At 49.7% G+C, this 71,335-nt stretch overlaps 2 protein-coding genes across 2 annotated transcripts in view; one reads left to right on the top strand and one right to left on the bottom strand.

Annotated features, from left to right (window-relative positions):
- The first annotated feature begins 21,009 nt into the window (after positions 1-21,009).
- C3H8orf74 (chromosome 3 C8orf74 homolog) lies at positions 21,010-47,684 on the top strand. Its single transcript, XM_046656579.1, has 4 exons — positions 21,010-21,057; positions 22,683-22,875; positions 43,778-44,181; positions 46,522-47,684. The coding sequence occupies exons 1-4, from the start codon at positions 21,010-21,012 to the stop codon at positions 46,774-46,776; spliced, it is 900 nt and encodes a 299-aa protein (XP_046512535.1). The 3' UTR covers positions 46,777-47,684.
- A 21,480-nt stretch (positions 47,685-69,164) lies between these two features.
- SOX7 (SRY-box transcription factor 7) overlaps positions 69,165-71,335 on the bottom strand; it is a 6,730-nt gene continuing 4,559 nt past the window's right edge. The window contains exon 2 of the mRNA XM_046656578.1: positions 69,165-71,335. This exon is cut by the window's right edge and continues 638 nt beyond it. Within this exon, the coding sequence (XP_046512534.1) occupies positions 71,048-71,335 (288 nt within the window). The 3' untranslated portion in view covers positions 69,165-71,047.

Here is a 71,335-nt window from a genome sequence, read left to right as displayed (position 1 = left end):
TAGTGAGTTACAGATTGTTCCTGGCCCTCTGCCCAAGGGTACACTCTTCAAGACTGTTAAACACAGCCCCATGGGCTTGCAGGGGAGCCCTCTGAGCACCAGGGCCTCCCACCCAATTCCAGCCGCCTGGGTGGGCCACAAGCAGCTTGTGCTGGCAGGGTGCACCCCACCCCCGCCGCCCCCAGGGGTGCCCCACGGAGACAAGTCCTGAGTAGGGGACACCGTGGGGGAAAGGTGGCTGCCTGTTGCCACCTCTCCGAATAAAGCTGTCCATCGGCTGTTGTCGCTACCGGTGCTGAATAACCAGCTTCCCGCTTGGAGGACCCTCCTTACTCATTTTAGATCAAATTGATCATTTTGGCTTTATGCTGGCAATGCTTTGGGGGAACTATTGAAGACTGGAATTATCAAATCCATTCTCTGAAGGCAGAAAACTCCTTTCTTAGAATATTCCGTGCTTAGGTGCAGGGTTGCATGGAGGCAAGGATGAACTATGTAACGTGAAGCCTGGTGGTTTCCTCACTGGAAATTAATTAGGTTAAACAGCCTTTTGTGGAAACTACTAGGTCTGAGAGTGTGTTGCCATCAAGAGGCAAAGACTTAACCAATGTATGTTTAACATGGATATGACTGATTAATTCCACAATCGGAATCACTCAAGGCTTCCTTCTGGCTGGCAGATACAGCAATTTCGTCCAAACGATCAGATGTGCATGGATGTGGGCTACAGAGCAGAGATCACTTTGTATGTGAAAGCTGCATGTAGTAGTCAAGATTTTCCAGAGAAATGACATCAATAGAACATATGGAGATATACAGGAAGAGATTATGAGGGATTGTTCATGCAGTTACGGAGGCTGAGAAGTCCCACAATCTGCTATCTGTAAGCTGGAGAACAAGGAGAACCGGTGGTCTATTTCCGTTCCTGCCCTGAAGGTCTGAGAACCAGGGCAGCTGATGGTGTAAGTCCAGTCTGAGTCCAAAAGCCCAAGAACCAGGTGGGCTGATGTCCAAGGGCAAGAGAAGCAGGGTGTCCTAGCTCAGGCAGAGAGAGCGAATTCTTTCTTCTCCTAACTTTTGTTTTATTCAGGTCCTCAAGGATGGGATCATTCTCACCCACAGCAGTGAGGACCATCTGCTTTACTCAGTCTACCAATTCAAATGCTAATCTCTTCCAGAAACATCCTCACAAACACACTCAGAAATAATGTTTTACCAGCTATCTAGGCACCCCTTAGCCCAGTCAAGTTGACACATAAAATTAGTCATTACACTGGGTTTGCCCAAGTAATTTTAATAAGTTAGAACATTGTCAAACACAATAGTCATGGGCTGACATCCAGATTCTTCATGCAAAGTGCAGAACATGGGCAGCGCAAGAAATTTCAGATGGTATATGTTGGTTCACACTTATGGAGCATCTACAAAATCTTCAACATTCATGGTATCCAATAAATACGACCTCATTGAACATATGTGTAAGTACACAAGGACAATCAAAACTTTCACTAGCTCTTTTTCCCCCAGAGGAATGTGGGGAAATCATTGCAAGTAAAGGGAAAATGTAATCTGTTCAATGCCCACATCTGTGAAATGAGGGCAGTGAACCAACTGACCTCTAAGGGGAGAGACCATATATTTTATCAGCCAAACTGGGACACTTTTGGGAGTGAAACAGGACATTTTCAATTACTTCGGCACAACAGGAGTAACCCAAGACTGCCCCAGGCAATCCGGACCTAGAGCTGCCCACCTCTAAGAATGACCGTGAGTAAATGTCTATGATTCGGTGAGTCTCCTGGTCAAGTAGGCTTTATTCTACCGAGAACCTATTTAAATTACTCAAAGCTCTAAAAACGTAATTAGAACTTTTGAACCCGACCCTCAGAAGCCTTTGTATCAGTCGATAAGAGATTCACCACTCAATGCTTCTAATACACCTACTATATATTCCAGCTGCCTTCTTAGCCACTATTGAAGATGCAAAGAAATCTCAGATAATCTAACACCAAATTGTAGAGACAAGCGAGAAGCAAGTAAAATCTAAATGTCAATCCCAGAGTTTGACAACCACTAGATTGGCCCAAAGCAGAGCACACCAAGAGAGTGTCAGATTTAGTAAGTTCTGTAAGAGTTCAAAAAACTAGAAAGAATGCCATGATTGGAAAGGTTGTCACAAAGGAGGACACCATTCTTAAAGCATAGAAAGGAGAGGAAATTCTGATCTAAATGAGGCAGTATATTCGTGAATTTGCTTGCTCCACTCCAAGTTCATAGCCATGAGAGACGAAATAAAAACAATGAAAACCAAAAAGCTAGAGCTAAGTTTACTAAAAAAAAGAAATATATATATATATGCATATATATATATATATGTACAGAAACATTTCCATTGCCCCAAACTAGAAGAAAAACTCAAGGCAGTGAGTAGGGCTGAAACTGTAGGCTGGCTGGGTACCCCCACTCCTCTCAGAAATAGAAGCTATGAAAGGTAATGCTGACCCACTGCATATGGGTATAACTTTGTGACACTGGATCTCAACTGGTAGAGCAGGGGTTGCTGCTAGGGGACATGTGGCAAAAGTTGGAGATATTTTTGGTTGTCACAACTGGAAGGAAAGTACTACTGGCATCTAGTGAGTTAGACCAGAGATGCTGCTAAGCATCCTACAATGTACAGGATAGCCCCCAAAACAATGAAGTGGTGCTGAGGTTGAGAAGCCATTGATTGGCCTAATAAGTGGAGAGAGGAGGGACCTCATTACTGGTGACTGAGTCTGGGAAATCCCCAATATCATTGTAGAACAAGAACTCTAAAAGTGTCCTTATGGGGACTGATTCTGACTGGAGACCTAGAAACCACATGAAAACAACCACAAAACTACTACACAGGGAGCGGTGACAAAGAGAGAGGGAGAGAAAACAAACAAAACCTAATCTCCCTCTCAAATCTGCAGACCAAAACTGAAAGCACATGAGAAATAGAGTTAAGGAAAGACAGCCAACAAAATCACCCACTGGAACACGAATTCAGCCCAGATGAAACAAATTCCATGGAACGGTCTGACAAAGACTATAAAATCAGCACTATCTGGAGCTGAAGCAGCAGAGGAGAGAGCACCAAAGAAGAGAGGCTCTATGCTTATTATCTAGCAGCCACTGTTCTAGAACTTCATGCATATTAATTTATTAAATTCCACAAAAAACTCTATGAGGTAGATATTATTATTGTGCCACTTTATGGATGGGGAAACTGAGTCATGGAAAAGTTAACCAAAGTTCCCAAGGTCATTTGGCTGGTATACGGTGGAGCCAGAATTTGGATCCAGGCAGGTTGGCACCAGCCTCCACACACCTAACCACTACGTCAGGTCTTTTGGAGAGACAATGGCATAGGCCCCAGAAGGGACAGTCTTATTAAAGGAATAAGAAACAGAGCGAAGTGTCCAAAACGGAATGGGGAAGCAGGAAGGTGTGGCATTGTGAAAACCAAGAGCAGAGAGTTTCCAGAGTGAAGGAGCAGTAATCCGGCCAAGAAGACTGTTGAAACACCAGGGAGAGGAGAGGTGGGGAAATGAAGGGCCCTGCTTGCTGGCAGCGCAGAGAGTCTTAGTGGACTTTTTGAGACCCACTTCCGCAGAGGGATGATGGCAGAAGACAGACTGTGGTTGAGAGCATGGTAGGAAAATAGAGATGGCGGCTACAAACAATTTCTTGGGAAGTTTGCCAGTGAAAGGCAGGAAAGAAATAAGATGGCAACCAGAGGGGACAGCCTGTGTGTGCCTGAAGACAGAAGGGACAGCCAGTGAAGGGGAAAAACTGAGGATGCAGCAGAGAGGGGACAATGAGAGGAGGGGAGAGGAGGGATCATGGCTCTTTCCTGGGACCTGGGGCCAGCATGTAAATTCTGCTGCTGACCTTTCAGACGCTGAGGACAGGCTTCAGCAGCTTTCAGCAGCACCTGGGACTGGGCTTGCTGCAGCCTCTGGACAGTCCCTCCACCCCTGTGCCTTGCTCCTGTCATCCCCCCCAACCAGACGAAATCTGAGACTCTGGGCAACCCTTCTTCCACTCCCTGGCATCGCACATGCCACTCTGTGTTCCCTTTCACACTCTCTCTTTCTCGGCTTTCACTGCCCTGGCCCTTTGCACTGGGTCCTCTGAAATGCTGATTATAAACTCCTCTACATGATCAGCTTTTTCGTGGAAAGTGGCCTCCACCTCCTTGCTATAACTGAAGCCTGGCCCTCCTAATCGCATCGCTTCCTCTGCAGCCCTCAGGGAACACTGTGTCATCCCCACTCACATACACCTTCCCAGGGCTGGGGCTGGTTTTCCGGAAAACTCCTGCCTCCGGACCACCACTTCTCACTTTCTGCAGTCTCTTCTCTCTTTGAAGTGCTCACCATAGAGCTCCGCCCCCAGCCGCCATGCCGCATTGCTGCCATCTCACACACTCATGCACTCTCTTCCTCAGTCAGGGGGAGCTGGCACATGGCAACGCAGAGCCTCCCTTCCCGCTTCCATCCAGCCACCATTCCCCAAGACTGCGACGTCTGTGTGGCACACAGCCCACAATCTGGCTTCAAATCTCCTTGACTCAACATCCTTTGTTTATACCCGATCTCACCAACTCACTCCCCTCTCCATCCCCCAGGCCTTATCACCCAGACTGCAGGAGCTCGGTCTCAGGCCAAGGCCTTCTGTCTCTGACTCTCTTCCTCTCTTCCTCCCACCACATCTGTTCTTCACCTTCGGCTGACCTTAGTCATCCTCCTCAGATCTCTTTTTCCCCTTCTTGGCTTGAGATCACTCTGCCCCAGCCTAGTGCCCACGGGACACTGCCTCAGCAACTCTTTTATTGATCAGTCCAGACACCTCCTTCCTCTTGTCTACCTCCAGGGGTTGGAAGGTTCTGGAGGAATTCACTCCTTCCTGTGGACTGAAGTTTCTTCAAATTCATGGTCTCAACACTGACTGAGCCTCCAGTGCTACCCCTCAATGCTTCTACCACTCCCTGGTCAGGCCCAGTCCTCACTGGAGCTATTCCAAACCATCACCCATTTCCCTGAGTCACTGTTAACAGACCTCTGACCAGGCTAGTAGGAGCTAGGGTTAAAGTATCCCTTGGCCTCTTGCAGAAGAATAGAAAAGCCCCTTGAAAGAAGTTGCTGGGTGTCCTGTTGTGGGTTCATCTCCATGACTGCCTTTACTCACGTCCTCAGCAGGCAGCGTTCTGCTGTCCTGTGGGGTTCAGATTGGCTACAACAGGAAATTCACCTTAGACCCTGACCTCAGATCTGAGAGGGCTGCTCTGGTTGGATAAACATCTTCTTGTCGTCATCTGGATCCTCCTCCTCCCTCCGCCTCTTCACCCCTTGCTACTCCGGGGAGGGAGGGGAGCCCTCTTCCTTTCTCCTCACTGCAGAGAAGGGCCTCGCAGCTACAGGCAACCAGGCCACCAGTGGCCACCTCTGCAGGGCCCCACTGCTGGAGGGTTGGCTGGCTGGCTGTGTGACTCAGGAGCTCCTGGCTGGACACAGCCATGTGTTTGACCTTTGAAGCCAGACTTCAAGAATGAGGGGGATTGCCTTGGCCCAGTGCTACCAAAAGTGAGGGCAGCTAGAAGTGAGGTCCTGAACCGCAGGCCCTGTACAAAGTGAGATAAGACAGATATTGAGAGTGAGCATTTAGAAACTTACAGCAATTCGACCTTGTGGTGCTATCCAAGTGTGAAAATGGTTGACTTGTATTTTGTGTGTCTAATATGTTTTCTAATTCATGTTATTGTTTCTTTTACATATTGACATGCGACATATTGGAAATTCAACAAGCAAACAGGTTCTTCCCTAAAGGTTATTTGCTTGAGGAGCGCTTCCCTGCTCTAGAAGTCATAGCATCCTTCTCCTTTCTCTGAACAGCAGGAACCTACTTGGAATTTTGCATAGTTCACCACATTCACCCACTAAGGGCTGGTATCCACGTTGTATTAGCCTGCTTGGGCGGCCATAACAAGGTACCACAGACAGGGGGCTTATACAACAGAAATTTATTTTCTCACAGTTCTGGAGGCTGGAAGACCAAGATCAAGGTGCTGGCAGGGTTGGTTTCTCACGAGGCCTCTGTCCTTGCCTTGTAGACGGCTATCTTCTCTATGTTTTCATATGGTCCCCCGTCTGTGTGTGTGTGTGTCCTATTCTCTTCTTATAAGGACACCAGTCATATTGGATTGGGACCCACTTTACAACTTCATTGGACCTTAATCACCTCCTTAAAGGGCCCATCTCCAAATGCAGTCACATTGTGAAGTTTGGGGGGTTAGGGCTTCAGCATAGGACTTTGCAGGGGACACAATTCAGCCCATAATATTAACGAAGTCATACAGGTAGGGCCCGGTCCTTCCACCCTTTGATCTTCTCCATCCTATTCCCAACACTAGCCAACACCTCAGCTCGTCAGTCATAACAGAACAGCAGATACGGCAGGATTTTGAGGACCTTGGCTCAGTTTTGAAGCATCTGGCCATTTGTAAACTAGAAACCAACAAGACCACTGGCAGCAAAATTACTGTCATCCAGGGAACTTCTGTCTTTCATTAATTCAACAAATATTGATCTAGTCCTTATTATGTGTCTGATACTGTTCTAGGCACAAGATGCCTAATAAACAAACAGTGTTCTCAGGGGCTGATGTTTTGGGTGTCTGACCTTCTCTTTCACCTCTCAGGCTCCCTGGCTTACTCCTTGCCAGCTTTGGGTTCCTGGTGCTTCTGGCCTCCCTGCCACACTCTCGTCTCCAAGAGAGGCCCGCAGGGGAGCTGTAGACCTTGACCGGGCACATTTACATAGCCCCCCACCCCGTGTGGTAACGACTTGGATTGAATTAAGTTTTCCAAACTCTGGGTCTGGGGGATGAGGGCTATCTTGTATCCATCACCATCCTGCTCTCTACAGCTGCTCTTCCAAACCTCTGCTGACCTACAAGCCTGAACCCCTTCCCTGCCCCTCGCCCTCTGTGACAACATCATCTGTGCCCTACTATCGTAAAGTGAAAATCAGAGTGGGGTCACTCTCTGCTCAGAGAAGCAGTTAAACTGGCTCCAACCCTACCCCACATGGGTGGGAAATGCAGCACCCCTCCCTACATCTCTCGAGCGACTAGGGGGGGCGAGAACTTTCATCTCATTGCATCTGAGTTGTATTTATTGCTGCCAAATTCCCAGTCTTTCACAGAGTGGCTCTTGAGTTGCTGCCATTCTCTGCCCCACGTTGATCTAGATTTCTCCATAACCAGACCATTGTGCATAATTGATGTCTGTGATTTTAAGGCTAAGGAAGGGCAGTTGGAGTGACCGCCCAGACCAGCAAGGGAGGACGTTTTAAAGTGATTGACACCCCCCTGTATGCCAAAGCACTTGGTCCTCACTCCCTCCCCACTACTGAGGACTTCTCACAGTGCCCCCGCCCTCAGACCCCAGCTTCCTCCACTGTGCCCTCTCCTCCTGCCTTCTCTCTGGAGCCCCTAGATCCCTCACTCTTCCTACCCCTAAGGACCTGCCACTTCTTTCCCCAGTCAATGTGTTATTAGCCCCCAGCAGAAAGGCTGTAGCTGGGCAGGTGGGGTTGACTGTCTACCTAATTGCTGCGCCTACTTTTTGCATCGCCAGCAGAACTCCACTTTTTCAGTTGAATGTCCAGTGTCCCACCAGTTCTTATGCAGAGCCCTTTAGCAATCATGTAGCCTTCCGCCCTCTGCTCCAGTATTCCCTGAGAGCCATCTTGCCACAACCAAAGAGGCCCGTTAAGCTATTAAAAAAAGAAAAATCTCTCCCTAAAAGGAAACTTACCCCTAACTCTAAAGCTGACTCCCACATTTCTCTTTCCTAGGTTGAAGTTAGGGTCACGTTGTGTGACAGCCCTTCTCAACCTTCCATGACAACCCCACACTTGCGCCTCACCATCTTCTCATCATCCATCTACTGCCCCTGACTTAGCGGAAGGGGGTCCCCAGCCTGCCCCACATGGCTAATTTACCACACCTCATCTTCTCTCTCTCTCTGCGCCGACCCTCAGTCCCCAGTGAGCCCTGCTCTGTCTCCAGCAGAGTAATTTTCTCCAGGAAGCCTTTTCCATCTAGACCCGGGCCCCTCCTCTCCTTCCTCACAGCCCCCTGAGTGCTCTGCCATTACATTTAGGCAGACTGTTTGTGACGTGGCTGCTCCTCCCCTAGACTAGGAGCATCCTGAGGGTGGAGACCCGTGTCCATTCCTTCAGCTAGGACATGTGGAGTGTCTGCTCCTGCCAGAAACTGTTCTGCTGTCATGGAGATTCTGTCCTAGTCGAGGGAAACAAATATATAGCAAATACACACATGTCATGTGGTCACAAGTGTTGTGAAGGAAAATAAAGCAGGATGAGAGGATAGGGACTGAGGAAGGGGCTGGCATGTTAGAGGCGTGGTCGGGGGAAGCATTTCTGAGGGTGTGACATGTGGTCAAGGCCTGGACAGAGGCAAGAAAAGGTTCAAAAGCCTCTAGAAGGAGTGTGCTCCAAGGCATAGATAGTCCAGCAGTGTGGACAAATACAGAAGAACGAGCGAGGGGCAATGCTAGGAATGGGTTGGAAGAGGAAGTCAGGGGCCGCGTCACAGCAGACTTTACAGGCCATCTCTGCATCTCATGCTTTTAGCAGAATGGCTAGTCTGAAGTGCTCAATAAACATTCTTTGACTGAATGAATGAGTGATTGCTTAGAAACATGCTGAGGTTTACAATGTCCTAAAAATGACCTTTATCCACTGTGTATCTCCCCCCTGCACCTCCAGGGGTCCTTCCCCAGGGAAACTAAGGGTTCCCACCTGTTTAACAGGCTGCATGCTCACAAAGCCCAAATTCACCTTCTGAGAAGCGTCCACAAAAGCGTAGAGTCTTGTTTCATCATGATTTGACCTTGATGGGCTTCTTTTATGTTAATGAGCAGACTTCTCATGCTCCTCCACCCCATGCCGGAAAAGTCTCCCAAGATGACTGACTGATCGTCCCTTTCTCAGGGTCCTGACAGGAAGTAAGACGTGCAGCTCGCATTGGTGACCAGGGGAGATATCCTGCAACCGAAACGCCCCCACTTCCTGGTTCTGGCAAATCGCTTTACTTCTATGAACAAGAACCCCTCAATGCCTGGTCCATCTCATGACCTGATTTGACCCAACCCGAGCCTCAGAAATTAGTCCCTGGGGCCCTGAGAGATTAAGTGTAGCTATGTATAACTCTAATCCTAAATAACAGTGGCTTAAACAAGATGTGGGTGTTTTTTTCTCTCATACCACAAAAAGTCCAGAGCTCAGTAGTCAGCGGCTGATGCAGCAGGCCTTGGCTATCATCAGGGACCCCAGGATGGGATTCTCATTCACATGCTTGCAATATAACTGCTGGTGCTCCAGCAATCATCTCTGCATTCCCAATTGGTAGAATGAAAAGAATAAAAAGCAAATGGACTTTCTAAAGCCGGGAAAACATATCCAGGGACTATGTCACATGATGGCTCCAATCTGCAAGGGAGGCAGCAGAATGTTTTTCAGCCGCGTACTTTGCTACCCCTGGGAAAATCGGGGTCCTGTTGATAAGACTAAGAGAATAAATAGCAGACAGACCGTGAAGAGTATCTGCTACGACCCCGCTCCCCTTGAGCTACCCATCATCCATAAATACTTTTCTTCATATTCATATTTGTGTCCACTAAGAGTGATGCTCTCCTTTCTTTCTTGTCTAGATGTGGTCCCTGTGGCACAAAGCTCTAAAAACTAAAAGTCAAGAGTCTGCCGCAGCACACCACATCTGCAATGACAGAAAAGGAAGATAACGGTCATGAAAACTCCCATGAAGAGAAAAGAATAATGGGAAACCCACAGCAGTCATTGGCCCATAGCAATTATGCAATACTCTGGAACAGAACCAGTGCGGGCTCTTGGTCTTGGCATGGACTACACTCCTGGCCAGTTGCTTCAGCCTCTGGAATAATCTCCCTTAAGCATTTTCCTTACTGTTCTCCCCTCTGGAAGTTCCCTCCTCATCCATTATGCCCTCAGCTCCATCTCAGAATGGTGTTTAGGAGAATGATTTTCCTTAGAAATTCACATCCTTAAAGGCCACTTCCTGTTTGTTTGGGTTTGGAGGCTCTGGAATAGTTTTAAGGATTTAAGAGTCACGGGATGTTGCAGATCAGCTTGGGCTTGTGATGGCAACGTGGTTATCTGAAATTTAATTGACTTTGGGGGCTGGCCCAGTGACACAGCAGTTAAATTCACAAGTTCTGCTTGGGCAGCCTGGGGCTCACCAGTTCAGATCCCGGGTGCGTCCTCTGTCAAGCCATGCTCTGGTGGGCACCCCACATACAGAGTAGAGGAAGATGGGCACCGTGGTTAGCTCAGGGCCAGTCTTCCTCAGCAAAAAGAGGGATTGGCGGCAGATGTTAGCTCAGGGCTAATCTTCCTCAAAAACCAAAACTTTGTTGACTTTGGTTCTAATTGCTTCCAGTCAACTCAATGTGCAAGTAACCGCTCAGAACCAAAGATTCTATCTAGATTTACTTTTTAGGGCTAAAGCTGCTTGCCTTTTTCTACTTGCCGCTGTGTAATCCCTTCCCCCTTAAGATATGGCTACTGGTTTGAGGTGATTTCTAACAATAAGCTTCAGGTGGAAGGTGTTATCCTATCTTTACTAGGAGATACTTGGAATAGCAGTGTCATCCCACAGTGGCCGCCATTTTGAAGCCACCACTTATAAATTATCCACTTTGAAGTAGAGAAGCAGCTGGATTTTTTTAATCCTGTCAGACTCCAAATTACAGTGATCTCTTTAGACACCATGTTCATAGCAGCACATTCTCAAAAGCCAAATGGTGGAAGCAACCCAAGTGTCTGTCAATGGATAAATAGATATCCGTCTATTCATAGACATACAATGTCTATAGACATTGATATAGACATACAATGTGTGACATAGACATACAATGGAATATTATCCTGCCTTAAAAAGGGAGGAAATTCCCATACATGCTACAGCATGGATGAACCTTGAGGACATATGCTAATTGAAATAAGCCAATCACAAAAGGACAAATACTGTATGATTCCAATGATATGAAGTACCCAGAGTAGTCAAATTCATACAGACAGACAGTAGAACGGTGGTTGCCAGGGGCTGAGGGGAGGGGGAATGCAGAGCTATTGTTTAATGGAGACAGAGTTTCAGTTTGGGAATATTAAAAGGTTCTAGAGATGGATGGTGGTAAAGTTTGCATAATAACGTGAGTGTACTTAATGCCATTGAACTGCACACTTAAAAATGGTTAAAATGGTAAATTCTATGTTATGTTCATTTTACCACAATTTTCTAAAAATCATCTTTAATAAACATATAAACAAAAAAATTGCAGTGCTGTCAACTAATGTAGATTATAGACCGTAAGCAGAAGACGTATCGCTAAGGAAAGAAGTACTTCCACTCATCTCTGCTTGCAAACTGTCCCACTCTAGTCTGAATTCATGTCTCTCTCTGAACTTTGCTGCCAGAAATCTGGATTCTTTTTACTGTATTCCCTGATGCTACAGCCTTGGTTGGCAAGTGGTATACGTTTCAAGGTCAGCAGATGACAGTTTTTTGTTTTTTGGGGTTTTTAAAAAGATTTTATTTTTCCTTTTTCTCCCCAAAACCCCCCAGTACACAGTCGTATATTTTTAGTTGTGGGTCCTTCTAGTTGTGGTATGTTGGACGCTGCCTCAGCACAGCTTGATGATTGGTGCCATATTTGCGTCCAGGATCTGAACCAGCAAAACCCTCGGCCACCAAAGCAGAGTGCACAAACTTAACCACTCAGCCACGGGGCAGACCCCCAGATGACAGTTTTAACAAATGTTTTCAGATGCATCACAAGATCACTAGCTTTTAGTTTGTAATATCTGACATTAATATCTCTACTTTCTCATTCACTCACTTTCAAACATTAGGTTCTGTTGTGTGTAGCACCCACTCCTGGTACCATAGTCTTCATCAGTTAGGAATTGTTAGAGCTGTGAATACCAGAGACCCAATTATGGTGGCTTAAACACAAAAGGGTGTGTTTTTGTCATCTAATGAACTGTCCAGAAGTAGGTAACTGATGATGCTGGTTTGATGTGTTGAGGTCAAGACTTCTCTGATTTGGTTGGCCTTTTCCTCCTGGTCCAACATGCTTCTAAGCCCTTAGCCATGGCACCACATTCTAGGCAGGAAGAATGAAGGAGAAAAAAAGACGAAAATGTGTTTTCCAGCTGGGTATGCTCCTCCTCAAATCCTTCCATGATATTCCACCTGGAAACCCCTGCTTATATCCTATTAGGGAAAACTTTATCATATGGCCACCTCTAAGTGAGACAGAAGGTGACAAATGTAGCTTTTAGTTGAACGCATTGCTGCCCTCCCCGCAAACACGAGAGTTCCATTACTAAGGCAAAGGGGGAGAATAAATATTGGGGAAAAGCCAGCATTCTCTGCATCTGTAATGAAAAACTCCAGTTCTCTTGATACCATAAGCCAGCATCTCCCAGGCAATCTGTCAGCTGTCCTATTGGACTGCCTGCAGCTTTCCCTGGGCATTCTTAATAGGGAGAAAGTGTTTTTTAGATAATTTTATTATAATATGTATATTCTTTAAATTTACGTATACTATATATATGTGAACAAAAGTTGTGTGTACCGTGTACGTCCCTTTAGGGCACAGTATCAGTCAGGGTTCTCCAGAGAAACAGAACCAAGAAGAGAGAAAGAGAGAGAGTAGATAGATAGGTGATACATAGATGGGTAGATAGATTGTTGATAGATCGATGATAGACTGATAAACTGATAGATGATTGACAGATAATAGATTGATAGATGATAGATAGATAAATAGGTAGACAGACATTAAGAGGTTTATTTTTAAGGAATTGGCTTATGTGATCATGAGGGCTGGTAAGCCCAAAATGTGTAGGACAGGCTACAGTCTCGAGGCAGAATTTCTTCCTTTTCAGGAAACCTCAGTTTTTCTCTTAAGACCTTCAACTGACTGGAAGAGTTCCATCAACAATATCAAGAGTAATCTCCTTTACTTAAAGTCAACTGATTGTAGGTGTTAATCACCCCTACAAAATACCTTCATAGCAACACGTAGATTAGTATTTGATTAAATAACTGGAGACTACAGCCCAGTCAAGGTGACACTTAAAACTGACCATGGCAGGTCACATGATGTAGATAGAATAGCATGAATACGGGTCAGAAGTTGGGTTCCAGTTCAGACTCTGATCTCTAACAGGGACGCCCCCTTTGCTCTGGGCCTCATTCCATTATCGAAAGTTAATGGCTTAGATGGAAACATCTCTGTGTTTCTTTTCACATAGAATATTTTTAAATAGCTTCACCTTTCCATGTACCATTTTGTATTTCTAGCATTCACAGTCATGTCTTAGTAGCGGCTCAATTATGATGATGAAGGTGATAAAAACTATGTTGATCAACATGATGGAGTATGGAGGTTCCTCAAAAAATTAAAAATAGAACTACCATATGATCCAGCAATCCCACATCTGAGTATGTACCCAAAGGAAATGAAATAGGATATTGAAGAGAGAGCTGTACTCCACGTTCACTGCAGCGTTATTCACAACAGCCAAGACAAAGAAACAACTTAAAGATACATCCACAGATAAATGGATAGAGAAAATGTAGATACACATGTGGTGAGAAAGAAGGAGAGCCTGCTGTCTGTGACAACATGGATGAAACTGGAGGGCATTGCGCTAAGTGAAAAAAGCCAGATAGAGAGAGCCGGATACTGCAAGGGACCACTTATAGGTGGAATCTAAAAAAGATCAAGTTCATAGAAACAGAGAAAAATGGTTGCCAGGGGGTGAGAGCGGGGGAAATAGGGAGAGGTTGGTAAAAGGGTGCAAATTCTCAGTTGTAAGACGAACAAGGTCCGAGGATCTGATGTATAATATGGTGACTATAAAAAAAAATGTTGTTGGTGATGATAAAGGATAGAAAGAAACAAATACTGGCCAAATCTGTCCTGAATCATTCAAGGACAGTCAAAATCCCTCAGCTATAGTGTATACTGTAGCCTGAAGCCAGCAGTTAAGCAACTTTACTTGCCGGTTAACTAGAATCTATGAAGCCTAAATGTCCGGGCCTTATCTCAAAAGCTCTTAAGTCCTGCAATAGTAGTCAGTATGGCCAATTGTTGAGATCAGGGTTCCAACACTTGTTTTGTGATCTTGTACAAGATATTTAATCTCTTTAAGCCTCAGTTTCCTCATAAGTCAAATGGGAATGATAATTATTACATCCAACTTACACAATTACTGCAAGCTCATGGAATGTCACTCTCATTATTTACAAACTAAAAACACTCTTTGGCATTGTTAGGTAATTCTTTGAAGTTTTTGTGTTGTTTTGTTTTTATGACCAAACAGGCCTGTAGGACAGGTAAGATGAGATATTCATATTCATTCCACAAACAGTAAATAGGAAAAGACACCACAAATGTCATTAAGTTCAAATGGCCCAACTATGTGGCTTTTGTATGGATTTCAAGGGAGATTTGTGAATATCCGTGCTTAACATAAGCACATTGAGTGTGGCCAAAGTGACTCACGGGCGCAGGAAGGCTCTATGGTCCATACCCTATCTTCCTCCTGCCAATATTACCTTAGGTGGCTTCTAATTATTCAACTAGCAAACTTTTACAGAGTGCCAGCCATCATCCAGGTCCTGCACTAGGCACCAGGGCCGCAGAGGGGAAGAGGACATTGTCCCTACCCTTGGGACAAGCAGACTAGAGGGAGAGGCAAGCGTTCAACAGATGGGTGAAATGCCATGTCATGAGGGTTGTGATAAAGGTAGTCACAGTCGAATGGCTGTGTCTACCATGGCATGTAGAGCAGGGAGCAAAATAGCCATCAATAAAATGATAGGCCCTTGTGTCTTACAATCTAAGGGGAAACAGAATTAAAACAAATCATTGAAAAGGTTAAGTGAAAAATGACCATGTGCAAAGTGCTGCTGGTGTCGTATTTAGTGCTACCAGACCATGTGACAGAGACTGGGGAAAGTTTTCCCTAAGAAAGAGATGATTAAGCTGAGACATGAGGCAACAGAATGATGTAGGCAGAGCGAGGGAGGAGAGAACATTCTAGAAGAGAAGACAGCACGTGCAAAGCTCTGGAGGAAGAGAGTGGAGGACTGGAGAAGTGCTGATGGTGAAGCTGAGAGGCAGTGGGCAGAGCGGCTGGGATGGGCTGGAGAAGAGACAAGGATCCAGATCATATGGGGCCTTGGAAGCCCCACAAAGGCCTTGGTGCCTACTCTGTGAGCAAGCACTGAAAGTTTGGAAGCAAGAAATTGACGCAGTCCAATTTTGCATGTGTATGTATTTGTGTGTGTAGAAAGAGGGGAAGGTATAATTTACATAAAATAAAAACCAGACATCTTAAGTGAGAATATATATCAGAGTAACCAACCCCCAAAACAAGATGCAGAATGTTATGATCACCCTTCACCCTAGTAAGTTCCCCCTTGCCAATTTCCAGTCCATAATCAGGTTTGCGGGGGAGGGGAGTTTACTTTGGCAACAGTGGGAAGCATGGGTGGTTGGGGTGGGAATATGGCAGTATGGAGGCAAGAAATGATGGAGGACCATCCTTGGGTAGTAGTGTTGGGGACAGAGAGAAGGGACTAGATAAACATTTAGGAGGTAAAGTTGGTAGAACTTGGAGGGGCTGGGAAGAAGGATGGGAGGAGCAGTCAAGAATAACTGGCAGGGTGGTGGCTTGAGCAGGTGAGGGACACCCAGTGAGCCTGAGAGAGAAGAAGGATCTGGAAGTCTTTCCAGAAGAGCTAACATGCAGGCTGGATTTTGCAGAATCAATAAGAGTTATCCAGGTGAGGGATGTTAGAAGGCATTTTAGGAAGGGGTTGGTAAAGGACAATCTCTGGGAAAATTATAGGAATGAATACCTACTTGAGCACCTGGATCAAGCCTTGCCTAAGGCATAACGCAAGACATTTGAGTTATGCGAGACAACAAATTCTCCTTTGGTCTAGGCCAGTTTGAGTTTCTGAGGCAAGAAAGAGAGTTGTGACTAATAAGACCCTGAGGAGAAAGTTGAAACAGATGGGGAAGGTGAGAAAAAACTCTAGGTCTGGGGTATTGAGCCATCCCAACTCTGGTTCTCAAATGTCGTTGTGTCCTGGGAAGTGCCTGGGACCAGAAACTTGGGAGAAAATTCTAGTAAGAGGCATCATCTGGGTGTCTAGGCACAGTGGCCAGCCTGCAGGACCAAGCCCAGTACAGCGGCAGGGACAGCTCCCCAGTGGGTGGACCCGGACTTGAAGCCCACCAGCTCGGACCACTGCTTAAGGACTCCCACCATCAACACACCCCAAACACTCTTGAGCCCCAGGGACCCCTGGAAACCCAACAAGTAGCATAGCTCCTCAATCGTCCATTCTCTGGGCAGAGCCAGGCACATCAGCACACCCCACGCTGGGGACAGAGGAGAGTGGACACTTCCCTTACCTACAGCTGGGAGCCATTTGCTATGGACGGACATTGAAGTTATGCGATGGGATGAAATCCTCCAGAGCATGTGGCCCTTGAAGACGTTAGGGTCAGTGAAAGAAGCCCATTAGAAAAGGGCAGGCACTGTGATTCCACTTACATGAGATACCTGGAGGGGTCAAATTCATGGTGACAGGAAGGAGAATGGCGGCGGGGGGCCGGGGAGGGGAGAATGGAGTGGCAGGGGTTAAGGGGAAAGAGTATCAGTTTGGGAAGCTGGGAAAGTTCTGGAGACGGATGGGGGTGATGGTTGCACAACAGTGTGAACGTGCTTAATGCCACTGAACTTAGAAATGGTTTAAACAGTAAATCTTATGTATATTTTACCCCAATGGAAGAAATAAATTTTAAATATATAAAGGAGTACATGCAATGAATTTTTTTTGCTAAGCTTTGGCATGGGAATTTCAAAAAATTGAAAGAAAGGAGAAAACAGACACATTTAAATCCTGACATGGACAATAATTGGCTCGTATATAACCTTTCGAATGCTTTTATTTTTCATATATGAAATGAGGCTACTGACATGACATGATCATCGTGGAGACTGGAAGCAAGGCGTCTTAAATGCCCAGCGTGGGACCAAGCAAGTACACTAGAATCAGCAAGTAAGCATGTATTATTATTGACAGTACTGCACAGCATTAATAGTTGTGATTGCATTTGGTTCTGATTTTCTCTCCCTTTACATCTCCCGCCCAGGAAACTGTTGCTACTCCTCCCGCCTTGATTATTTAACCCTGTGCTGTCAGTCAATGGACTCTACAAGGGCACGTCTGACGACTGGCTCAGGTTTGTGCCCTCCACAGAGCTTCCCTACCTCGAATCACCCAGGGATCTTATTATCGTGAAGACAGGATTCTGGCTTAGTCCGTCTAGGCGGGGTTCCGCATTTTCAACAACACCTCTGGTTCCTCCGACCACGCTCTGAGTTCCAAGGCCCAACAGCACATACACATTGCCTTGCATAGGGAAGATATTCAATAACATTTCTTTTTATCAGAAAACATGAGGTACAGAGCGGTAACTTAGCCAAGTTCACACAGCTTCACAAGACTCCCAAACAGAATTCGAACTCAGGCAGTCCAACTCCACAGTCCACACTCTGAACCACCCACAACGTACAACTGATCTATTGTACAGCTTAAGGCTCCCCAAACTTCCGCAGCTGTGCAAATTACCCGGAAGACTTGGGAATACACAAATTCTGCCCGCCACCAGAGAGTCCTTAGGTCAGAGAATCTGCATTTCTATAAAGCTTTCACGTGATGCTGTTGCAGTGGTCCTCAGGCCATGGTATAGACCATGTTTGGGGGGAAAAATTGTCTTGCAAAAGATATTTTTTTTTCTTACACTCTTATTTGTGTGGTGGTTAAGAGCATGCGTGGATTCTGGAGCTAGACTGTGCTCAAGTCTGCAATTCACTCTTTGTGTGACTGGAAAAGTTTCCTACCCCTTCTGGGCCTCAGTTTCTCACCTACAAAAAGGGGATAATAATAGTATCTGTCACCCAGCATGGTTGTTGAGTGGGTTAATTTATATAAAGTGTAATAGTGGATATAGAACACTGCCAGGAACATAGTCACCACTCTATAAATACTTGCTAGCAATATAATTATTTATGTAATATTTATTAAATTGCATAATTCTAATAGCAGGTGCAACTGGTAAGACAGAATTGGGAACAAACACAGCTGATTCTACTTTTTTTCTCATATTGACCCCCTTCGCCCATTTCCCCTACCAACCCCCCACCGCCCTACTTCTGGCAATTGCCAATCTGTTAGCTCAGTTTTTGTTTTGTTTTTTTAGATTCCACATATAAAAGAGATCATACAGTATTCATCTTTTTCTGTCTGACATTTCACTTAGCATAATGCCCTTAAGGTCTATCCATGTTGTCATAAATGGCAAGATTTCACTTTTTATGGCTGAATAATATTCCATTATATATATATACCTCATCTTCTTCATCCACTCATCCATCTATGGACACAGATTGTTTCCATGTCTTGGCTACCGTAGATAACACTACAATGAACATAGAGATGCAGGTATCTTTTCGAGTTAGCGTTTTCATTTTCTTTGGATAAATACCCTGAAGTAGAATAACTGGATCACATGCAGCTATATTCCTAATTTTTTGAGGAACCTCCGTACCGTCTTCTATAGAGGCTGTACCAATTTACATTCCCACTAACAGTGCGCAAGTGTTCCCTTTTCTCCACATCCTCGTCAGCACTTGTTATTTCTTGTCTTTTTGATAAAGCCGTTCTAACAGATGTGAGGTGATATCTCATTGCGGTTTTGATTTGCATTTCCCTGATGAGTAATGATGTTGAACATCTTTTCATATACCTGTGGGCTATCTGTATGTCTTCTTTGGAAAAAAGACCATTCAGCTCCTCTGCCCATTTTTCAATCGGATTGTTTGGGTTTTTTGCTGTTGAGTTGAAAGAGTTCTTTATATATTTTGGATATTATCTCCTTAAGAGATATATGATTTGCAAACATTTTCTCCCATTCAGTAGGTTACCTTTTAATTTCTTATGTTACATTTTACCCCAACAGAAGAAATAAATTTAGAAAATAAAAAAGTATATGTGGGATGAATCTTGATGACATTATTCTAAGCAAAATAAGCCAGTCACAGAAGGACAAATACTGCATGGTTGCACTTTTATGCGTATCTGAAACAGTCAAACTCACAGAATCAGGGAGTAGCATGGTGGTTGCCAAGGCTGGGGGGAGAGGAGGCTGGACAGTAGCTAATCACCAGGCGTAAAGTTTCAGTTAGATGAGAGGGATAAGTTCTAGAGACCTGCTGTGCAACATCGTGCCTGTCGTTAACAATAGTGTATTGTACACTTAGAACGTATTGGGGGTAGATCCCGTGTTGAGTGTTCTTACCATAATAAAATAAAGAATATGTGGCCTAGAAAGAGGAGAGGGCATGGACAGAGGCCTGGTGTGTACCAACATGTAAGAGACCGACAGGAAGAGAAGTCTTCAGAGGAGGCAGAGAAGGAATGGATGGAGAGATAGAAAGCCATACAGGATAGAGTAGCTTGTTAGGAGCCAAGAAGTAAACAAATGTTCAATAGAGGCATCAGCTAAAGATGACAAGGACAAAAAGGGATCCCAACCACATGTTGCAAGGGGCACACTTCATACATTCATTCCCTCCATGTGGTAAACAAGAGTGTGAAGTTTGATGAAGAGAGAATGGGTAAGTTTGCATGAAGAGCCCGAGGGTCTCATGGGAGGGAAGAGACACCCCTTCCCCATCCCCCTGTCCCTAGTAATCTGCAGGGGTGTAGGAGAGTGGCCGCAACCAAGGTCTTCCTGGAGGTGGGAAGGGCAGGAGGGCCCAGAAGTAATAGGACGGTGAGGGTAAGGGAGGGGGGCTGTGGAACCAGCCTTGATGGAGCAACATGGCTGATGGGGATGAGGCTCTGAGTGGTTGAGGTGGCAGATGCTGCAAACCTGGGAGTTCCTACCCCTTCCCCCACTGTGGGAAGAGCTGTAATGTGGGAGCTCTCTCACCTGGCCAGGAGCCCCCTGGCCAGTCCCAAACCCAAAGAGCCGAGGGCAGGCTGTGCTCCAGCGGAGGCAGCCCCAGGACCAGATGGCTCAGCCACCAACCCCAACCAGCATCCTAAACTTTCCTCACTGGGGCTCCGGGGTGGGACTCCCGTGAGCTGGGGCTTACAGGCAGGCAGGCAGGGGAGGGCAGGACTTGCCTCTCAGGTGACAAGCAGGCACCAGGAATTCTGGGACAGAGAAGGGCAAAGCTAGCCGGGAGAGAGAGACTGGAGCCCTACAAATCTCCCGTGGAGGTGCTTGGGCACTGCACCTGGGGACACCCCCACAGAACTGTTTTCTGAACCCCAAAGCAAAGTCAGGACGCTGGAAACAGGGAGTCATGGCTGCCACGGGCCAGTAAAGAAGTGGGGTGGAAGCCAGATCTGAGCAGGACGAGGAGTCAGTGAGGAAGTGAAGACAGCCGACAGAATCAATCTTTTCATGGAGACAAATCCTTGACTGTAGAAGAAAGGAGAGCTATGGGGCTTGGGTTAGAAGGATATGCAGGATGGGGGGACATGTGAGTGTTCACAGGAAGACCTGAGACTCTTTCCTGGAGGCGGACAGCTGGAGGGAGAGGCTGGAGGGGGGAAGGGATCAAGGTCCCTGAGCTGGTGGGGGGGTGACACACAGAGCCCAGCCAGAGGGGAGGGGCCGGGAGGAAAGGGACCTGGAAACAGCCACCTCGCAGCAGGTCTTCATGACCTCACAAAGCTGGCACGCTCACTCCCGGGGTTCCAGGAACTCTGAGTCAGTCCTGGCCAGGTCTCCTGGAGCTGGATGCAGGGACCATGGCACTCCTCACACCCCAGGGATTGAAAACAGTCTTCCAATGCCAGGTAAAGAACAAATGTGGCTTCTCCAAGGAAGTTGGCTCGGATCCGTCTAACAGTGAGGTGTGTGAGGGAAGCGGCGATCGAGGGCGCCTCTCAGGATGGACACCTTGGACAGCACCCCTTCCCACACACCGCGTCTGAGGCCCACGACCGGTGCGCAATGCCAGGCCAAAGGCCTCCCAGCCTTGAAGCTTGGGCTGTTTTCTGGGCCTGCAGTGAAGCCCCTGATGCAGCAGAGCCCACCTGGAGGAAGGAGGAGGCAGGCACGGAGGGAGTGGGCACCTCCACTCCAAGAAGGGCTGGGGGGCCCTGGGGCTGGTCACCCTGGGACCACCTCTCCCAAGGGCCCCTTTGGGATTGCATGCCAACATGTGTAGGGAGTGTGTGTGGTTGTGTATGTGTGTGTGTGTGGGGGGGGGGGGGGACTGTTGCTTTGGGGCAGGGACGAGGGAGAGATTTTATCGGTTTCTCAGAACCCATTGTGAAGCTGAAAGGCGTAAGCAAGGAGGGGCCTGTAGAGGGATGAGGAGCCAACCTGCAGGGCCTGGACCTCTTGCAAGCTCCTTCCAGAACAGGGCATCCACAGAGCGGATCAGGGCACAGCTGCAGACCTCAGCAAGAGGACCCCATGCCAACTGTGCACACAGGCCGGCTTCCGGCCTGCAGCGACGAGCTGACGGGCAGGCAGCAGATGAAGGCTGCCCCGGGCCCCCTCCCCAGCACAGGACACGTGCTCACCACCTTCTCTAGATCTTCCAACAGCAGTCCCATCAGATGCCACCCTGGGGATCGTGAGGTCAGGGTTGCTGGGGTCAGGCAGAAAACGGTGGTGCAAGAGAAGCTCCAGGTGTCCCTGGAGGCTGAGGACAGGACTCTGGGCCTCCTTCTGGTACCCAGTCTGCCATCTGTCCCCCCAAGGTCTCCACAGCCAGAGCCTCCCTTTCCCCCAGGGGAGAAACACTCCTGTGTTCAGGGGGTCTCCACTTCATGCCACACCTTCTCTTACACTCTCCTTTAAAGGCGCTTGCTCCTCCTACCTACAAGAACATTGGTGATCTACAAGAGCATTTCTGAAAGGCCAAGTGAACTCTCAAGTACAACGAGTTCTTACCTATAGATAGGAGAAAAGGTACACTGACCAGTCTTTACCCCCGGCCTGCCAAAGTGCCTGAGTTTTCACCAAGCAAGATACGTTTCTTCTGCTAAAGCACTGCTTCACCAAGCCTCTTCTGAGTCAGTCATTTACATTTTAGTATGAATTTCATCATCACATCAATACCTCTGTGATAGCTAGTTGAGAGTAGGCTCAGAGGGAAGTAAGTTTTAGGGACGAGGAAGAAGGGGCCATAATTCAGCACTTGAGGCCTGCTGGAGAGACACAAACACATGCATGGCTAGCATGAGAATTCTCAGAGGAAGGAGCAGTGCCAGAAAGGAAAGCACATTCCCAGAAAGGGGAGGGGAAGCCGTCCGGGAACCAAAGCTTCCTTCTGCCTAGGGGCATCCACATTCCCAGTCACTCTGCAGGCTGGTGGGGAGCCCATGCGGGGCCCCCAGCAGTGTCTTGCCCAGTGATGATGGCATCCTAGTTCTTGGTCATGCCCTCCACCCCGTCTCATGCCTTGCAGAAACCAGAAGGTCGGGAGCACCTCCGGAGACTGCTGCACTGGGAACAGTTTGACGAGCTGAGAGACGCCCGCAGGAGCATCCTGCTGGATATCCTCTACGAGAGCATCATCTTTGCCGTGGGCAAAGGCTTCCCGTGGGTGGAGGTGGCCAAGGTGGTCAAGTTCGCAGAAGAGCTGCTCAGGGAAACCAAAGGTACAAGGCATCCAAGGGAGCTTGCAGGGGGTGGGGGACGCACAGGACCCCTCTGCAACCCACAGCCCCAGGAGCCCTCTGAGGAGCCTGGAGCCCCTTCCTTTCTTTCCCTGGCATTTAGCCTCCTCACATGCTCATAAACAGGGTCCCTGTCCAGGCTTTCTGGAAAGTGGAGCAAACAGAATATCCTTGCTGAGCCTTTACACTAATCTCCCTGGCTAAAAATCTTGCACCACTCCAAGCTGTTCACACAGCAGCCGGGGTGTTTGCCTCTCAGTCAGTCATTTACAGTTTAGTATGAATTTCATCATCAGCTCAATACCTTTGGGATAGGTAGTTGAGGGTAGTCTCAGAGGGAAGTAAAATTTTGTTTTAGGGAGGACAGAGGAGGGAGCATGATTCAGAATTTTTGTTTTGTTTCTGCTTAACATAAATCAAACATGTCACTCCTCTGCTTAAAATACTTCATTGACTTCCCATTGTACTCCTGAAAGACTGAAAATTGTTCCTGGTATCAGGGTTTGCTCTGCTGGATATTTTGGAGGAATCCTTCATAAGCATCAGCTTGCTGGCAGGGATGGGGGAATAACAATCAGGTGAGTTTACAGAGGGACCCTCTCTCCACCCCTGCTCCGTCTTGGGGTTCATGAGAAGAAGATGAGCATCTCTCTCTCCCTGGGACTCCATGGCACGAGGGAATGTGGTCACATTCGTCCACCTCTTGGGCTGTGAGGTGCAGGTTCATTCATAAGCAAATATATGGAGCAGCCCCCCTATGGCCACCATCATAATAATACTTGGCCAAGAATCACCAATAGGTGCTAAAGCCAGCAGGTGAATGCTTGATGAGAAATGGGATGTTTACATACTTCCTGAGAAGCTCCCCCCACATCCTTACTGATCACAAAGGGGAAAAGAAGACTTTTACAGCGAGGGAGTCTGGCAGACACCTCCTTGATAAAATGCTCCATGAGTGAGAGAACACACTGAGAAAACCCTGCCCCTTGGCAGGATGCAAAAGGACCACCCAGCATCCTTCTGTGACGGTTCTAGCGAAGACGCAGAACCTGATCTAACCATGAGAAAACGTCAAATTAGGCGCACTGAACAAAGTCCCTCTCCGGTAAGCTTCAAAGACATTAAGGTCATGAGAACCAAGGAAAGACAGGAACTGTTCTCAATTGAAAGATACTGAGGAGACGCAGCCATGAAATGTGACATGTGGCCCCCATTTGGGTTCTTTTGCTATAAAGAACATTATTGGGACAACTGGAGAAACCTGAATGAGGCCTGGGGATCAGACAGGAGTGATGTGTCAAGGGTGATCCCCCGGGTCTGATGGTCGTGGTGACGAATGTCCTTGTGTCAGGAAAGGCACACGGAAGGATTCTAGGATGACGAGGCGTCATGCAGGCCACTTATTCTTCAAGTAGTTTGGCAGAAATTTCCTTGTACTATTTTTTTCCAGTTTTATTGAGATATAATTGACATATAACGATGTGTAAGTTTAAGGTATACAACATAATGAATTGATACACATACATATTGCGAAATGATTACCACAGCGAGTTTAGCTAACATCCATCACCTCACCCAGTTACAAAGAGTTTTTCTTGTGATGAGGACTTTTAAGGTCTACTCTCTTAGCAACTTTCAAATATACAATATGTGTTGTTAACTGTAGTCACCATGCTGTACATGACATCCCCAGGACTTATATATCTTATTGCCGGAAGTTTGTACATTTTGCCCCTGTTCATCCATTTTGCCCATCTCCCACCCACTTCTGGCAACCACCAGTCGGTTTTCTGTTTCCATGAGTTCAGCTTTTCAGATTCCACAGGTAAGTGAGATTAGATGGTATTTGTCTTTCTCTTTCTGACTTCTCTTACTTAGCATTATGTTCTCAAGGTTTATCATGTCACAAATGGTAGGATTCCTTTCTTTTTCATGTCTGAATAATATTCCTCTGTGTGTGTGTGTGTGTGTGTGTGTGTGTGTGTGTGTGTGTGTTTGTGTGTCCTACATTTTCTCCATCCATCCGTCAGTGGACATGCAGGTTGTTTCCATGTCTCGGCTGTGACAACTGTGAACAATGCTGCAGTGAACATAGGCTGCAGACATCCCTTCAAGACAGTGATTTCATTTCTGTGGGATATATACCCAGACGTGGGTTTGCTATATCACATGGTAGCTCTATTTTTAACTTCTTGAGGAAACTCCATACTGTTTTCCACAGTGGCCGCACCAATTTACATTCCCACCAACAGTGCACGAGGGTTCCCTTTTCTCCACATCCTCGCCAACACTTGTTATTGCTTGTCTTTTTGATGATGGCCATTCTAACAGGTGTGAGATGATACCTCATTGTGGTTTTGATTTGCATTTCCCTGATGACTAGTGACATTGAGCATCTTTTCCTGTACCTGTTGACTATTTGAACATCTTCCTTGGGAAAATGTCTATTCAGGTACTTTGCCCATTTTTTAATTGGAATATTTGGATTTTTGCTATTGAGTTGTATGAGTTCCTCATGTATTCTGTATATTAACCCTTTATCAGATATGTGGTTTGCAAATATTTTCTTTCAGTCCACAGGTTGCCTTTTCATTTTGTTGATCATTCCTTTTGCTGTACAGGAGCTTTTTAGTTTCATGTAGTTCCACTTGTTTCTTTTTGCTTTTGTTGTCTGTGCTTTAGGTGTCATATCCAAAAAATCATTCCCAAGACCAATGTCAAGATTTTCCCTGTCTTCTTCTGGGAGTTTTATGGTTTCAGGTTGTATTATTTTTTCATAGACTTTATTTTTTAGAGCAGTTTTAAGTTCACAGCAAAACAGAGCAGAAAGCACAGAGATTTCCCACAGAAACTTTGCCCTGAACACATGCACAGCCTGCCCCATCATCAGCATCTTTCACCATTGTCACCACTGATGAACCTACACTGACAAGTCATTATCACCCAGAGTCCATGGGTTACATTAGGGTTCCTGCTTGGTGTTATACATCCTATGGGTTTGGGCAAATGTATAATGACTGTAGAACAGTTTCACTGCCCTAAAAACCTCTGTGCTCCCCCTATTCATCCCTTCCTCCCCCTCAACCCCTGGCAACCACTGATCTTTTTATTGTCTCCATAGTTTTGCCTTTTCCAGAATGTCATAGAGTTGGAATCATACAGCGTGTAGCCCTTTCAGATTGGCTTCTTTCACTTAGTAATACGCACTTAAGTTTCCTTCATGTCTTTACATGGCTTGACAGCTCATTTCTTTTTGGCACTGAGCAACATTCCATTGTCTGGATGTGCCACGGTTTATGTATTCATTCACCCACCAAAGGGCACCTTGGTTGCTTCCAAGTTTTTGCAATTATGAATAAAGCTGCAATAAATATTTGTGTGCACATTTTTGTGTAGACATAAGTTTCCAGATCCTTTGCGTAAATACCAAGGAGTGAGATTGCTGGATCATATGCTAAGAGTAGGTTTAGTTTTGTAAGAAACTGTCAAACTGTCTTCCAAAGTGGCTGTGCCATTCTGCATCCCCACCAGCAGAGCATGAGAGCTCCCGCTGCTCCACATCCTCACCAGCATTCACTGTTGTCCATGTTCTGGATTTCAGCCATTGGTATGTAGTGGTATCTCATTGTTTTAATTTGCATCTCCCTGATGACAAACGTGAAGGATCTTTGCATGTGCTCCTTTGCCATCAGGATTTCTTCTTTGGTGAGGTGTCTGTTAAGGTCTTTACCCACTTTTCAATCAGGTTGTTTTCTTATTATTTAAGAGTTCTTTATATATTTTGCTTAACAGTCCTTTATCAGATGTGTTTTTTGCAAATATTCTCTCTCAGTCTGTGGCCTGTCTTCTCATTCTCCTGACAGTGCTTTTGCAAAGCAGAGTTTTGAAACTTAATGAACTCGAGATCATCAATTCTTCTTTCATGGACCACACCTTTGATGTTGTAGCTAACAAGTCATTGCCACACCCAAGGTCATCTAGATTTTCTCCTATGCTACCTTCTAGAGATTTAATAGTTTTGTATTTTACATTTAGATATTTGACCCATTTTGAGTTAATTATTGTGATGAGTGTAAGGTCTGCGTCTACATTTAGTCTTTTGCATGTGGATGTCCAATTGTTCTGGCACTACTTGGTGAAAAGATTATCTTTACTCCATTGAATTGCCTTTGCTTCTTCATCAAAGATCAGTTGACTATATTAATGTGGGTCTATTTCTGAGCTCTCTATTATGCTCCATTGATCCATTCGTCTATTCTTTTGCCAATACCACACTGTCCTGATTGTGTACTCTTTTTGAAACTTTTCTTTATTTTGAAATCATTTTTTTAAGTATACTATTTTTTTTAATGTGTGGCACATTTGAGGCCCTCCTCTGTCCTTCTGACCAAGCAAACAGGATGCAGGGTGCCCTGTCCCTGACGCATGATGTCCCCAGCCCCGATGCACCCAGAGCTCACCCACCAGTCACATCAGCAGCACATCCGTGTCCTTTTCTGATCTCACCACTTTCACCATCTCCTCGTCCATCACCCTTTCTAACCCACCTCCATCCTTGACTCGTCCACTGCTTTCAAATCTTGTACTTCTGCACCATTCGCCAAATGGCACAATGATTTTTTCAGACACAGATAAAATTCCATCACTCCCCTGCTTCCAGCCAATCCGTGTTCCCATCGCACTTCTTGTGTGCACTCAGATCAGCCTCTTTTTATTTCCACGCTGCCCGTGTGCCCTTCCACTTCTCTCCTCCAGGCCAGCGTTCCCACCCAGTGGTCCCAGTCTTGAAGCCTTGAGCAAGACATGGCATTGCTCATGGCTTGTTTTCAGAGATCCTGAGGAAATTTCATTCCCCCCCAGTCACCCCCAGACCCCACCCCCGAGGTCTTACTGGCATCCTTCTGGGTCCCCTGCTCACAGCAACGCATGCGTACCAGAGTTCAACCCCATCGGGTGAGCTCTGCAGTGGCTCGTGGCCAGAACAAACACTGATGAGCGGGAAGAAGAATGTCAGCCCCAAGCAGGTGGGAACTCGGGCTCTTTCAAGTTTCCATCAGAGCCTTCCTCAGCCGAGCCCTTGAAAAACATTCGACGATGATGCCAGCCAACTCCATGCCGAGGAGATCAGATTGCTCTGGAGTTTTCGGCCTCTCTGGTTATCACGCACCTTGCCAACACAGCCTATCTACATCTCGGAGACTCCTAAAACCCTAGAGCAGGTAGGAGACTTGGTGATCAGAAAACTCCCTCTGCTTCAGGGATCCCCTCAACCAGCCAACGAGGTTCTTCCAGCCTCTGCTGACATGTCCAGGTGACAGGGAGTTCCCTCCTCCTGAGGCAATTCATTCCGTTGTACAATCACTCTCGTTACTAGGAAGCTGCTTGTTCTATCCAGTTCCATCTGCCTTTCGTACCTCATACTGAATGCTCAGAGTCTGTCCTCTAGCAGAGTGCAGGCCCCGCTGACATTTAATGAGTCTTATATGATGTGACTGTCATGGCTTCACATCTAGACTAGACATCCTCAGTGCCTTTTATGAGCACCTGGCACCTGGATTTCTGCAGCTACATCCTCTCTGGGTTCCCGCACACATGCTCACTGTCCTCCTGCCTGCCATGGCTGCCTCGTTCTTCCTTCTCAAACTGGTTTCCCTCGAGCCGTCCTCCTTCCTTCTCTTCAAATCTAAACTCCTCCCCAAAGACCTACGATTGGACAGCACGGAAGGCGGGACCATGGGGAGGCATGAACTCCTGGGGCGGAGTCTTCACCGTCTTCACTTTTGTCCCCTCTACCCATCCCCCCAGTGCCAAACAACACATGTGGCACACAGTGAGTGTTGCACGAAGAAACAACTGAATGAATGAATGAATGAATGAATGAATGGGTAGGTTCTTGAGGCCCATGGAGACGGTACATTCTGTATGCAGAGAGGCAGGTACAGGACCTGCCTCATCCCAGGGTTCCTTCCTTGAGGGCTGCACGTCCAGGTGACGTGAGAGGCAGCATGGTACAGTGATTCACCAGACTCTGCAGTCAGGAGATCTGGGTTCAAATCCCACCTCCATCACTTATTACTGTGTAACCTTGAAAACTTAACTTTACCTCTCTGTGCCTTTGTTTCCTCACCTGTAAAATGAGGGAAATACTAATTCCAACTGCCAGGGCAGGTGGAAGGGTTCAAAGAGAAGGGCATACAAAACACACAGCAGAGTGACAGGTACAGAATAAGTGCTCGACAAGTGTTCGCTCCCACATGTCCACCCCTCAGGGAGGTGAGGTGGGCTATGAACACAATGCTAATGGTCCAGGACAAGAAGTTGCTGTATGCTGCGCCTCAGGGGCCTCGCTGTCTGTGCTCTTTTTTGTCTTCCCCTCACCCTCAGGCAGGACTGCAGATGTTTCGGCTAAAGTTCACTCTGGTCTGTCATTTTTGAAAGGTAGTTTGTCCAGGGATTTTTCTTTTTTGAGGAAGATTAGCCCTGAGCTAACATCTGCTGCAAATCCTCCTCTTTTTGCTGAGGAAGACTGGTCCTGAGCTAACATCCATGCCCATCTTCCTCTACTTTATTTGTGGGACACCTACCAAAGCATGTCATGCCAAGCAGTGCCATGTCTACACCCGGGATCCGAACCAGTGAACCCCGGCCTCCAAAGAGGAACGTCCGCACTTAACCGCTGCACCACTGGGCCGGTACCTCTCCAGGGATTTTTTGTTTGTTTGTTTAACTGGGGGCTAAGCTGGCTGAGTTCTGTTTGCATACTGGATAACAAAGTTGGCAGACAGCATTTAAGGAGGGTCGTATTTGCACAATGATTCAGAGCTCTGCCAGGACAGCCCCAGCTCGGCTCATCTCTGGCCCAATCGAGCCTCAGTCCTAGGAGGGAAAGGGCGGCCTGAGCAAAGGCAGAGGCCGACTCTGTCCTGGCAAACGGCTCACCAGGACGTTCCCGTCTCAACTCCACGCCAGACGAAAGAGTCCTTTCGTCGGCACCGCCTCTGCCAGCCTCCAGGAAGCGCTGGGCCGGTCCCATCCTGCTGTGTCCTTGGGGTCGAGGGTGAAGTCATCAGCACAGCACAGAGGGATAGAAGACTGCCAGCTCTGTCTTGGAGGGAGGAAGTCACAGGAAGGGGCAAATTCTGCATCCCCTGGCTGAGGCTCCTGGAGAGGAGACAGGAGAGATGTTGGGGCACAATGGGGACACTGAGGTCTTCTCCTTCGCCTTTGGGAGCTGCAGAGAGTTAGGGTGCCCAGGAGGCCCTGCACTTCTTCTTTCTGACTGTACAGCCTCCCCAGCCTCAGGCCTCACTTAGTGGAAAGTTGAGGGCCAGAGGCTTGCGAGCCAGCGCATGTGCTTGCCCAGGGCCCACACCTACCTGCTCACCTGCAAAGCCTTCTGCACCAACCTCCTGCACCACCTGCTCACCTGCGGAACCTTCTGTGTCAGCCACTTTGCAGCTTCTGCCTCTTGTCATCATCAATGTCTGGCGGGCACTGGCCTCTCTCTGATGCTCCACCTAGACTTCTGAGCTGGGCAGAATGCCTTTCCTGCTGGCCTGGCCCCCAAACACTGGGGTTGAGAGGAAGTGGGCCTTGATGACCCATCAGTGCAGGCATGAGGCGACCAGGCGAGTGCCCGATGAAGTGCGATACATCACTGGTATCTGTGGTTCCACCCATGGCCACTCCCAATTCTCTAGGAAATGTCATCCAGGCAGCCGTAGGATGGGAGGCAGCCACCCCTCCCGCCCCCCATGGCCTGGGGCTGGCAGGAGGCAAATATGCCCTCCTGCACGAACTCTTCCTCCCAGCACACTCATGGCCATGTCCAGGGTCTACCCCGCCAGCCCCCAAGGGCCCCCCACTGTGTGCGGGAGCCTCCAGCGACTCAGGACCAGCTGGAGCAGACAGCAGGCACGCCTTCACGTGAGCAAGGTGGCTGCTCCTGCGGCCTTCTCCAGGGCTGCCTGAACCTGACACCCCTCAGACTAAACTGGAGAAGGGGCCTTTGGAGGCAACCTCTTTATTGATGGAGAGTGGAAGTTTCCACAGAGGCCACTGACTGACATCTTGGAAGAGCATTTCTTGGGGCAACTGAGCAACTGTCACTTCAGAGATACCTCCCGGAGCGTACCGGTCTGCTCAGGCGGCCGTGATAAAGTACCGCAAACTGGCTGTTTCCAACAACAGAGATTTATTTTCTCACGGTTCTGGGTCTGGAAGTCCAAGATGAAGGTGTTGGCAGGGTTGATTTCTCACGAGGCCTCTCTCCTTGGCGTGCAGACGGCCGTCTTCCCACTGTGTCCTCACATGGTCTTTCCTCTGTGCGTCTGTGTCCTCATCTCGTATAAAGACATCAGTCACATCAGCTTAGGGCCCACCCACATGACCTCATTTAACCGTAACTACCTCTTGAAAGACCCTATCTCTAAGCACAGTCACATTCTGAGATCCTGGGAGTTAGGACTTCAATAGATGAACTGGCTTAGGGGGAAAGCGAGCGCAGAGAACAGCGTGTTAATCCAGCCTGTAACACGGAGTGCAGTCCCAGCTGACCAGGTGAGACTGTGCCATAGAAACCCCCCCAACCTTCCCCGAGGGACCATGCATCCTGCAGAGGGAGGAACAGGGAGGGCTCCGCGATCCTGGCATTTTCACATGCAGTGTCTGTAATCCTCACCGTGACCTTGCATCTCAGCCACTCTTCTAAAGATGAAGAAACTAGGGCCTAGAGAGTTTAAGTAACTTGCCCCAGGTTGCACCTCTAGGAAGTGGGTTAGGATTTGAACCCAGGCCTGTCTGATGGCAGAGCACACACCCCACCATGAGACCTTCTATCTTGATCAGAGAGATCTGTACACAGGGCACTCAAGGGCTCAAGAAGCATGAAGCCAGGGAGAGCACCCTGCGGTGAGTGGACTGAGGCTGCTGGTGTGCAGGAAGAGCTGAGCACCTGGAAGAACCAGGTTAACACCTTGGGGCTGGGTTCCTAACTGGGTCACCTGTTACTTACTCACAGCCTGGGCCTGGGATCCTGGCCCCCAGCAGGCCGGCTCCAGTCTGGCATGTGGCCCAGGCCCAGCTGAGAGGGTGAGCTGTGCATGTTGGCTAATGTGTTCTGGCCTGGATGTGTCACCTGTGTGTGGCCAGATGGTACTGGTGCCCTTGAGACCTCCGGCCCTTTGGAGTGACCCCATGCCCTACCTCTAACTTCCCATGTCCTTCCTTGGTCAGCTGGACTTGCTGCTCAGTTTCAGAGCCCCTCCACATCAGAGAGGACAAGGCATGGGTATGCAGCGGCTGATTCTGTCTCGGTACAGTGCCATGTCCCTGAGACGCGGGACTGCTTGGTCATTCTCATCTCAAGAATGATGGTGACAAGGATGACGAGGAGGATCCAAAGTCAGCACTCCCCTCACCAAACCTGAGACAGCTGCAGAGCTTGGCCAGAAGGTGCCCGCAGCACCCCAGATGTGGCTACAGGGGATTGTCAGCTCCGTGGAAATCACCGTAGCTTCTTAGCATCAAAAGGGACCCAAGAGGTCACCTGATCCAAGCCGTCCCCCATCACCACCACCACACACACGTTACTCAGGACACCAGCCAGATGCCTCCTCACGCCTCAAGACAAGACCCACTCCACTGATAAAGCTCTTGCTTCTAGAAAGTTCTTCCTGCTGCTGAACTGAAATCTGTTTCTCTGAGCCATCCAAATGATAGCTCCTGTTCTGTCCTCTGAACACTGCCCCACTCATTCAGACATTCTCCAGCAAGCACGGCCAGAGCACTGGGCTATGTGGTGGGGAAGAGAGGTCATCCACTCAGCAGTCACAATGGGCTAAGCTCTTTGAGTGGATCACCTCATTTAATGTTCTCAGCAATCTTGGGTGGGTGGGTACTATTGTCCCCATTTCACGATGATGCAAGTGAGTTTCAGAGAGGTTAGGTAACTTGCAAATTGTCACACAGAAAAGGGCAGGACCAACATTAACCCTGAGACCTTCTGGCCCCAGAATCTGTCCTTCCTGCAAAAGTTCTTTGGCACTAACCATGCAACTTCTTGAGGAAGGGGGGTGAGGAACAGTGAGGGTGCATCTGCTAAGCAGACAAGTAGGGGGTCCACTATGGGCAAAGAGAACAACTTGGGAAAAAGCCCAGGACAACCTTTAAAGTATACGGCCCTGTGTTTGCCCTTTGAGTCCTAGAGAGGAAACCTGTAAAAGACAACAAAATCTTTCTAATCCTAGTGTTTGGGCAAACTTTTCTTTTAATGTGACTATTGGTTTATCTTAAAAACAAAAATGAAAACCTAGTGGATGGCAAAACAGTAGGGTGTTCCTCAAAAAATTAGATCTAGAATTACATATGATCCAGCAATTCCACTTCTGGGTACACACCCAAAAGAACTGAAAGCAGAGCCTCAGAGATAAATACCCATGTTCGCGGCAGCAGTATTCACAACAGCGAAAAGGTGGACGCACCCCGCGTCCAGCAACAGAGGAATGGATAAACCAAATGTGGTCTGTCCATACAATGGAATATTATTCAGCCTTACAAAGAAAGGAAGTTCTGACATGTGCTGCAGCGTGGATGACCCTTGAAGACACAATGCCAAATGAAATAAGCCAGTCACAAAAGGACAAATACCGTATGATTCCAACAGTATGAAGTACCTAGAGTAGTCAAAGTCACAGAGACAGTAGAACGGTGGTTGTCAGGCTAGGAGGAGGGGCTCAGAGGGAGTTAGTGTTTAAGAGGTCCAGAGTTTCAGTTTTACAAGATGAGAAAAGTCCTGGAGGTGGACGGTGGTGATGGTTGTACAACAAGGTGGATGGACCTAATGCCGCTGAAATGTACACTTAAAAATGGTTAAAATGGTAAGTTTTATGTTGTGTATATTTTACCGCAATAAAATTAAAATTGGAAAGCCCTAGTGGAAGTACTATAGTTCTGTTTATCCCATATATCTTCCATTTGCTCCTCAAAAATGCTGCAAGAGCTGTGGTCTACTCATCCTGGAGATAGAGAATCTGGGTTTGAGTCCTGATTTTATATAAGATTTCTAAGCCTCAGCTTCCTCATCTGTTAAATGGCAGCAATCACCTATTTCATGGGTTGACTGTCATCAATTAAATAAATTGATAGATAATTAAAATGCTTTAAAACTGTAAAGTAGCACGCTGGTGCAGGTTGGTGAGCTTAGCATTGGGCAGCAACCACGTGTTCAGAGCTTTCTGGAAAGATCCTTTGGGTTTGGGAAATCTAGTCTATTCTAGCAGGCTCCTGCCACTGAGGAGCTCACAATAGAGGGAAGAGAAGAGGATGCCCAAGAGATGCTGGGGAGAGCTATGAACTGTCAATTTATTCAGTCAATGGTCTGACTGGGAGGGCTGCTCCTTCCCCGGTCCTCTGCAACCCGGTAACTGGGGACCCAGCTGACTTGCAGCCATCCTTCCCTCTCATCAGACACGTGACCAGGAAAGAAAGCACACCTGCATCCCATGCCCCACCCCCCAGCAAGGTAAAGAGAGCTGCAAGGTAAGGACCTCAGAGAGTCTGGACTGAGGAAATCCAGTCTGTAGGATGCACTGCCTGAGGGCCATGCTGCGCCCTCTGGAAAGCCAGAGTGGAAGAGCTTGCAGGCCCCAGGGAGCTGGAATGCCAGAAGAGTCTTCATGATGATGACCATGTTATTTACTGAGTGCTCACTGAGCACCAGGCACTGTGGGAAGCACTGCACACGCGCCCTCATCTAACGCTATGAGGTGGGCATTTTTAATGCCTCCATTTTGTGGATAAGAATACTGACGTCGCACAACCAGAGGCACTCACAACTAGAATATACAACTATGTACCAGGAGGCTTTCGGGAGAAGAAGAAGAAAATAAAAAAGAACACTGATGCCAGAGAGGCCAAATAGCCCATGCAAGTGATTAAGAAAAGAAAAGCCAGATGTGAGCCCACATCGGTCTGAACGCCCAGGCCGTGCTCCCACCTGGCACGCCGCATTGCCCCTCATGGAGGGGCCGAGCTCTTAGGAACGACCCCAGCGTCAACAAGTCTTCAGTTCAAGGGCTGCCCTAGGCTCACTGGTGGCCATGTGACTGTGAACCTTGGTGGGGAACAGGGCTCATGGCCAGGGAGCCGCAGTGCTATCAGGTCCTTGGTCCTGTGATCATAGGGCAGCAAGGAAGGTCCATCTCCAACCATTTGGTGGCCCTCTGACCAATCCCAGGGGATCTGATGAGGTCTGCAGGGGTGCTGCTGGCCCTCCTCCCAAGATGGGGGCTGTCAGGCCAAAGCAGATGGCCCTCTCTCCTCTCCCTGCAGATCACCAGGCAGCTCCACCACTGGACTCCCCTGGAAAGGAGTGCTCCCAAAGGAACTGCTTGGTCTGCGCTGGGAGGAGGGCAGGCCCACAGCCCAGAGAGCTCCGGACAGGCAGGAGCCATAAGGAGCGGTCTCAAGCAAAGGGGAAGCTCCCGGGCTCTCACCCTAAATTCCTGCCATCCCAGGGCCAGCAGTCAGCAGGGCAGCCACAGAGCAAACTCCCAAGACCCCTGTCTCCTGGCCCTGCTCATCCCTTCCCCGGGCAGGCGCTGCCCCAGCCCACCCTTCTGAGAAGTTTCTGACCCAGCAAGAAACTCTAGGGCCAGGTGGGCAATGACGGGAAGCAGAACGAGTCTCTTTCCCCACACGGCAATGGTGACAGGGGTGCAACCCCACTGCCATGTCCCAGACCCCTGACCCCTGGTTGGAGCTCCTGACTTTGATCCTGACTTCACCACAGCGAGCCTTAGGCAAAGTCCCTTCCTTTCTCTGGGCCTCTAAAGGACTAGACTAGCTCAAAATGTTCAACCTTTTTGGCCATTTGCTGAGCCCATTAGCAGATTTTACTGAGTCCGTTAGCATATTAAGGGCTCTGTTTAATTTCTCTTGATCCAACATGTCTTCACAGTCTCTGGTCGTGGAACATTTATTTCTGTGTAATACTATTGCAGAACATCCTTTGGAAACCTGTAACTGAGAGGGTTGGGGGATCTTCCAGTGTCCACCTCCAAGGGTCTACAAAGAGAGCCCCAAGGCGCCTGGCGCTGGATGGCTGACAGCGGCTCTGCCACTCATCAGCTGTGTGCCCTTGAGTAAATCCCTTGACCTCTTTGAGCCTCAGTTTCTCTCACAGGTGAAGTGGGGATGGTGCCTCCACCTGTCCCACAGAGCTGGCGGGGGGTTGGGCGGAGCCTGAGGTGACCCAGGACATGCGGAGCACGGGGGGAGCTACCTAGACAAGAGTCCTCTGTGCTTCAAGGAAAGCACAGCCTGTCTTCTGAGCTGCGCTGTCCTCAGTGCCGCGGGGTGAACTAGTTTGGCAGCCTTCCCAAGAACAGAAAGGTGGGCAGGGGCAGCGTTCAGGGCTCAGGATGGGGGTGGAGGTCATGGGTCTTGTACCTCATCATCTTCCCACTATCCCAGCCAGCCCTGGTAGGCGCTCAGGTATTTGGAAAGGTAAGCTGGGCCAGGCTGCTGTCTGACTTGGTCTCTCCCCTTGGAGCCAAGGCAGGGACAAGGAAACCGGTTTGTCTGTGGCACCAGTGGCCCCTGGAGCCTCCCCTCACACCCACCCAAAAGGAACAGCCCCTCTTCACCGTGCCCAGCCTCACCAGGATGTGGGGCATCTGCCTTGCTCTCACCCAGCTCCAGACCCCACAGGCGAGGGCGGTGGGAGGTGCCCAGAGTGTCTGGTGCAAGCCCAGTGCCTTTTTGCCCTGATTCTGGGGCATCTGGTGCTGCCATCCCACCCCCGCTCTTCCCCTCCTGCTTGCTCTCCTCCTCCACCCTCGAGCACATCCCTGCACAGGTGCTGGCCTCCAGGGGCTTGGGGACTGTCTTCAGGAAGTTCCCAGCAGCCAATGCAAATGAAGGCCACTCCCTGTTATTGAAGAGCAACTTGCAGGTACAGATCTGTCTCCCACAGCCACAGGCTTCTCCCTGAGACTTAATCCTCAGCTTTCTGAGTCATCCAGGACTTCTCGACCTGCGGCAAACGGGAGAGTGGTCTGGGGGCCAAGAAAGGGTCTCGGGAGCCAGCTGGGTGCCATCTTAGCTGAAACCTAGATCTGGTTGAAGGAGTGTCTTGGGGCTGAAAGTTAGCATTCAGCCCCGGGCCCCCTTCCCTCTTGCCCTGTGACAAGGTTCACACTGTGTTTTATGACCTCTAGGCTGAGGCCATAGCTCATGCCTGTTGTAGGACGTCTGGCAGGATGGCAGGCAGCTGGCAGCACCTGTACACGTTGGCTGAGGGCACTCAGCAGGACTGGGCCCGCAGACTTCTTGACTCAAACCTGGGCTCTGTGCATGGCTGCAGACCAGGGACTGGCCTTGGCAAACGAGGCAGTCATGGCCACCCAAAGTGACCCGAAAAGAGGCAGGTGACCCAAGCCCCATGCGCTGCCAGGCCAGGCTGGAGGGGGAGCAGAGCACCGACCTGCAAGACCTCTGGATAAGAGGAGCTGGGATGACTCACCTCAGGAAGCTCACCTGGGGCCTGGAGTCGCCTCCCCACAGGCCTGGAGTCCAGCTCTGACCACCAGAAACAGAAACGGATGACCTCACCCTGCTCCCCAACCCTCTGGGATTCCTTTACGGGTCGTCCCTGCCCTCCTCCAGGCCCCACCACCATTCCTCTGAAATACTTGTGTGACCTCCCGCTTCTCTGCTCAACACCCCTGAGCGGCTCCACAGCTCCCTGCGCGCTTCTCCACTCTGCTTTCAGGAATTTGATGATTCTCTCTAAGCACACTCTCTGCAGAAAAAAATGCGCGTGCCAAATTCTGAATGCAGTTCCAGGATGCCCCCGCGGGTCCAGAAGCCCATCCTTGGATGTCCTCAGGTTTCATGCATTCCAGTTAGAGAGTCCAGCTTCTGGGATGAAGTCTCACTCTTTCACGTGGCACACATGAGCCCGCCCTTTGCAAAGTGAAGACCTCAAGTCCTTCTGTGCCGCCAGCCAGTCCCCCAGACTCCAGCTCTGCCTCCCAGAAACTGCCAACCACGTGGCTCCATGCGCCTGCGCACGCCGTAGTCTCACCGCTCGCCTCCCGCCTTCGTCTCTGCTATGCCTCCTCCCGGGTGCCCCTTCCCACTGTCTTCTTCCAAACTACTCTGTGGCCTTCTGCACTGGGCTCCGGCGTCGGCTCTGCAGGAAACTTTCCTCCGCTCCCCGCCGCCAGCATCCCGGTCAACGCACCTCCCCTCCCCCATGCGGGCACCTGCCGGCCCTCTGTGGTATTGTCCCCCTCCCCCCCCCCACCCCCCAACTCCTGCGCCGGTTGTGCCCTACGTCTGGGCACTCACTTGCGTGTTGCTGTTGGAGGAGTCCTCAACTCTTGTTATGTAGTTACGTAATGTACACGAGCGCCATAAAATAAAACGAAACTATATACTCTGTGTCATTTTAAACCACCCCTCTCCAAAAGCAAAAAGGAGTAAAACCAAATGCCCACCGAATCCGAGGCTCACCCCTGCGCAGGAAGGGACTCAGCAGCCGTGTCACAGGTGAGGGGACCGGGGTCCTGAGGGCAGGCGCCACATGGCGCGGTCACTCGGTGGAGCAGCAGGGAGTTTGGGGCTTTGGCTCCATCCTTCTGCCCGTTGTTTGTTTCCTGATTCAGCGGCCCGTGTATGTCAACATCTGAGTTCTCTTGGCTCCCTCTGGCTCATAACTCCCATCAGAGTCCAGAGGCAGCAGTTTTCAAACCTGGAACCAGGCTTTTTTGAGATGGTGGTGTGAAGGTGGATTTGTATTTTTAGAAAGCTCTGGGTGATTCTGGAACACAGGGCTCCCTCTGGCCTCAGTCCCCTCCCCACTGCCAACCTGGGACCCAGGTTCAGGGGTGGACGGGTTCCTGGGATCAATGGCCTGACTGGCCAAAATGCACAGGTCGTCCCAGTGCCAGCTGGGTCGCCATGACACGGGTGAGAAGCTGTGAGAATCAGATGAGAATATGGGGAGGAAGGTGCGTTGCACACTGTGGCACGCTAAATCAGTGTCTCAACCTTTTTTTATGATTGCTTCCCTTAGGAGCCATTTTACTTTTTAAAATATTTTATGTGCGTGATTCCTGCCCCACGGCCAGCTTTACTGAGGTATAACTGACAAGCAAAAATTTGACAATTTGTCAGTAATTGAAAATAAGTATTTAAATGCACATGATGTTTTGATATACATATACGTTGTGAAATGATTACCACGATCAGACTAATTAACACATCCACCGCATCACACAGTTACCACATTTATTTGTAGTGAAAACATTTAAGATCTACTCTCTTAATTTCAAGCATACAAAACAGTATCATTAGCTACAGGCACCACGCTGTGCATTAGATCTCCAGAACTTACTCATCTTGCACAGCTGCAAGTTCATGCCTTCTGACCATCTCCCCATTCCTCTCCCCCAGCCCCTAGCAACACCATTCTGCTCCCTGCTTCTGTGAGTTCCACTTTTGTAGATTCCACATATAAATGGGATCATGCAATATTTGTCTTTCTGCGTCTTGCTTGTTTCAATTAGCATAATGTCCTCCAGGTCCATCCATGCTGTTGCAAACGACAAGATTTCCTTCTTTTTTAAGGCTGAATAATATTCCATTGTGTATGTGTGTGTATCTGTCTACTTGTCTATCTATCTATAGAGAGAACAATTTCTTTAACCATTTGTCCATCAACAGATGCTTTTGTTGTCTCCATATCTTGGCTACAGTAAACGATGCTGCCTTGAAGATACCTCTTCAGGATCCTGGTTTCATCTCCTTTGGGTGTACACTCAGGATTGGCATTGCTGGATCATATTGAGAAGCTGTTTAAGACACTTTTCTCTAATCTCCCACCCCTATTAAATTCTGTATATCTAATTATATACTCTATGTATATCTATTTTATACATATATGAAGCTTTTTGTATTCGATGCAGGGTTAAAGATGACTAAAATTTTTAAGTTAAATTAAAAATTAAAAAGCTATCACCATCTAACTTAACATTATAACTGCACTCTCTGAGTAACTTTTAATGTAATTTGTTTACTTACATAAATTGTAATTGTCAAATAACACATGCAAAAATTACATATGTCAAATTCCATAAGCAATTTATATAAATATATAATGATCATAGCAATGCAATCAAATCTTAAAAGGTCATTCAAATCTGTCGTTTTCCTAGCAAAACAATTGACAAAATTAATTTCTTAAAAATTATTTTCATTAAACGTAACTTTCAACTTTTGCTTGATATGGCAAAATAACTAGTTTCTAGGGGGTGTGGGGTGGGGTGGCTGGAGAGGCCTTTGTGGGATCGTGGCACTCCTGGGGGTGAGGAGAGAGTCCTGTGTAGGGAACAGCATCCTGGGCTGAGGCCAGTGTGCCAGGAGCAGAGGGAGAGGGGGAGAGGAGAAACTGAGTCAGAAAGAAGGGATGGATGGGCCTCTGGACAACTTAAGCTTTCACAGTGTGAAGTATGACAGGCAGATCATGATCTGACTCATGTCTTGAAAGGGTCATTGTTTTAATAGCATCTTAGGATGAAGACCAAATTCCTCCCATAGGGGCTTATGTCGCCCTGCACTGCCCAGTCCCTGTTCACCTCCCAGCCTCATTGAGAACGAGGCGGCCCCCACACTGGTTGCTCTCTAGCATGCCAACTCGCCATCCTAACTTTTCAGTTCCTCAAATGTGCAATGCTTTCTCCAACCGCGGGGCCTTTGCACACGCTGTCCTCCCTGCCTGCTTCACTCTTTCTCACCTCTCTTTGCCCAGTAACTCCTCTGATACTGCCCGTCTCAGCTCCTTCATCACTTCCTCAGGGAACCACTCCCTGACCTCCCTGAGAAGGTCACTTCCTCCTCTTGGGTGCCCGCCCAGCCCTGTGTGGCACTGAGCAGAGTTACACCAGCTGTGTGCTTTCTCCCTATCCCTTCCCTGCCTCCCTGGGACCTGGAAGAGTTCTGCACACATGGAAAGCCCCTAAAAAAATATCTGTTGAGTGGATAAATGAACAGCCCCTTCACTGCACTTAACGTATCAGAATGTGTTCCTTTACTCACTCACTATCTGTCGGCTCCGACAGTGCACAGAGCCCTGAGCTGGGGCTGAGATTAAGAGGTGGATGTCATCTGTCCAACTGTCTCCTCTTCCCCAGATCAGAAGCTCTCTGAGGGCAGGGGTCAAGTTGGAGGTGAACGTCCACCTGTATTGTATTCTGTTGGCAGCCCCACCACTCCCCACGTGTCCTTCATAAGAACCCAGGAGTCGTGCAGGTCTCCATCACGCCCCACATCTGACCCTCAGTCCTGCCTCTCATTCTGCTCCTTCCGCCCACGCCTGCTGGCCTGGCACTCTCAGACCACGGCAACTCCCACCTGGACTGGGTCACTGTCTCCCCACAGGCCACCACATGACCGTCAATGTGACTGAGCTCAAGGCAAGCATAACCACGTCTACAACCTGCCTACACCCCTGGGCAGGCCCTGCACTGCCAAGGATTCAAGGCCCTGGCTTCTGAACGCAGCATTCAAGGCCCTCCCATCTGTCTTCCACCCACCTCTCCCCTCAAAGCTTGCCATTTTCTGCCTCCATCTTTAGGCGCCAACAACAACAAACCCTGTCTTGTTCCCCACCCATGCCATGCAGCTTCTTGCCTCTCTGCTCTCACTCATGCTGTACCCATGAAGTGCCTCCCCCACTGTCTTTTCTGGCTCAGTCTCACTCAGCTCCTGAGATACAGCTCATGTGTCATCTTCTCCAAGAAAACCCCTATCCTCAACGGAGCATTGTCTTTCACCTGATTCTGTTCCTCTTTACCCATGTACTGTAACATCTGCTTGCGTGTCTCTCCTGTAAGCACTTTGAGGGCAAAGGATGTGTCTTATTTATCATTGTATTGCCAGAACCTAGCATAGTGCCTAGTAATTAACAGATGCTCAGTAAGAGTTTGACAAATTAATCTTGGATGGATGTATGGACGGATCAATGGATGGATGGAGTGATGGATGGATGGATGGATGGAGATGGATGGATGGATGGTTGGATGGATGGATGGTTGGATAGATGATGGATGAATGAATGGATGAAGAGGTGGATGCATGAATGATGGATCAATGGATGGATGGAGAGATAGATGGATGAACAGATTGATGGAGAGATGGAAGGAAGGAAGGATAGATGGGCCAGGAGAGACTTTTCTCACAGGGCAGAAACAAACTCCTTCTCCTCCAGAATTTATTGATTATTACCTTGTAGCAGGCTCTGTACAAGGCACTTGGATATGTCATCCCTCTTGATCCTCCCAACAATCCTACAAAGTATGTACAATCATCCCCCATTTTACATTTGAGGGAGTGAAGGCCCAAGTGTCAAGGCTAGGAAGGGACAGGGCTATCTGAGGCCTCCCAACCCAGTGCCCTTCCCCTATGCTACCCTGAGACTGGAGCACCCTCTCAGGCCTCTGAGCCTGCTGATTTGCCTTGAAAGAAGGGGAAAGCGCAGCCCACCCCCCTTTAATTCTGCACGACACAGAGGCCTCCATTCTTCCCTCCCTCAGGAGACTGAAGCCTAAATCCAAAGGACACTTTCCAGCATACTCTCACAAAGCTCAAAGTGGAGTGATGCTCCATGTGCTGATATTTCTCTGAGACAGCGATGCCTCTACCCTCTTGGTACCCTGGGGAGATTTACGGTAAATGCTCCCACTCAAGGCCAAGAGCAAGGAGCCAAAGTGAACATAGGATGGGGGTGGGGAAGACTTGAAAAACAACCGTGTGGGCGACCCTGAGACAGCCACTCCTGAAGCAGCAGGGAGCACCCTAGCTGCCAGGGCGGGGGAGAGGGGGTGAGAGACTCATGCAGGGGAGACAAGGGAGGGGACCTGAAGGCAGGTGGGCCTCCACTCCAGGAGGGAAGCCAGCCTCCCTACATTCAGCACTTGGTCTCCGTCTCCAGAGATGGAACTGGGGGATCCACAAAAGCAGGTGACTTGGGGGTACCCTGGCCCAAGCTTCCATCCTGCAGAGGTGGACACTGAGCCAGGGAACAAGAGAGCCTCAGATGAGTTCACAGTGTGCCTCAGGGATGGTGTCTGGGTGAGGACCCAGGTCTCCTCACACAGGGACCATGCTCTCTCTCTGTCCCTTGTCTCGCCCTTCTCTCTGCTTGGTTCTGCTCCCCAGAGCACGCACATTGCTTAGCCCTGATCCTTTACTGAACCACCCCCTGTGTTAAGACCCAGTCATATGTGAGTCCTGCCTCCCTGCCCACTACCCTGTGCCTCTGATGGAGTGGCGGGAAGAGGAGTGAATGGGAGCAGATGGGGAGGAAGGCCCACCCTCTGAGGATCCTTGCCCGTGAGGCTCCCCTCAGAGCTGATGTCTGCACGGTATAAACAAAGTTTGCCTGACGGTGACACTAGTCTTCAGTACAACGGTCACCTGGACCTCTGTCTCTCCATCATCTCATGCTCCACTTTTATCAGAATCCCCTTATTACACTCTCATCTCCTTCCCAAAGGGTTTGAAGTGGAAACAATATAAAGCACAAATGAACTAAGTCTTTAAAACAAGAGTTAAAAGTTAAAATATAGGTAAGGAGTGGGATAATCATATAAGAAAAAATGGGATAAATGTAAATTACTACATAAAATTGGCTCTGAGCTTCCTAGAAGCCAAGGTAAAAAGGGCAATGTGATACACTACATAGCTTTCAGGAGCTAATAAATAGTAATGTAGAATAGCTGGTAGGACTTGGGCTCTGGGGTCAGAGCCTATATTGATCAGCTATTGATGCAGCTTTACCCTGGTTCACACTCAATGCCTGGCCCTTCTGTGCCCACAGGCTCCTCCATCACTGAGGCTGTGACAATTTTGGGAAACAAGCTCAGAGATTACCAGGGACAGTTCAACACCATGCACCTGGTGGACCTCTGCGACTACTTCCACAACACCTTCATCCACCACTACAGACTCTACCAGTATGTCCTGGGCCAGGACCAGGAAGTCAACCTGACCGTCACCCACCTGGTGGTGTGTGTGCCGCCCAAGCCCCTCCCGCTGGCTGAGGGCGTGGACAGGGAAACCTGGAAGCACGAGCAGCAGGTGGGCGAGCTCAGTCTGGCTGAGGCACAGAAGCACACCAACGTGCTGCTCCTGAAGGAGGCGCTGCACCTGGAGCAGGAGCACCTGCTAGAGAGCATGTTCTCGGAGAGGTCCTGGCAGCGGAGCCGGGTTCTGAAGAGAGAGGTAAGGCTGTGCTGGCGAGGGGGGAGGATGCTCATCTGCCACGTGCAAACGCCCGTTCCTGCCAAGAGAACGTCCAGGCTGGAGTCGGATGCACAGGCAGAATCCAGTTGTCTGCACACAGGGAGGGGGCAAAAGAGACAGACAGTCACTGAGGATCTACTGCACACTTTGTGTGCACGTTTCACAAAACGTCCCTGTGAGTATAATTCATGTCCCCATTTTAATGATGAGACAACTGAGGCTCAGAAAATGTAATCAACCCGCCCAAGGTCACTGAGCTAGCACGTGGTAGAATTCACATTTGGGCTGAGGTCTGCCTAACCCGAAAGTCCAAGTTCTTTTCACTGCATCTTCGATTGGTGACAGATTCCACCACAGTCTCTCTGTGCCCTTAGTCTGCCTGCAGGGCCAGTATCCATCAAGGCCTCGGGGGACGATAAAGGAAGGGCCATGAGGGACAGCTCAGGGTGGGTGATATGGTGAGGTAGGCTAAGGGGTAGGGCTAGTGGTCCAGGGTCAACCTAGAAAAGTCTGGTCTGTGGATCTGAGAAAGTGGGCTGCTGTTTGATGGGTCTCAAGGATGACTCGGGCTCCAGGAGCCAGAGTCTCCCATGGCCAGCTCTTCAGTAAATGGTGACTGGCTGGGCCCAGGGCAGCCAACTTCTCGAGGGCCTGGCTGAGTCTAAATTTATTTTTTAACTATACATAGGCACTGATATCATCATTGTTGCATCATCCTTGAACAAAGAAACAAGTATGTGCGAGTGTGTGTATACACGTGTGCATGTGTTGGGGAGGGGGTGGTGCTGGCATGGGGGTACGGCATTGCAGGTCTGTGTGTTCCAAAAGGGTTTGGCTTCTGAATTGTCAGCCAAAGAGTGAATGGCACTGGGAAGTTCTCTTTTAAATACATATAAAACATTGGAAAAATCTCTAAAGAACAATTAATAGAATAGAATGAATGATATTCTTCTAAGATAGATGAAAAGCACATTGGGCTGCTACATAATCTTAGTACATTAAGACGTCCAGCGGGGACCTGACAGAACGCAAGCAATAGGCTGTCTTCACCTCCTTCGGGGCACCTTACTCTGGAAGATGTGGGCAAGGCCTGGGGTGGGAGGAGCTGCCTCTCCTCCGGCTCCTGCTCCCCCACACAGATGCTCTTCCCTGCTGCCCCCCAGCTACCCTGCAGCTTCCTTTACCTTGCTGCTGGTCCCTGCCTGGTGGAGCTTGTGGGCTGGAGTCCCCTCTGCTATGTGCCCCTGGTGGTGTGCCTGAGCTGGGCACACTCACACCACAGAACAAACATGGTGCATCCTCTCGGAACACAATCCTTTCCAAGGACCTAAGGGAAGAACGTTATTTTTACATAAAAACAACCAAGGAGACGCTCTGAGGTAAATGCAAGATTTTGTATGAGACTCTAAGTCAAAATATGAGATCTCAAAGAAATGTCCTCTAGGCAACTGGATGCTCGAAGCGTGTACCCCGGCGTCCTCGGGACAAGCATGAACTCTCCTCTGCTGTTGGATTGCTCAGGCAGGGAGCTTGGAAAAATGCAGTTACCTGGTCCATAGCTCCAGGGTTCCATGATGCCATGATCCGGATTAAGATGACAGAGAGGTTCTCCTGTTTAACATGGTGGATGGTGGCTGAGTTTCCCTTCTTCCTGTGGCTGACTAGTTGGGGGCCATGCCCACTCTCTGAGCACTTTCCCCTGTCTGTCCGATGGAGCCTGCTCCCAGAACTTTGAGATGTGAGGATGAGATGGGGGAGGAGGGGAAGGAAGGCGGTTGATCTCCAACTGGAACCTGCGTTGACCAGAAAGTAGGGGATCTGGAACTGTATGGGCCCAGAACAAGGTAGTACTAAAGGACACAGTCAAACACGGTGATTGCCAGAGTGGGCCTGAGGGAGAGGGAAAGAAGCCATCACTGGAACCTAAAAAGAGAGCAGGAGCTGTAGGAGAGGGCCTTGGGACAGCAGGCATGCCTGTAGAAGGAGATCATGGTCATGGCCAACCCACAGCTGTTCGGGAAGAGGGTGAGAGGCTTCACTCTCCTCCCATCCTCCCGTCTCCTCCAGGACCTCCCATTGGCTGAACTCAATCAGAAGTGTCAGAGGTCAAGGTAGCCGGTTGACGCAGCCCTTATAAGTCAGCCTCCCAGCGCATAGAGTAGGGTGCAGAGGAGACCTGGAGGGGGACATGGAAGGTCCTAGCACACAGAAAAAGGAGGGGGCTGAGTTGAGAATTGGATCCTGTCGAGGAACTCTGTCTGCGACAGCCTCAGCCTTTCCCCAGAGCCCCGTTCACCAGCCATGTCCTGTTTCTTCCAGGAGTTAGAAAATCTCATCAACGAGGCCATTCGCATCCAGATGGAGCATCTGAAGGAGCTGCTGCAGTATGAGATCCAGACGACTTTTGATATTTTGGACCTGAGACTTCAGAAGAAGACTTTAAATCTCAACGCCCCTATCCCTTTCCCCCTCTCAGTCACTGCTCAGCCGGGGCCAGAGGGGTCTCCTCAGTTCTCCAAACCAAACCAAGAGAAGAAGGCGAAAGCAAAGAAGGAGAAGGCCCTGGGGCTGTGACTGAGGAAGAGCCATTGACAACCAGGAAAGCCTCCTGCCATGCGCTCAGCACCAAGAGATCAGAGATTTCTTACAATTAAAAGAAGCATAACAACACCCACCATCTTCTCTCTATCTTCTTTTTGGAAACCATCTTCTACTGCCTGAAAATCCAACGCAGATGGATTTTACTCACACAGTGGAAGAAAGCTGTCCTTCTCTGCTCAGCACGGAGCTTTGTGCTCAGTGTGCAGGCAAGCAGCACTTGTTGACTCAGCTTAGACGCTGAGGACAGAACTACCACCAGTGAGTTTAAGCAGGTAAGGGCGAGGGTGACAGCAGACACCAGGAGGTATCCCATGCTGGCACGGAGAGACCCCAGGGCCTGAGATTCTGTTTCCTTTCTGAGATTCGTACAACAGGATTGACTGCGCGCAGCCTGCTCTGTGCACGCTGGTCTTCCTGCTGGACGACCCAGAGCCGCGAGCCTCCGGAAAACTCTTCCTTCTCTGAGAATCGACACTGTGTAGACGGAGGCAGGGAAACAAGCGCAGTCCGAGCGCTCAGAGACCTGGCTTTGAACCCAGCTCTCCCACTGGTCTGCTGCGTGACTTTGCCCGTGTCCCTTTTGTCTCTGGGCCCCAGCTATCTCTTATTCAAGTGGAAGAGCTGCTGGCTGCTGTCTAAGGCCCCTCTCCTACTCTAACATCCTAGGAGAGAGACAAAGCAAGGTTTGCTACTCCCATTTTGCAAGGAGTTCAAGGTTCAAGGAGGTGGAGGACCAACTCAAAGTCACACAGCGAGGCAGTGAAACAACTGGGGCTACAACTCTGGACTCTGGGTTCTGTGCTCGCTCCCCTGCAGCACTGTGCCTCCTGCAAAGAGCAGCACAAATTCTGTAGTTATTGACTTACTGCAGACGTAGCATTGACTGGGGACTGTGGCCCTGAGATCAGGGCAGAAAGGATGTTACCACTCCCTGCCTCTTCCCAGGCCAGTGACCTGCTCTGTCCAGCTCTGTCATCTGCCCCATGCTCCCTGCTCATGATGGGATGGGCCACTGGGTGATACCCCCATCCCTCAGGCTCCCTTCTCTATCACGCCCAGCTCTCCTTTGCCACAGCTGCTCTCTGGGTCTCGCCACCTAAGATGTGCCCGGGGCTATGTGATTCCAGGCAAAGTCAGCCTGCTTTTGGAGGCCAGGCTGGATTCAGGTAGAGAGAGGAAGCCCCGGAGAGGGCATGGCATGTCACCAGCCCTGGAGCCCTCTGAGAGAAGTCCAAGAGACAGCAGACCCTTGGCCGGCAAGTGGGCCCCGCGGGAGCGCTGTTCCAGATTCTCCCTCCCCATCTACCTTGATGCCCAGGGGGGATGTTTCTCCCCCGAGAGGTTTGATAAGCTTCCTGATACCTCTTTAGACAGAGGAAGGAGGTTCCAGGTTTTTCTTAAATTTTTCATCCATTCATTCATCGATTCATCCCTGACTCCATAAACATTTTTTAGCATCCACATCCCTGTGTGGCTGAAACCGCTATGGCCCAGAGGGAAGTGCGAGAGCTGCCATCCTATCCTGTCAAGGCCTGACCAGGACCCCAAACACCCCTGAAGCCTGTGTGAGTGCATGGAGAGAGTGTGTGTGTGTGTGTGTGTGTGTGTGTATGCATGCTTAGGGGGAGGTGGAGGGGGCAAGTGAGCACTGTTCCAGCCCAGGCCATATTCCGGTGACCCCCATGCTGGAGGAGGAGAAAATCAGGTGTACTGGCCAACCCAGGAACAAACAGGGCTGCGAGCACTGCTAGAGTGTCCAGAAGGCACTGGGAGTCTGGGTTGACCCTGGGCTGGATTGATTAAGTAAAAAGGGATGAAAGCTCCCTCTTGCCTCACCTTTCTCCCAAGTTGAGGGAGATTCAAACATCCCACCCACACCCACACCCACACCCAGTGTCCCAGTCTTGCTCTGCCAGAGCCCCAAGAGACCCTCAGGACCTTTGAGACTTTGAACACTTTCAGACTCAGACCATCCGGACCCTGACCTGTGGGCAATGGACGACTGGCATTGTCCTCCCCACTGGACCTGGGCCTTCCCCAGGAAGACTCCTGCCATGGGAGCCCCCAGTCACCACCCTCATGGGTGGAGCCCCAACCGGGCCAGAAGCATCCTCCTAGCACCAGCCAAGCTGGCAATGAGCGGGTGGGTATTGCAGGGGCCGAAAAGGGGAGAAGGCGGCCCCTGGATCCTGGAGTCCACACACTCAGCCTGCAGGGGCCCCCTCACCCTCAAGGGTGGCTTGTCCCCCTAACTTGCAAAGGCGGGGGTTGGAGCTAGAGTTTCAGCTACGCAGTAGGTGCAGATGTTTAAAAAACTAGGCTTTCTACATCAAGGTGGGAATGGAGAATGGGTGGTCCCACTGAGAACCCCTCCCTCTCACCCACCTGAGGAAGCAGCTCTGAGCAGCCTTCTGCAGCAACTCCTAGGGGACCCCGGGTCTACTGTGCGAATGTAGGTTCCCTGCTGTGCCCCATGTTCAGGCAGGGACCCAGGCATAGAAACCCCAAACTGAGAAAAATGCCCCAAAACTGAGCTGAGATTGGAGCACCCCTTGGAGTCCGGGATGAAGTGCCCCATAGGTGAGGTCTGTCCGGGAGGGCCTGGTTGACTCCTATTGTCCTGGTGTCCTGACTGGTTTGTCATTGTTTAATGGAGTCCTCTTAAGAATTGCTTTAACAGAAGCCAGGATAGGTTGGGGACCCTCCGCTTGTGCTTCCAGCTTCTGCCACAACTGCCTTTCTCAGTGTGAGACCCACATGTGCAATGAGCGAGTTTTCACCTAAACTCAGGCAAAATCCGGAAGACAATAAGGGCTGACCTGCCTCTCCTTCCCAACCCTTCCCCTACTCGGTGTCATCCTCTCCAGGACAGCGTGTGTGGCTCTCCCTGGGACGTAAATGCATGCAGACGCGCAGGCCATTAAGAAGAGACGGCTGACTCTCCGCTTAGGGCGGGGCTGAGAGACGGACTCGGTGTTGCTGCTCCTGCCAGTTGTGCCACGAGATGCATGAAGCCCCCAGGCCCCCAGGCTCCGGGGTCAGGGGAGGTGGGAGTGGCAGGCGAGGGCATCTGCACCATGTGCAGGGACCTTGCTGAAGAGCTCACAGTGGCGGAGCCGCCCTGCTGCAGCAATGTTGCGACTTACTGTACAACGTAAACAGACAGCTGTTCATCTCTGTGTTTGCGATGGCATCTTCATTTTTCAACAAATCCTCAGGAGCAATGAGTTCGACAACAAAGGAAAGTGCCTCAGTAATGGAAATGTAAGTCTCTTAACTTTCCCTTTTTCAAGAAAGTTAATAATAACGCGCACAAAATGCTTATCTTGAACTGTAACATGCACAAAATAGTTGTCTGTGTTTACCATCCACCCTGAGAACCACTGTGGTGTCACCGATTATATAAGAGGCAGGACCCATGTCTGCTCAAGAAGCATCAGCATCGAACTCAAAGGTCATCAGTACCTTTAGGAAGACTGTCTAAAATCTTGGTTAAACAGTGTGCCGGGGGTGTCTGCGAGGGTGTTTGGGATGAGATTAATAGTTCAGTCAGTAGACTGAGTAAAGCAATTGCCCTCTCTCATGTGGGTGGGCCTCATCCAATCAGTTGAGGGCCTGAAGGAAACAAAATACTGACTTCCCCGGACTAAGAGAGAATTCTTCCTGCCTGACAGCCTTGAGGCTCAAACTGAGAGATCAGCTCTGAAGATTTTGGACTTGCCAGCCTCCATAATCACGTGAACCAACTCCTTATCATAAGTATATATATAACAGTATATAATATATTTATATTTTTATATTTATATCCTATTGGTTGTGTTTCTCTGGAGAACCCTGTCTAGTACATTTGTCAGTTCCAAGTTTTCTCACACCCTAGGTCCAAGTGAAGTGACAGCTGTTCACCTGACAGCACCATCGAGAGAACGTCACTCATGGCTAAATGGCGCCAGTTTTATACTAGTGTAATCAGATGTATCAGTAGGGGAAAAAACGGTCAATTGCCGTGACAGTTCCCTTTTCTCATCTAATTCAGGCAATCAAAGTAAGGCTTTTGGACATTCATCCTGTTCAAGGTGAAATATCTCTCAATATTGTGAATACTACTGGAAATCCACTTTTTAAGAGTTCAACACAAAAGGTAAAAGTACTTGTTTTGGGGGTGATAATATTACCACCTCAAATATGTAAAGGTTGGTCAAAGCAACGTTCTCACTAAAGTTGAAAAGACAAACTACGGAGCAGACGTGGACCCAGACCTGGCTGTGGGCAGTGAGAAGTCAGACCTGCACCAAGAGGGGCAGAGCAGAAATGCGGGTGAAGGAGGGACAGGAGTGGGTGGAGGGCAACTTGGAACAGCATCAGACTCCTGCCGTGAAGCCGCTGTCCTTCGGAGCCAGGGCAGCCACTCATCCATCTCACAGATGTCACCTGACCGGCCATCCCAAGCAGACTCTGTTAGGCACCAGGGACCCCAGGGTCAACAGGACAGTCAAGGTCCTGCCTTCAAGGAGCTCACCTTCTAACGCCAGACACGTGCAAACAAGTAAACAAATAAACGAGTCACTCCCTATTGGGATGTGTGATATGAAGGCCATAAGAAGCTCAGGTCACTTTGGGGTGTCAGAAACTTCACGACTGAGGCTATTGGACAGGCACATAGGAAGTGCCCACAGTATGCCAGACACTGGGGTAGGTCGTGTACATAGAGAAATGAACAAGACACAGTTAGTGTCCCCAGTGAGCTTACCATCTGAAATAGGAGGTGGGTGTATACACAGCGACCAGACGCTGCTGCAAGGAAGAAAGAGACAAGTGCTACAATAGACACACAACAAGGCAACCTTTAGGACTATGGGAGGAATCGGAGAGATTCTCAAATGAAGGACAGTGTGAAATTGACTTTGAAAGATAGTGAGGATTCTAACTGAGGGGCTATAGGGGAAAGTGAGCTATATAGAAAGAACGAGAAAGCATATGCCAAGGCCCTGGGTTGGAGGAGAGAAAGCAGGAGCCGGGACAGAAGCAGGCTGTGGGAGGTGACTACAGGGACTGGAGCAAGAGCAGGTGAAAGAACTGGCACACAGGGTGGGGCCAACATCCAAGAAAGGGCTAGGGAGCGCAGACTCTTGTGGAACAGGGCGCCATTAAAAGTTTTCGGCAGGGGAGCAAAATGCTCAGAGGTATAGAGGCCGGGAGAAGGGAGACCAGGAAGGAGGCTATTAAAATTATTCAAGCCAAGTATAATATTAGCTATCATTTATGCAATACACAACTATTTCATAAGTGCCTGCTGTGTGCCAGCGACTATTCTGAGCCCTGACAATTTTGCACTGATCATGAAAAGTCCCTGCTCAGGAAGCTTCTGATCTAGCGGGCAGGGAGAATCAATGAGTAAACAAGTGAAGATTGATGTAACAGACAGTGAAGGTATACAAGTTGAGCTCCTACTGTGTGCCAGGCACTCTTCTAAGCACTTGACATGGAGTAACATAGTTCTAATTTCATGACAATCCTGTAAAGTAGGTATTATTTTTATCATCCCCATTTTTTAGATGAGAAAACTGATGGTCAGGGGTTGAATAACATCAGGCAGTCTAGACAGAGCTCACGCTCTTTGCCTCCACATTTTACTGCCTTTCAAGGGCTGGTGGCCTGGCAGTGGTAGGGGGTGGGGAGGAGAAGTCCCCAAAAGCAGGGCCTTTCCTCTCCCCAGTCCAGGAATCCCAAGCCCGCCAGCCTCCCACCTCCTCTATCCCCCAACTCCTGAGCACTCGTCTTTTTGCACCGCTGTTCCATGGCTGCCAGCTTACTGCCTGCTAGCCTGCAACTAGTTTTGAGAGCCAGGAACCATTGTACCTCTGTTGTGCTTCTTTAGAGCTTCATACAGTATTGGGGACATTGCTTGCACGTAGACTCAAGTTCATTGCCAAACGTGCGGTTTGTTCAGCAAATTGTTCAGCAAAGAGTGGCTGCATGGATCAAGTAGAAAAGGAGAACCCCGATAGGGAATTCATCCTGTGTTCTCTGATTCAAAGGGGACAGCTGTTTTATCATCAGGCGTTGGAATTTTCCGTGATGGGTAAGAAATCAAGTCCCCATCCTCCTTGGCCACACTACTCAGAGTGGAGCAAGGTCCCCTCCCTGGTCCTCCTCACAGAAACTCAGGTACAGGGCTAACAATAGAAATATTGATGGCACCTTACAGGTACTTGGCGTACAGATAGGCTTACAAAGTAGCCATGTATCTCGGTGGGCATTTACAGTTTTGACTGCGCAGATCAACAGCTCCGTCCTTGAAGAACTGTTCTCCCTCTGCTGCCCCCATCAGATGGCTCTGACCGGGACTCCCAGCCACAGAGCCTCCCTCCTTGGCTAAAGAGTGAGCACATTCCTCAAGTGGACCAATCATAGTACTCCATTGTCCTTGGCCACAGTGATTGGGCCAGGCATGGGCTCACAACCCAACCTGAACCAATCAAAATAACTCTCCTCACCGCACCCACCACACCCCCAGCCATGCTGATTGATTCAGAGATTTTCCTACCTAGAGCTGGCAGAAAAATCAGCTGGTTTTTCTATGTCTCCCTCTTGGTTGTGAGGCTGTAAGAATCCTAAGAGGCTAGAGCAGCCTGTAGCTGTGACTCCAGCCTGAGCGAAGGAAGACAACACGCAAAGGGAAGCAGAAGAGAAAGAGGAGAGATTGATGGAGAGATTGCTCCTTAATCCAGTCACCCTGGGAGGGAGCTCCACCGTCAGTGGTTTGAGCCAATGTGCACATACCCATTATCTGACTGAGGTCAACGAGACAGGCAGGGCAGGGAACGCTTCCTCCGTGACAGATGAGGAAACTGAGGCTCGGAGAGGTAAAATGATTGCTCAAGGTCGCTTGACTAATAGGAGGTGAAGCCATGACAGAAGCAAAAAGAACTTCTACCCTCTAGATGAGAACTCTTGTCTCATCCACCACCCCCAAGGGCATGATCCCCATAGCCAAGACAGCCCCTGCCCACATGTGTGATGGCTGCTGCGTATAAACCACACCTTTTATTCTGGACTCTGAGCCAGACCACAGCATCTACTCTTAGGTGGAAGACTATTTAGGGCCGCGGGGACAGAACCTCTCCTCTGGGAACTTGTACACACAGAGTCAAATGGAGGATTTGAGTGATGCTAAACAGAATTTTCCAATCCTCATAATCCCCTCTTGAGAAAATGTCACCCAACAGCAGTGTCATCATTCCCACTCGCTCAATAGGGCGTCTCCCATAAAATGCATTCAGTCCAAACTTCTGTCCACCATTAATGTTTTATTATTATAGTTCTTCACAGTAATACTTGTAAAATGTCCTCCAAAGAACCCAAAGGGCTTTCTGACATTTTCTGTAAAGTTCTTTTATACCTACTCAAAAGGCTAAGGAAGCAGAGGCCATTCCCAGTGCCGACATTTTTTAGGTAAGGAGTAGGTAACCCGTGTATCCTTTCTGAGGCCCCTTCCTGCTCCAGCATCCTAAGAACATGGCAACGTGGCTTCCAGCCAAGGTTCCACGGCACCTGGGCCAGAGAGAGAACAGGGACCTAGCTTCCTGAACCTGATACAGTAAGACCATGTTCTCCAGGCCCCATCATCCCAGAAGAGTTTCTCAGGAGGTCGTCCTTCCTATGAGTTTCAGATTTCCAGCCGAATCTGGAAATGCCGTCTCCATGACCCCTGCCACGGAGGAATAGCTTGAAATTGCCCAGAGGCTCTCCTGTAAGCTGGCCTGAGGTGTTTTCTTTTGGAAGACTCCAAATGCCTCTAATGTTTTTGTGAACGATTTAGGCCAGACAGGTGGACAAAGGCCTTGGAACTTTTCTAACAAGGACAGAGCTATTGGGGAAAGTTGGGCAGTGCTGCTCGAAACTCTTTGCAACAAGCACTCACTTGGGCCAGCAGATACTATGCTGAGGACAATACCAGGTGGATGTCTTAGGCATGGGGAAGAGACTCAATTTCAAACTCTGAACCAGGAGATTGCTGGTGGTTGGGATGCAAAGCCTAGAATAACTCCAGCCTTCAGCACAACCAAGATAGCCTGACAGCTTCATGGAATAGCCACTGCCCACATGCTGAGAAGGGGCAACATGGCCAGTTTCTCAAAGGTCCATGTCATCCTGGATACCTCTTATGGGCCACCTCCCATTCTCACGGCCTCACCTCTGGCTCCAGCCAAGGCTACAGAAAACTGTCCTTGTGCAGATTTTGTCCACCGCATCCTGACAACACCTCATCTCCAGCATATGCCAGATGTCTTCTGCTTCCTGCGAGGGGACTTCTCTGATGTCACAGCGTGCAGCACCGTCAGGAAACCAGTGTGACATTCACACATATACATCCTAGAAGTGCAGGGGGTTTAACATCCCATGAAGCAGCCTGGTCAATGGCAGTTTGGAGCCCGCCTTCCTGAATGCTTCTCCCTTTCATCCCTCATGCAGAGAGTTCTGAGACTCTCTCTATGGGGCTGCTCAGAAGGCCCCAGTGGGATCAAGCACCAATCACCTGCAGTGGTGGACGACACAGGAACAAACCTCAAATTGGCTTTTCTAACTTCCTGTCTTTGGTCTTCATTCCTGCTCTCTGAGATCGCTTCCCAAAGAAACCACACACTGCAGGCAAACCTTTGTCTGAGGTCTGCTTCTGAGAGGAACGTAGGCTAAGACACATGTCTCCATCTTTGAGTTCCCATGTTCCAGCACTAGCTCTGTCTGTTTCAGGTATCTGTTGCTGCATAACAAACTGGCCCCAAACTTAGTGGCTTAAAACAACAGCAATCATGATTTAGCAGTATGGGCAGGGCTCCTGTGGACAGCTTGTCTCTGCACCACGTGGCATCAGCTAGGACAGCTCAAGTCGGGCTGAAGGATCGACTTCCAAGATGCTTGACCTCCATGGCTGGCAAGTTGATGCTGGCTGTTGACGGGGAGGTCAGCTGAGACTGTTGACTTGGAGCCTAGATTCTCCACATGGGCCTCTCCACATGGCTGCTTGGGCTTCCTCACAACATGGAGGCTGGTTGCAAGCAGGAGCAAGCAGAAGCTGATAGTTGTCTTAAAATGGAAAGAACAGGCAGAGCATCTTTGAGCAAGAGACTGGATTCTATTGGTCAAAGCAGCGTTAGGCCCAGCCCAGAATCAAGGGGAGTGGGAAAAGAGACATACCTCTCAGTGCAGGGAGTGACAGAGTATTTTTAGCCATCTTTGATCTGCCACATCAATGGCACAGAACACTAGATAAATGAAGAGTTAAATAAGTGGTTAATTATGCAAGCTAATTAATTAATGCTACCAGCTATTACTCAACAGTAATCTTCCATCCACCCAAACAGCTGCTGTCACTCTGAAATTTCAGAATAAAATATTACTTGGATACTAATTTATTTGAGACTAGAAGGTGTTTTGACCTCAAAGTCATAGAACATTGGAGCTGAAGGGATCCCGGAGGTAAGTCACCTCGGCCCCTTCACACTACAGCTGAGGAAAGTGAGTCCCAGCGAAAGGAAGGGATTTACCCAAGGTCACCATCAGGGTCAGTGGCAGGGCAGACACCAACCCAGGGCTCAGATTCCCGGGCCAGACCCTCCTACCACATGCGATGCTGGCTGGAGGAGCACAGGAAGGGCTGCCTTCTCCATAGGAAAGTGCCTTCCCAGTGTCTTTTGAGTCTTTGTTCCCAGAAATGCCACCCTCCAATCTGAGCGGCTGTTGGAAAGTCTTCAAAAACTGAGCAGAGGGAGCCAATGAAAGGGCTGAAGCTGTCAGCATGGGGGAGGAGCTCAGGCTGGAACCAGTAAGGCCTCAATGGGCAGCTCTGCCTGCACCACATTTGTGCCTGTCCCAGCTGCACGGCCTGCCAGTCACATGGGCTCCAGCCCATCAATGTGTGTCGCTTCCCATTTCGGAAGCATTTCTGGATCCCCCAGAAGGTGCAAGCACAGAGGAGATTGCAAAAATAGCAAATAAAAATCATCTCTCACTTAATACTGAGGACTTGTCAAGGCACTTCGTTTCATTATCCTTACTTTACAGATGAGAAAACTGAGGCTTGGAGGAGTCGGGGAGCTTCCCCAGCTAATAAGTAACCTGCTGGGATTCAAACCGAGGCCCACCCGACCTAACGCTGACCCTCCACCACGTGCCCTCGATCGGCCATCACACTGCTGTGATTCCTTCCCTCTTGGAGGTGTGATCTAGACAAGAGGTCGACACGCCTCATACTCAGTCTACAGGGCAGCGTGTAACAAAAGGCGGTCGGCCCACAGGCACGCGAAGGCAGACCCATTACAGAAGAGGCAGGACTCGGGCCCAGGAGGGACCACAGGATCCCCAGAAGGCAGGCTTCAGGGATGGGAGGCTTTGGAGCAGGGGAGGGGAGGGCAGGGCATCAGAGCTGGAGGAACACCAACCTGAGCAAAGGCTCGTTGCTGGGAAGCCGGGGGGATGGGTAGAGTTGGCGGCAGTGTGGGAGGTGAGGCTGCCTGCTGGAATCCAGGGGCCCACAATGTCTGTGTAGGAGGCCGGGGGTCTCCTGTCCTCCAGGTTCACAAAGGGGAACTAGGAGCCCGGCTTGAAGCTGCATTTGCACAGCAAGCCCTGTCACTCTTTAAATTGCGTGTTCGCCGAGGCGCCATGCCCCTCTACCAAGCCCGTCTTCCCTCTGACAAGGGTTGGGAGGGGAATATGGAAGAGAGCCCTGGAGGTGAGGCTGAGCTGCGTTCCCTGTGGTTCCCACATGGGTGTGGACAGGATGAAGCAGAAGGAAAAGCGGTCATTGATCAAGCCTGCTTTGAGTCATTTGATGACAGCACGGAATTCCAATCCAGCCATCCACTCTGGAAGGGGGTCTCAGGAGCCCCATCCCTCCAGCTGAGGAAACTGAGGCTCAAGGAAATGAAGTGACTCACCCTGGGTCTCACATCTAGCTACTGGATTCCTGAGAGCAAGGCCCAAGTCTCTGCCCTCTGTGCACACTTTCTGTCCCCGGCAGCAGTTGGCTGGCAAGGGTTCAACCTGGAAAGGTACAGGAGACAGGAAGACCATGTCCTGCATAGTCACAGTCTGGCTGGACGCAGGAGACACATACAGGAAAATGCCACCCAAAAGCCCCTGTGCAGTGGCTAGCAGAGGGAGGCATCTCCAGGCCCAGAGGCACCCCAGGGCCTTTGCCCCTCCTTCCCAGGAAGAGAGGTTTCCGCCCTGAGCAAGACAGTGCACGTCAGAGGCTGAGGCCTGGCAGCCCTGGGCCCGGGGCGGATTCCCAGCACTCTCAGGGCAGCCGGGGCCAAGCTGCTGACTCACCGAGCAACCCTCAGACGAGTCACTTCCCTCCTGGCCATTCCGAGTGGCATTGAAAGTGGGCATCCCTGTGTCCCTCACCACCTGCGTCTGAGCCTGCCATACCTGTGCCAGAGGGCCCTGTCCCCCAGAGCCGACTGGCAGCTAGCTGAGTGGGAAGGGGTCCAGACGATGCGGCAGAGCAGGGAACATGCCGTGTGAAACTGGTATTCAATGGAAGAATATAACCTACATGCAGAACGGGAACACAATGCCTGCTTATTTTCACAGCACGCACCCCTGAAAAGAGAGCTCCACAGGCTTCTGGGGTGACTGGAACATACACGGGAGGGAGTCCTAGGGGCGGCTGTGCTGGAAGGGGCACAGCTGAAGGCTGAGAAACCACGGAAGGTCAGGAGCATAGACTTTGCTTGTCAGGGGTGACGAGCAGTTGAACTGCTCTGGAGGAGAAGAGGTACGTCCTCACTGAGGGCAGCTCAGGCTTCTTGGGCAAACTGCAGGGCGGTCGTGGGGTCTGGTCACATGGGGAACATAAAGGGACTTCTAGAAGAGCCCACAACAGAATGCTCATCACCCAGGAAGAGGTGTGGCTTGATGCACAAACATATTCAGGTTACATTTTCAGTTTTTTAAAAAGCGAGTTTATGAAACAATATAATCCCAATATTCTAAAATAAAGTTCAGGGGCCTCTGGCCTATTGGTTAAGTTCGGTGTGCTCTGCTTCGGTGGCCCGGGTGTGGACCAACACCACTCTTTGGCGGCCATGCTGTGGTGGCATCCTACATACAAAATAGAGGAAGATGGGCACAGATGTTAGCTCAGGGCCAATCTTCGCCAGCAAAAATAAATAAATTTAAAAAATGAAAGTTTAAAAATACTTGTGTGAGCCCACACATACACCTGGAGAAAAAGTCTAGAAGGAGCACAACACAGTGTTGACAGAAGGCATCCTTGCATCGTGTGATTATAGGGAATCTCTTCCTCTCTCTGTCTCTCTGTCTCTGTTGTTGCGTCTCTGTATTTCCAAGTTTTCTGTATGTACCTACATAACTTGTTTAATAAAGGAAATAAGAAAAGGTTTTAAATTAGGCCTGGAAAAGGGAACTTAACAAAGGGCTAAATTTCTCTCCAAAGAGACCTTACCATCTCCATTGGTTTAGAATCAGCAGCCAGCTTCCCACTGTGACAAATCCTAAGGCTCACCATTGCACCTGCCCCCATCTCTGTCCTATCGGGCTCGGTCAGCGGGCACAAGATCCCAACAGCTTTGATATCAGGCCTTGGAAAGCCATGACATGTGCGTGTGTGTGTGTGTGTGTGTATTTACATTAAATATAATTTATCTTCTCACATGCAGCACAAATTTTCTTCCTAATCTGCTCTGGTGGGGACAATGACACAGATAGTTTTCATTCCTGACTGATGGCCAAGGGTGGAGTATGGACACAGGCTAGGAGGCGGCAGAGAGCCAGCATAGAGTTAAATTTTCCCGGGGATCATCAAAAGGCGGTGTATCGGGAATTTATATCTCATCATTGATCATCTCCTGAGCTACTCCCGTGGCTTCTATTTATTACTATAATCTGAAAGCTCTTGACATAAACCAGTACCAATTTATCGACAGAAAAACGGAGTCACAGAGAAATAAAGTGACTGGTCTAAGATCAGACATGGAGCGGAGGACGGACCAGCGCTGAGGAGCTGATCCATCATCCACAGATATTGATTAGACACCTACTATGTGCCTGGCCCCACAGAATCAAAGATAAATAAGATGCCTTTCCCACATAAACATGTTCCCAGACTAGTGGGAGGAGAGAGGCTTACAAACAGAGACATTGCATCATACTTGGGTGCTGTGTGAGAGGGTTGTGGGAATATGCAGAAAATAGGGCCACAAACTCACTTGGGGTGGGAACTGGGAGAGGGGAGGTCAAATGGGTGGAGGGTGTGTACAAAGGCTTTCTGAGAGGGGAGCACTTGAGCCAGGTCCTGAGACAGGAGTAGGAATCCACAGAGTAAAGATGTGGGGGAATGCCCTGGGGAAAGCCCAAGGGAACGGCCTATGCAAAGGCACTGGGATATGAGGAAACAAATTTGGAATTCTATTTGGAATTATTTGGAAATTAGCTGTGTCCAGAACACAGCTGTGTGCTGTGGGGAGTGAATCAGGGGTAAGAGGCCGGCCAGGGGAGTGGGACCTGAATGCCTCTGAGAAGTTTGAACTTCGCCTCATTGGTAGTACCAAGTAGGCAACAGATTAAGCCAAAGGGTGACATTTGCTGACCTTATGGAACCTCTTGCTGGATTGGAGGGGGAGAGGCTCAGGGTGACAGCCAGTGAGGGACTGTGGTAAGGGCCTGGGGTGGACAGTAGTGTGGCATTGGGAGGACAGAGTCCAGGAGTCTCCATGGGCCACAAAGGTCCAGCCTCCCTCAGGAGACCAGCTGCTGCCTCCGCACCAGGTCCTGCCCAGCTGGGAGGGTGCTCCTGGGGTCCAGGTTACGTGAGGACCTCCAAGGGTGGACTCAGATGACAAAGGCCTCTTGCTCCATCCTATTCAGTCCAACACACTGTAGGGAGAAGGAGAGAGATCAGGCGACACGGGCAAAGTGGGGCAGACCTCCAAGAAGGTGAGCGGGGGCATGGTGACACATGGGAATGGAGCCAGGCCAGGTGTCTGGGGACCTCATGCCCTGACCTAGTGACAGAGGCTGGGCGGCAGGCGGGAGTGGATGATGCCATGGGCAGGGGAGGTGTTCAGGGCCTGGATGCAGGAGCTGAAGCTCCAGCACACCCTCCAGCTCTGTGCAGGGAGACCCGTCGCCCAGAGACACTCACCTCTGCCACCTCCCTAGAGACCACACCCACGCTGAGGCCAGGAGGAGAGAGGAGGGGAACTCTCCTCTTTCCTTTCTCCCTTTTCACAGGCTCAGAGAACTAGGGTATTCTAGACCCTGGAAACTGTCAAGTCAGGTCTCCTAATTTACAGAAGCCCAGAGAGGCAAAGTGACTTGCCCAAGGTCACCCAGCAGACGAGTGGCTGGGCCAGCCCTGCAGAACATAAGATGTAAAGGCCTAGACTCCAATCTTCCTTCCTTTACCCACCTCTCCCATATTCAAGCCTCCCGTGGCCAGGAGACTCCCGACGAGGGAGGGCTGCTTTGTGCCATCGGCTGGGCTGCAGGCAGTCTCGCTGCCCAGAGAATGCCCCACCTTCCTCCCAGCCGCCCACCAGCTGTGCAGGCTCAGCTGTGGAGGGTGGATGTTCACCCAGGAGCAGGCTGGGAGTCAGCCCACGGACCTGGGCAGGAACCAGGGGAGAGCAAGCTTGCCTCTGCTCCATGGGCGGGGTCCTCGTCTCTGCCTCCCAGAGATGTGACCTTACACTGCCCCTTTGCCCCACCTGAACATCAGCCTCGCCACCATGAAAGGGCATAATTACACCTCCATCGGGATTGCTGCAAGGATCACATGAAATATCAAATGCGAAAGCATTCTGTCAACAGCAACACGCCCCCACTGTGACAGGGAGAGGAGCTGCCTGCTCCTCTATGGGAGCGTGCACACTACCTGAGCACATTCGGGGACCTGTCCACACCCAGGCAAATGTTTTCTCCCAGGTGAGCACGTGCTTCTCTGTGCTGGGTGTTAAATACTCCCTTTGTGCATGCTTCTTACCAAGAGCCAGCTCCCCAGTGAGGGTGGAGGGGGTGCCTTTACAGCGAGTCAAGAAGCAGGTCTGGGCTGTGGGAAAGAGGTGGCACCCACGGCTTGGGGGTGGAATGCCCGGGGCAGTGGGCCCGTGCAGGGCCATGCTGTTGTGGCGGGAGGCTCACCTGAGTGTCAGTGGCCTGCAGTCCTGGTGGGGCTTGTGTCTGTGAATGTGTCTCTGAGCAGCCCCTCTACCTTCTCTGGAACTCAGTCCTTATTTTAGGGATGGCCACAGTCCCTGATGCTCCTAGAAGTGCCCTGAGTCCATGACCTGAGTCACCAATCATGAATGCTGGGAGGCCCTTAGCTCCTATGTGGCTCACCCTTCCAGTTGCAGGCTGCGGCCGAAACTTAGAGATGGTCAGGACTCACGGGGGCCACACAGCCTATTAGGGCAGAGTAGGGTGGGAGCTGGGTCTCCAGTGGGCCAGCCCCTGCCCTTCCCTCTGTGCCAGCCTGGGATGGGGCCTCCGAAGCCCACCTCCCTCTGCACTCTGTGCCCTCGGACCAGTGGCCAGGTGGGAGGGGGCTGGGGCGTGGACTGACTATGCAAATAAAGTGACCAGTTTTCTAGGCCCCAGCTCCAGGCATGAGATCTGACAAGCACATGAAAGCTTTGCAGTCCCTGCCCTCCTTGGAAATGGTTGACTTTGGAGCAAGACGGCTTCCGCTCCTGGGGGACTTGGACGCCGGGGCTCCGAGCCGGGCCGGAGTGCCTGGGCCTGGAGCCTGAGTGCTCTGAAGGTGGGGACCTCTGGGCGTGCTGGGCCCCAGCCCCATTTCCTGTGGCTGCTGCGCGGAGGGCTGGGGCCGGGGTGGGGGAGGAAGGCTCGGCCTGGGCCAGCTAATCTGGAGAAGTGATTTTCCTCCTCAGCCAGCCCCTCCCTAGGCAGGGCTCTTCGTGAAGGTGGGCCCGGCCCGGGCTCCCGGGGAGGGGCTGGCTTATCAGGCAGGAAACACTGGGCTCGGGCCACATCCTCCTCCTCGTGGTCACAGCAGCTCCCATGGCAGGAAAACACTCAGCAGCCCGCTGCTCCTCCGCCCTCCCAGCCCCTCCCGAGCCTTCGCCCTCCTCTGCGTCTTCCAGCGGCCCACTGGTCACTGACGAGGAGGCTGAGCGTGGTTGTGGGTTGCTGCCTCCAGCGCTGCCCCACCTCCCAGCCCCTCTGTGCCCCTGGACCGCCTGCCGCCTGTCTGGGGCCAGGCAGCCTGGTCACAGGGTGGGGCAGGCAGGGATGGCAAAAACCCAACAAAGGGGCACTGACGCCCAGAGACGTCCGGGTGGGCTCCTTGGGCCCCTCTGTGCCAGATCCTGGTCCTCGGAAGCCACCACTTGTCCCCTGAAGTGTCTTGGAACCCTAGGGCCATGTGCCCACCTCCATGGGCGCACACTGGGACTCTGCATCCTCGGGGAGGCTCCTGCCCAGCCATGCTCTCCTGGGCCAGCGCCCACTAAGACCAGCTGGACTTCAAGAAGCAGCAGCAGAAACTTCTTAGGAAGTCTCCTGAAGGCATGCTAACCCACAGGGCTCCTGCCTCCCCTCCCATCTGCATCCCCAGGGCCCCTTCTTCCCATCACCCCACATCCCTGTACCTGTGCCGTTAGCCCTTGTCCACAGCTGGGACCCCCGACCCACCAGAGAGAGCTGTGGGGGGCCCTCTCATGCAGCCCCGTCCCAGCCACCGGCCTTGGCTGGCGCTGCTAAGGCAGACTGACCACTTGGCCCAAGGGGTCTCACCTGGCCCCCTCCCCTCGCTGCTCTTCACCCACTGCCCTCCACCAGCTTCTGTTCTCAGCTTTGTGCTCTCAGGCAAATCCCCTGGCCTCTCTGGGCCTCCATTTCTGTTTTCATCAAATCTGGTGGCTGACAGTGTGATAAATAACCATTTCTTCCAGCTCTGACCTCCAGTGATTTTTTTTTCAAGGTCGTGGAGCTGGGAAAGAATCTCCTGATTCCAAGCCCCATGTACTTTCCAGCAAACATGTCGCTGCTCTGTTCACATCAGGACACCCCCACAGACTGAGGGTCATCATCAGAACAAATCAGCCCATCTTCTGATTCTCTCTCTTGCAGACTTAAAGGATGCTACACGCCTGCCTTGACCTTCGCAGCACCCTGAGATGCCAGAGCTGGTGCTTCTATCTTTCAGGGAAGGGAACAAAGAAAAACAGGGTTATAGAACTTCCTGGGATTGGAACCGAGGAGCTACGAAGCTCTCTCAGGTTCTCTGACGTGATAAGAACAAAGCAGCGTGAAGAGACACAGGTGGGAGCAAGCGGATGCCTTCGCTCCCTGCCCTCTTCACACGACTCCTCACCCATGGGAGTCACAGCCTCACTTCTAAGGGTTCGTCATCACAACCTCTAAGACACAAGAGCCGGCTCCCCGAGGCCCCTGGTGGCTGTAAAGACATTTTATCCATCAGAACCCAGCAGCCTTTCTAGAATCCAGTGGAAGATTTTTCTTTTTTAGGGTCCTCTCCTTGTCTCAGACCTGTGCCACCCTACAGCCCCTTGAATGGATGGAAGATGAGTGACCAGTGAAAGGACAGTGAGCAGGGCTAGGGGACCCACATTGGATCCAGGGGTATGAACCTCTCGGAAACAACTACACCCTACACCCACATGCAGAACATTCCAAAAGTGCCCACAGGGTCCACTCCCCCACTCCCAGATGAAATCTCCCGCCTTCCGCCCTCACGATTTGTATGACGAGGCCTTCCCCCTCCCTCCCCATTCCCCCTCCCTCCCCATCCCACATCCAGCCTCTGATTAAGGGGAACACAGACCTGAGAGAGGATCTGGGGGAAACCACAACCCCTACGTGCACCTCGAACATGGTCCCATAATGAAAAGGAAAGGAGTGTGACCTCCACCTTCAGCGATGAGGACAACCTGTGCAAGATGGGGACTAAGTGTGCACCTCTCCACAGATGGCATCAAGTGGACGTGGACACAGACTGAAGCAGGAAGGATTTAGGTGAAGTAGAAGAGAGAACTTTTGACAATGGAACTTGTTAGACTAGCTTACAGAGAGAAAAGTCCCTTTTTTAGAGGATTCTCAAGTCAAATAGAAACCACCGGCCAGGCATGATGAAACAGCAGTCCTCAGTGGAGGCGGGAGAATGAACGAAATGACCCGAACGGTCTCCTTCGCTCCCAGCTCAGCGCCCAAACAAGGGAACTCACGGGGCTCCTCTATCGTCCCTCTAGCCATGTTGAGGGAGTCATTTCCCCTCATTTCTCCCACACAATCAATCCCAGTGTGACAATCGCTGAACATGTGGCTCTAGCTTTTTCAAACTAGTACCAGCTTCCAGGCCTCAGAAAAATCTAAATTGTTCAAAGAAATCTAAAATAGACAATAGCTTTCCTGTACATGCACATGAAGCTTTACAGTTTCTCCAGTGCCTACCAATTCACTACCTCCCTAGATGAGAGAATAGGTCCAGGGATTTCCCCAAGCCCCAGTCAAAATCCAGTGATGGGGTAAGGTCAGGCCCGCCCCCAGGTCTGGGCTCTCTCCAGACACTCCCCCGCTGTCAGAGCGGCCAGCAGCACTGACGATGTGCTCCGGCGGACTCTGGAGAACCAATCCAGTTGCCTTGCTAACTGATAGAACAAGCCTTTCCCCCTCATAGTAAGTTGATACTCAAGGAAGGGCGTGCCATCCACCATGGCATTTGGGGAAAGGAACACTCTCAGTTTGCTGGTGGAAGCCAGCAGCAAGCACAAATAGGTCCTCAGGAAGACAAGGCCACCGTGACTAGTGAAGCCAGCTGAGCCTGGTCCGATGGAAGTCAGTTACCAATCGTCTTCAGGGCTTTCAGTTCTTCCTGTTAAGAAAGAGCCAGTTCATGCTGGAAATTGAATGGAGTCATTTTGTGCCCCAACTCTCAATTGAGGCTCTTTGGGAAAGCCAATAAACAAGCAGTTTGAAGCAACAGCTGTAAAGTTGTTCGTACGCCTAGGCCCGAGGACACCTGCTGGGATTCTAGCCAAGGACAGAAACAGGCAAATGTTCACTGCAGTGTTATTTATAATGGCAAAAAACTAAAAATGGGACAATTTTGTTATCTAATAGCAATGGGATGGTCAAGTAAATTGAGTGAATTAATGCACTGAAGTACTGTGCCATCATCAAAAATGATAAATATGAAGACAGATATCAATGTGGCCAAGCTTCATAGGATGTTGAAAGGACAAAGCCAAATACCAATGGTGTCTACATTTACACTGGGATCACGTCAAATACAATTTTGCACAGGCGAATACATACTGGAGAGTTCAGTCTACAAAAATGAGTATGTTGAAAATAGGGGCCGGCCCTGTGGCATAGTGGTGAAGTTGGCACTCTGCTTCAGGGGCCTGGGGTTCACCAGTTTGGATCCTGGGCGCGGACCTACACACCGCTCATCAAGCCACGCTGAAGTGGCATCCCATGTAAAAGAACTAGAAGGACGTACAACTAGGATACACAACTATGTACTGGGGCTTCAGGGAGGAAAAAAAAAAAGAGGAAGATTGGCAATAGATGTTAGCTCAGGGCCAATCTTCCTCACCAAAAAGAAAAGCATCATTTTTTGCAGAACAATGAAGTTTAATGACATGGGGAAATGTTTATTTAATATTAATGAATAAAAATGCCTATTATAAAAGACACACGTAGATACAGAACTAGACAAAAAGATAAGAGTGGATGGATATACATAAAAAAATTACCAATAATGTCTCTAAGTTGTGGACAACAGATGACTTATTTTTTTCTCTATCATGCTATTTTTTTCTAAACTTCCTACAAACACTGTCTCTTTTGAGGATTAAAATATCAATAGATGATAGATAGATAGAGATGTTTCTTTTCCTTTCTCTTTCCTTCCTTCCTTCCACATCTCTTTCACTGGGATGAAGTCAAGAGCACACCCTTTTCAGAAGGAAAGGTAGGCAGTTACAGATCGTCTGTCCTTAGCTCATTCTGCTGCTCTAAGCGGGGATGAGAGAGGAGATTCTTCTCCGGTGCCCTTGCACCCATCTCCTGACCTGTTTACTCCAGGCTACACTCTAGCAGGGGAGGATGAATAGCCATGGCCGCAGCATCGCATCCAGCCTCAGAGCCTGGGGAACCACACACACACAAGGCTCCAGGGTCTTGGTTCCCAGAGACATGGGTGGGAAAATTAGGGACCCATAAGGTTTCAGGTCTTTATCACCAGGATTAACCAGAACACCTACAGGACATCTCAGATGTCCATTTTATTCATTTATTCACTCATTTATTAGCTGAATAGCTACTATGTGTCTGCCCTGCTGGGGAAGATGCACATGGGGGGCTGATTCCACTGCCAGGTGATAAGGGCTATAACCAAAATCTTCTCGAGTCCTGTGGAAGCTGGGGGAAGAGATGCCAGGGGCCCCAGGGTCAAGGAAGGCTGAACTGGGTTTAGATAGTGAGTGGAATGTCATTAGACAAGTGATGGGAGTGAGGGTCACCCCAGTTGGGGGTGGGGGGCGTTGCTGTGAGAGGCTTCTGGAAAGAAGAAGGTCGACCATCGGGGCACTCACATGGGGCCAAGCCAGGTGTTGTGAGTCCTGAAGCTTGTCCAACTGTGGGGAGACTGGCCAAGCGAATACATTACCAGGGCTGCCCCAGGACCCTGTGTAAGTGAGAGGCCCAGAGGCATGGACATCCTTGGCTTCACATGAAACCGCCTCTGCGTGCGCTCACCCTGTGCACTGCGGGCGATGAGCAAGTGCTGAAGGATCTTAAGGAAAGTAGTGAAATGGTAACATCTACGTTTTAGAAAAATAACTTATAACTGTGCATACCCATTAGTTCTCATCAGCCAAAGCAAAAAGCGCTCTTGTCGCGGGGACAGTTGGGTGACTGCCAGAATGGGCAGTTAAAACTCTAAAATACCCCTGGCTTCTGGGAATGGCTGTTTCACTCAAAGCTGACAAAAGTGAAAGAGCAGCCCTGTCGCCTGCCTGTTTCCTGCCTTCCAGAGGCAGGGACAACGCCCCCGCCCCCTCCATATGTCCTGGAATGAAATACGCCCATGTGGCAGTGTCAAGGGCCCGTGTCCTGGATAGACACGGCTGGACAAGCCCTCCAGCCAGCTAATGACCCTGCAGACTGCCACTGTCAGCTGGCCACAGTGCACAGTGGTGGGCCTGGGCGGCCATGAATCCAGGTTCATCTCACTTTGGCCCCGTTACTTCCTCTTTGCGGGCTCTTTCTCTCCCTGGGCTGTACCAGGTGTGAACTGGACCACATGTAATTTTATTCCATGGTGAAGCACTAAAATGCCTCTAGCTGTGCGACTGTTCAGTGACTGCTGCCAACAAATGTGTCTGTCGCCGTGCTGAAATGCCAGCCTCCACTGGTTGAGCAGGGTAAGCCACACCGCACCACCTCCCTCCCTGGGCCTCAGTGTCCCTGGCTGTGCAATGGGGTGGATGGATGACGGGGCCCCACCTAGGGCTGTGGATGAGAAATAGCCCATAAAACATGCTGTAAAACTCCCTACATCTATAAAGTGCTATTAAGTAATGACTATAGATTATGATCCAAATTGAGGGATGAACATAAGCCCATCTGGGCCCTCCCAAGACCCACTCCTTGGCCCAGAGGGCCTGGGAGAACACAGGCTCTCCTTGACTTGAACAAGTTACAACTGCTTCCCCACAGAGAGAAGCCAGACATGGGTGACCTGCAAAGGGACTGAGTAATTGGCAGTTTTTTCCAGGCATTCCTTGGTTGTGGTTTTAATCCTACACCTCACAGGACGTTACATCCTTCACTTACTGACCCGTGTACTCCACTGCCTTCTCCACGACATCCCGTCGCATTTTGAGAGCCCACAGTGTCTGTTATACCACATCCATAAGTGCATAGGAAAGGGGGCAATCTAGGTATTTTTCAAGATTATTTCAAAAAGAAGGAAGAAAATGTGGTAGCCTTAAGTAAGCAAAGAATTGGGCAGAACTTCCTATCCTGAGACAGCCTGATAATCACCTCCTTCCATTTTACAAGCGTGAAGTCATCCAGAGGAGAAAATGGTTCCACAAGTAGGCAGTGAATTAGTCTTTTCTTTCAATATTAACACAACACTGTTTCCAATGTCCAAAATTAGGCCTTCTCTCTTTACCATAACTCATAAAACAAAATAAACCACCCCTACAAGATAACTTTTTAAAATAAAAAAGTTGGCATAGAAAACATTTTGACCAATACTATAAGCAGCACTGGGCATAATATCTATGCCTCAGTTGAAACCTTTTTCTTTTTGCAAAACTCTGTTTCAAATGATAAAATGGTCATGGTACAAAACATTTATTTAAATTAAATATTTTAGACAAATCAATATCTACAACCGTCCCAAAGCATGTGTAGTTCTTACAAAAAATGGAACAGTTTAGCTTAACGTCTGCGATACTGTTTTACAAGGTCATTAATAGACATTCTGGACTGCACCACAATCATATTGTCAATGACTTGCTATTTATTACCATGGCATATACAGTAACAGCATAAAGATTAATTATATCTTATAAGTGATTTTACAATTGGACTCCTTGGAAGGAAAAAAAAGAGTCAACAATACAAAATATAAGGTGAAAATAATAGGAGAATATATAAAAACACTTACATAGTTCATACAGGCAATAATACACTAGAAGCAAAAGACAGACAACTGTCTTTTAGCTCACTGCCAGGTATGTTCCTTCAAAGGAGGTTCGGGAGAAGGATGGAATGTCTTTGGGGTGGATCAGGGCTCAGAACCATTCTGTGGATCACAGTGTGCTTCTGTTCTTTGGGAAGGAAGTGTGACGGAGGGGAAGCTGTTTTGAAGTGCTGGCGGGAGATGTTACCTGAAGAACCAGCAGGCTGGGGCGGAAAGCAAATGCCCTTCTCAGTGGCAGGAACTGTGCTTGGGACTGTGCAGGCAGGGGGTGTTTGAATCAGTGGCCACTTCCAGAACGAAGGAAGAAGAGAAAGAGAAATGCCAGGACAGGGAGGAAGGGAGACCGACACAGCGGGAAGAGCGTCCTTCCGTCTCTGCGGAGGGAGGGTGTGCTGAAACCTAGCTCAAGAAATCAACACACGCTGATTCATTCGTGGAAAGCGATGCTGCTTTGATGAAATTCCTTTTAGGTGCCTTGCTCTTGGGGTCATTAGGACCGGGGAGTTGACAAGAAGTTGCCCACGTCAACAAGAGTACCTGACTGAAGATGCAGACACGCATTTAAGATTGTGCCTGAAGGCGTGCGTGCTGTGTGTGTCTCACACACTCCGACTACATATATTCAGGCTGTGTATATTCTCTTGAAATGTGTGTGTAATAAAAAATAACTTACCTAAGAAACGTATTTTTTAAAAAACAGCTTGAATTCAATCTCATTTTCGGTGATACAGTCAACCCTAATGGTTAATTTCCCAAATCAAGATGAGTATTTTTTTCTCAAATTGGAAGAGTCCTTTTGGAAGATTGGGATCACTCTGGAAGGCAGTGCAAGTGCAGGAGGCCTCACGTCCTTGGGCTGTGCACACTGAATTATCACCAGGTTGCACTTTAACGCGCTTGCTAACCAGTCAAACTTTGGTTTCCTTTTAGCTAGCTTTGATAGAATCCTAAATCAGAAAACCTAGAGCAGAAGGGACCTCAGATGAGGGAAAGGGCTGGAAGGGGAGCAAAGGCTAGTCGGGGCTTCACTAGCCCTCTGAGGCAGAACTGGGACGGGATCCCCGGGCCCTGGATTCGAGCTCAGGCTCTCCCCACCTGAAGGACCCAAAGATCAGGTACCCGACCCGAGCGGCTGTGTCCGAAGCAGGAGAGGCGCGAATGTTGTTGGGCTGTTCACACGTTTGTTTCCCTGACGGGGACAGGGGGGAGAGTGCAGTGAAAACCTACCTACCGGGAAACAGCGTCTTTCAGCAACCACCTCGCCCTCTTCCCAGGCTGTAGCCAATGAAAACTCATTTGAAGGAATATACTCAAAACGCAGGCTGCAGGGAGTGGGGGCACCGGGAAGGGGGCGGAGGGGGCGCTTGGAGCCGCAGAGCCGCGTTCCTCTGGCCGGCAGTTCACACCTGCGACCCCGGGGCAGCTGGAGGAAAGCTGGTAGCTGCGCGGGGTCCGCTGGGCTCAGAGCGCTGGAGGAGAGGGCGGCAAGGCAGGGCTGGACTGGCTGCCTCGGCTCTATGACACGCTGTAGCTGTTGTAGTACGTGGCTGTGGCATCAGCCAGCACGGAGATGAGGCTGGTCTCTGTGGGGCCCGTCGGTGTCACCTGGGAGACCGGGGCATGCCCACTGAGGGCCACGGCCCCTGCGGCAGAGTCCGGGTGGCCAGGAGTGTTCAAATACTGGTCGAACTCATTGCGATCCATGTCCCCCAGGAGTTCCACTTGGCTCAGCTGATCCAGGGCGTCAAAGCCGGGGTGTTCGGGAGGGGGCGAGAGCTGGCCCAGGTGGGCATGGAGGTTGGA

This window comes from Equus quagga, chromosome 3, assembly GCF_021613505.1.
Source record: "Equus quagga isolate Etosha38 chromosome 3, UCLA_HA_Equagga_1.0, whole genome shotgun sequence".
Lineage (NCBI taxonomy): Eukaryota > Metazoa > Chordata > Mammalia > Perissodactyla > Equidae > Equus > Equus quagga.
This window is presented reverse-complemented; position numbering and strand designations above follow the sequence as displayed.

Excerpts from the sequence above, each read along its gene's own strand:
- C3H8orf74 (XM_046656579.1), top strand. The coding sequence starts at position 21,010 with ATGGCACTCCTCACACCCCAGGGATTGAAAACAGTCTTCCAATGCCAG. Across the intron at positions 21,058-22,682 it reads AAACAGTCTTCCAATGCCAG|AAACCAGAAGGTCGGGAGCA; the intron begins GTAAAGAACAAA and ends CATGCCTTGCAG. Across the intron at positions 22,876-43,777 it reads GCTGCTCAGGGAAACCAAAG|GCTCCTCCATCACTGAGGCT; the intron begins GTACAAGGCATC and ends CTGTGCCCACAG.